Genomic DNA, 52,124 nt, shown 5'->3' with positions numbered 1-52,124 from the left:
ACAATATTAAGCCAGATGGTTCTCCATTTCTTGTAGGGAACTGAAAGGTGAGAATCATGACCTATGACGATAACAATCCAAAGATGAAAAAACAAAGTTATGAAGAATTAGCTGCACCTGAAAATTCGTAGCTTCGTTTGAAAACCGGCCGCTTGACAGTCATGTCATCATAACTAAGCCATGCATTGCACGTGGTCGTGTCATGAATTGGAATCTGATCGAGTCAATCATCAGTAGCTGCACACTTGCGGCAGGCGAGGGACCATCTGACCTGGTGATACTCCGATCTGATGCGACCTACCTGCCCGCGCGCCCAGGGCTGCGGCTGTGCCTGTCGCCGCACACCATTCGCGTGGCACGATCTGCAGCGCGTCCATGCCAGCGCCCAGGCCAAGGGCTTTTAAAGGCCGACGGCAAAATGGTAATCTCAGACTTCTAAACATGTATTTAGGATTATCAAATGAATTACGATGACCACAGTATCATAAGAAACGAAGTGCGAATGTTTCGGATCTTATTTTAGCAAAACCGATATTAGGAATTCTATTTTAACGAAGCCGCTTGTTTAGAGTCCTATAATATCAATTTTCTCGACGTGAAGAATAGAAGAAGAGAAGAAACAAACATCCATGTCGCGAGGAGAGGCATCAAAATCCCATGATGGGCGGACAGCAGCCGGCCGCGGCAGCCCAGGCACGGGCCCCAGGCGGTCCTGCGCCGCCGTCGGCGCCGCCACTGCCGCTGGGATTGGCCTAGGATGGCGAGTTCGTGGACGTCGAGCTGGGAGACCAGCAGCAGCGGCGCCCGGCGTCCACCGTGGCCTGGCGCCGCGGCCGGAAACCCGGCCCGCGAGCGGCCAACCACGCGCAAGCCGCGATGGAGACCGCTGCTGCCTTGTGACGGCAGATGTGCTGATTTTCATGCTGGTGCTCCTTGGCGCCGCGGTCGCAGTGGGGATCTGGGTTTTTGGCCATAATTGGACTCCACTCTCTGCTAGACAAGGAGTGTTGCTAGATACTCCTTCCGTCTTGTAAGGAGTTTTTTGTTTTAAATTTGTTCTAAATCAAACTGTTTTGAATAATTTAAAACAAAGTATTAGTATTTATGACACAAAATTGATATAGTATGAAACTAAATCTATCTATTTCTACTTCTACTATGCTAATCTGTCCGTAGTTCCACTCTAGCCTGTGCTCCTACGGCCCCAAATTAATGTGGTAAGTTATGGGAAGAGATTGGATTTATTAGAGCAACTCCAAGAGCAGGCTAATTAAACCTGCTTGGATAGGTAAAAAAAGAAAGAAAAAAAAGGAGAAATCGGCATCTAATAGACTAGCTATCTTCGTCGTCACGGTCCTGCTTTCCCGCCTCCGTGCCCTCCCGCCCATGTGCTCGTGCATCCTCGCCTCGCCATCCCGTGCCCTTGCCCTCCTGCCGTCACGCCCTCCTTGCCCGGCGTGGTGGGCATCAAGGTGGACGATGGGGGCAACATCAAGGCCGCGGACGAGGAGGCAGGAGGAGGCGCGGCGAGGGTCAACCAGTCGTCGGTGTGGCTGGTGAAAAGGAGGCAGTCTGTGCAACTCGGCGAGAAGTAGGCGAGGAGCGCAGATTCTGGCAGCCACGGCGTGGACTAGAGACATGGACCCGAATGAGCAGGCGAGTCGTGTGGGGGAGGAGGAACGGTCGGCGGTACTGGACGAACGTGGCCCACGGCCTCGCCGGACGCCAAGAAGGAGGAGGACGGGGACGCGCATGCCGCGCTGCAGGGGCATGGCATGGAGATGACTTGGAGGTGATTTCAATATAGATAGACAAGGGATTTAGACAGGCTGTTGGTTTCCTCACCGTTTGGGAACTTTTCTATTTTTTACGGACCTTCTAGCTAGCTAAATTTATCTAGAATTTTTGCTAATCTATTAGAGTTGCTCTTATATCGAAGCAAATGATAACTGAAAATAAGCAAAGCAACAAATAAGTCTCTTGCTCTTTGTTCTAGTCAATCTCCCCATCCGAGTGCGAAAGATGCATGCATGTTATCCTGCCTAATCCTATCGATGAGAGCATCTCTCCAATAAACATCTTCTAATGATATATTATAGAGTATCCTAATACCATTTTTATGGGTTATTGGTGGAGATATTTACAGTTCCCCGATAATCTTATCATCGGACAACTAATATATTATGAGAGACAAAATCCTCACTTTATTTTAGAGGAGTTGAGGTGAAATATTCACTACTACAGAACACGACATTAGTCCCGGTTGCCAACTGCTTTTTATCCCGGTTTTACAACCGGGATACCGTAGCCGGGATAAATGTGTCAACACCTTTTGTCCCGATAGCTATAGACCCGGGACAAATGTGATTTTTCATTAAAAAAAAATAGCTCGTCTGCACACGTAGGGCTCGGCTCGTCTACGCACGTGGGGAGCTTCTCACAATCACAAAATCAAATGCAATCACAAAATCAAATACAATCACAAAATCAATCACAACCACAAAAGATTCATTCACAAATCAATCCCAATCATATATACATATTTGAAAAAAAAAAGAAAAAAAAACTAAGCCTGGCAAGGCCGCCGCCGGGGGTAGCTGGCCGCCGGCCGCACCTCCAGCCGGAGCCGGCTAGAGCGGGCCACGCGAAGCCGCCGCTCGCTGGGCTTGGCCGCGCCTCCTGCGGCTCGGTCTCGGTCTGCCGCACCGCCGCCGCGGAGGTCGTCCGCCCTGGATCCGCCCGCGCTCCGCCCCGAGCTCCGCCCGCACTCCACCCCGAGCTCCAATGGAGCTCTGCTCCAACCGCTCCCGCCCGACGGCCCGAGCTCCACCCATCCCTCCCCACCGAGCTCCGGTCGAGCTCCACCCCTCCCTCCCCTCCGAGCTCGCGCCGGGCAGTCACGCCTCACCGGACCCCCGCCCGCGCCGGTCATGGGCGGAGGAGTGTCGTCGCTGCTCCCGCCTGCGCCGGTGCCTGGCGGCGGCTCGCCGGGCCGTGCCCGCTTGGTGGCTGGCCGGCCCCGCTGGCGGCGGCGGTGGCTGCTAGAGCTAAGGTAGTGAGGGTGGGAGGAAGGGAGGAAGGGGATCGGAAGAAGCTCTGGATCGAGGGAGAAGAGAAAGATACAGAGGAGCGGCGCTGTGCAGATAAATAAATGCGGGACTCGCTTTTGTCCCGGGTGGGCGCTTCACCCGGGACTAAAAAGTCTCCTTTAGTCCCGGGTGAAGTCACCACCCGGGACTAAAACATTTGGTCCCGGTTGGTGACTTCACCCGGGATTAAAGATGACTTTTTATTTTTAATTGGAGAGTTCACCCGGGACAAAAGCTATTTTTTTATTCTTCACCTGTTCTAGACTTTAGAACCGGGACTAAAGACTCTATTTGTCCCGGTTTCAAACATAGCCGGGATAAATGTATGGGAACAAAGCCCTGTTTTGTAGTAGTGATTGGGACAATCTAATAATTATTAGGGAAACTGCTGCTGGAGTATATTTTTTCCGATATTGATATATAGTTTATAGAGGAAATGGAGACTGCTGGAGATGCTCTCCCTAACTTCTCTCAATCCTAGCTATTCGATCTAATCCGCTCAAGTTGAAATTGATTTATATTTCTCTGATTTTTTCCCCAAAATTTGATTTGGTGATGTGTCATCTAAGTAGATATTTGGTCCATGGGTAAAATGAAAGTCATTATAACCTTTCCATCCATGCTACATGGAAAGGCTTGGAAAACACGCCGGCCAAACGTTTCTTTTCCGCTAATATAGTGTACGTCGTCTCTCCAAAAAGAATAGAATACTTGGTGCATATATTTTCAAAAGAAAAAGAATCTATCAATGCTAAACAAAATATGGGCACTCATTTGGAATCGTGGAGCCCTCCAAGATGCCTTTATATATCTATCTATACTAACTTTTCTCACAAAAATCGGGCCCGCCATACCCCTCACGTCGGACCCGCGTGTCGGGGCAGAAGGAGGTGGGAGGGGGTAGAGACCCATAGAAACTAAATGTTAGAAGATGTTTGTGCCCCAAAACAGTTTTTTTTTCTTACCGTCTACCGTACCCGCCGGCCATACTTTGCTTATCGGATTGTTATTCGCTCCTGTCTCTTTACATCCCCTCCCCATTATTTTTTCATGTTGTAGAACACTAGAACTGCTGACGCCGCCTCCGAACGATCCTCGCTGCTCTACGCCTGGAATAGTGGTATGCGTCCGCGTCTCCGCGACCACCTGTTCGCGCCTAGCACTAAACGCCTGCACCACCGCGGGAGGCCGCCGCTGCCGGGAAGCCCGTAGTAGCTGGTGTGGCCGGAGAGGCCGTTGCTGAAGATGAGGGCGGCGCAGAGTTCGTATCGCTGCTCATCACCTCCATGGGCGTCGCCTCCGGTAAGCTCGGCATACCGTCCGTACACGCAGGCCCTGGCGCTGCCCCTGTGGTTTGGTCCACGGCCGCCGCCGCCGCCGCCGCCGAGTGCTTCTTACTGCTGGCAGCCTAGCAACCACAGAAATCTATGGATCGTTTGTTGTTCTTAGCCTGGCGCCGCTTTCGCACAACACAGAGCACAAAATTTCCTAGCCTTTTCAGTTAAAACATCAGTCTTGCCGTTCCAGGGGCCTTACCCAACATCTAATGCGCTCTATGTGGTGCTGCTTTTATCTTCTTAATTTCATCCCTACTTTCTTTAACGAATCGTTAGTGTAAAAAGTTCAGTTTTTTAACAACTTCTTCTGTTTCGAACTTGGGACAGACATAAAGTACACTTTTTTTCGAGAGATTGACACAGAGTACACTTTGATTTTGTTCTTCCCAAGTAATTCTCGAGTTGACTGGCATGCACTGCGACATACTGAATTTTCAGGCATAAAAAATAATAGTACGACTATTTTATTCTTGGAATTATGGACGTTTGCTACCAATGAAAGAAACCACTTCTACCCCAACACTACCGGAAATCACTAGAATGCCGTGTGCCTAGAATTTTACCGTGTTTTTTGTCGGGCACACTTTGCCGTGTGCCACGACGAAAACGCACGGCAAAAAAAAACACACGGCAAAATCCATGCTTTATCGTGTGTTGGCACACGGCAAAGTCTTTGCCATGTGTTTTTCTTTGGCACACGGCAAAGCCAATACTTTGCCGTGTGTTTTCTTTGGCACACGGTGAAGTAAATAGTTTGCCGTGTGTTATTTTCGGCACACGGCAAAGTCATAATTTTTTTTCTGTTCTTACCTCGAAATTTTTTCTACCCTCCACATACAACATATAGTACTCCATATTAAAATTTGCTATATTTTTAATTTTTTTGCTATATTTAACTAATTAATTGCATTTCAAGCAATTTTTTGAATTAAGTCAAATTTGAACAGGAAGTGATTCAAATAATAGAATAAAATGAGTGAAAATTGATATTCATGTTATTTAGCCCGGTTTGAGGCTTTACACGTGAAATGAAATGAAAAGAAATTTTCAACATCTTGTCCAGGAAACACACCCACGAACGTGTCCCCAAAAGATTTTAAAATTTTTAAAAAAGTAAATGAAGTCTGAAAATCATGAGATTTCTCAATATCTCGTTATATCATATGCGGAGGCGGTGGTAAAAAATTGAGTAGTTTTCGTAATTGTTTCACATACGATGCTTATAAACGGAAACATCTCCGGAGAAGACTCAGAGAGTTTAGAAGGATGCGGTTAGATTTGGAGTGAAAGTGATGGTCAAATTTGAGTTCGACTTCGAAAGTTTTTCTACTCTTCACATACGACGTGTGGTACTACATGTTAAAATTTAGTATATTTTTGTATTTATTTGCTATATTTAACTAATTAAATATATTTCAAATAATTTTTGAAAAATATAACTTTGCCGTGGGCCGGAATTGGGCACACGGCAAAGCCAACCCAAATCTGGCCCATTAAACCCTAAACCCTACCTATATTAACACCCCCTACCCCCCTTTCCCTGCCGCCTCCATTCCCCGGCCCCTGCCGCCTCCTCCCTCTCCCTCCACCGCCACCGCCTCCCTCTCTCCTCCTCCTCCTCCTTGCGCCGCACCCCTCCATCCCCGCTGGCCGCGTGCGGCGCGGTGCTCCACCCCTCTCCGTTGTTGCCCCTCCACTTGTCCCTCCTCTGCTTGTGAGGAGCGGCGGCGCGTGGGGCGAGGTGCGGCGGCGACTCAAGCGGCGGAGGGCGGCCATGGCGCGGGGCGAGGTGCGGCGGTGACTCAAGCGGCGGAGGGCGGCCATGGCGCGGGGCGAGGTGCGGCGGCGACTCGAGTGGCGGAGGGCGTCGCGGTGGCCTCCCAGGTCCTCCCCTCCAGATCCGGCGTGGAAGGACCGGTAGCGCGCTCTAGCCTAAGAGGGGGAGGGGGTGAATTAGGCAACTTAAAATTTAGACCTATGGCTCCAACTAATTTGCACAAAATTAAACTAAAATATGCTATCTAGATGTGTATGGTTGTTCTAGTGTGAAACCCCTATCCTAAAAAAGTTTAGCAACCTATAGTTTTTCCTATCAAGAAACTACTCTATGAAAGTAAGGCACACAAATTGCTAGTATGAAATGCGGAAGCTTAAAGAGAGGGATAGGAGAAAGCAAACTCTTGACGTGGGTGTTTATTCCGTGGTTCGGTTAGCCACAAAAGCATACCTACATCCACGTTGTTGTAGGACTCACTAAGAGTATTGCTACTCGGCCACCAAGTCTCTTCCGTGAACACAATCACGGTCACCTTGGCCCCGAGTTCCACTAAGGAGCTTCTCCACAAAGATGGGGGTCTCCACATCCCCCACACAATGTTGTCGTTACCGCTCCACAACAAGTCGGAGGGTCGATGACGTGCCGGCGAGCCTTCAAAGCTCCAAGGTGCCGGCGCACCGAAATCTTCTTTTGGTTCACTAAAGAACCTCAGCACAAAGGCACTTGGCCTTGCAATCTCACTCACTAAGAGCTAATCCTCTACACAACACTCTCAAAGTGTGCTAAGGGCTAAGGATATGAGTGCTAAGCTCTTGGATAGTTTGGAGATGTTCTTGGGTGTGTTTGTGACTTCCTTGAACTCCAGCAAACTTCAAATGGCTGGGGCATGGCATATATATAGGCCTACATGTCGAAGTAGCCGTTTAGAGCCGTTACCCAACTTTCTGCGTATGCACCGGTGTATCCGAAGGTATAACACAGGTACATCCGGTCACTCTGCGCCATGGGGTAGCCGTTGGGTGTCTGACAGCTGACGTGGTGTCACCGGATAGACCGGTGCCTAGTCACCGGTGTAAGTTTTGGGAAAAATTGAGGAGGTTTCGCACACTTTGTCACGTACGTGCTTACAAACCGATAGATCTCCGGAGAAAAATCGTAGAGTTGAGAAGGATCCGATAAGATTTGGAGTCAAATTGATGGTCGAATTGTTGTTTGAGTTCAAAACTTTGTGTATAGACAATAGACAACATATATTGCTTAACCTAAAATTTTGGTAATTTTTCAGATCCATTTGGTATTTTTAATTTTTTTTGCTTAATTTTTTTGCTGAGTGTATTTTATTTGTGATTTGCCGATTGCCATAAAAATACACTCGGCAAAGCCTCTCAAACGAATTTTAAAATAGGATTTTTGGAGTGTTTCAAACAATCTCGGATGAAGAAACTCACAACATCAAAGTTGTAGATCTAGAAAAGTTAAGAAACTTTGTAGTTCACAACTTTTTAATTTGAATTCATTTAGTATCTCGAATATGTGTTTGAATTTCTCAAATTTGAAATTCAAATTTTGCGAATTACCTCGAATCAAAAAACTTACAACATCAAAGTTGTAGATCTCGAAAAGTTATGAAACTTTGTAGTTCAAATTTTTGTTATTTGAATTTATTCAGGGCCTCAAACAAAAAATTTAACCTCGATTTAGTATAATATTTGGAGAATCGAAACAGAATCTAGACGCTTAGTGGCGCGATTTAACGTGAAATAATAGCGCGACTTCCGACTTGATGACGTTGGATAACTGGTGTGGTTACTGAGTAAAAATAAATTTTTTTGCTATTTTTAAAAGTTGTTTTCTTATCGGATCTGAAATATTTGCCAAGTGTGCCTTTGCCGTCATTTTTTTTACCGAGCCTGGTTTGTCGAGTGTCACACTTGGCAAACTCTTTGCTGAGTGCAAAAGGATCTTTGCCGATTGTATTCGAACACTCGGCAAAGTCGGCCGGTCCGGTAGTGATTTTTCATGAAAAAGTATTTCTTTCTTGTGCATTCATTACGAATCGATCTGACTGTGTCCGACTCCAAACTCGAAATCGACTAGGAAGAGACGACTCCGACAGCCTCGTTTCACACGACAACCCGCTTCTGGCAGCTCTAATCGGGGTCGGAATCGGAGAGCCAGACTGTCCCCCCTCCGACGAGGCGACGACGGCTTTATACTCAGCAAAACCGGCAGGTAGGTTACATAGCTGAAGCCATCAACGAACTCCCGTTCTCGCACGACGATTGCACTGCTCTTCTTCGTCCTCGACGAGATCGGAGGATGATGGCGCAGCCAGCAGCCACCGCCGCCCCGGCTGCGGTGCCACCGCTGCCGACGGGAGTGCAGGAGGAGGGCGAGTTCGTGGACGTTGACCTGGGAGGAGGACAGCACCAGCCAGCGGCGCCCGTTCCACGCGACGCGGCGCAGCAGCAGCCGGCGAGCGCCTGCCCTGCACGGGGCTTCTGCGTGGCGGCCGCGGACGTGCTGTTCGGGTGCTTGCTCTCGTGCTTGGACTCGCCGCGCAACAGGAAAGGGGTTAAGAATCAGTAGTCTTTGTTTCGAAAAAGAATCGTCAGTAATCTTGATGGGGCAGAGCACCAATTTTAACTGTTTTAGGTGCTCTGAACATATAGAACTGTAACGAATATGGCCCCATTTAGACCATTTCGGGTGATTTTGATGATCGTATGACAACACAATCATTGGAACTAACGAGTTTACAAGATCATACTTGTAGGATTTCTTAGATCCCTTGGATGACGTCTAAGTCATATCCGAGACGTCCAATGCACCGTCAAGACGAGATGTCCAATGCACCGCCGAGACGAGGTGTCCAACCTACCGTAGAGATATCAAGATGCAGTGAAAATGCAGAGATTAGAATATATTTGGAGTGTTCAAATGACCGCTGCGGCAAGTTGGACATTTGCAAAGATGAAGTAGAAAACAGAGAAGGTTCGGATAAACCGACACCCTCAGGTCGGATTATCCGACCCAAGAAGCCGGACTATCCGACGCGGGAAATCAAGAAGCGTCGGATCAACTCTGACAGGGTCCAAGTCTTAGATGCAAGAGAGACCGGATTATCCGATGCTAGGAAAGTGCCACGTCGGAGCAAGCCTCGGGTGATTTTTCAGAGAGCATGTTGGGGGGATCAAAGCGCTGTCTTAAGGACCGGATCAACCTACGCCACGTCGGACAAAGGCGTCGGAGTCTTTGTGGCGTGCTTGGTGGCGCAGAAGAAGAATTTCCTTAAGGACCGGATGATCCGACACTCGTCGGAGTAAAGCCTTCCACGTCAGCAGATTTCACAGTTTGAAAACCCAACGGCTACACTCGGGCTGTGAGTAACCTGATGATCCGAAGCCACCTGGTCGGATTATCCGAAGCCCTATGCAGAAAAAGATTAACGGCTCTAAAATGGCTAGTTAACTTTGAGGGCTATATATATGGCTTTCCTCGGCCATTTTGGAGTTGCTGGAGTTCAGAGAAGACCCACACACATCCAAGAATATTTCCAAACCAACCAAAGAGCAAAGTGATCAAATCCTTTAGGTTTAGCACATCCTTATAAGTGAGAGTGCTAGGATAGCTCATGAGTGAGTGTAGTAGCAAGGTGTTGTACCTTGTGGCTGGTTCTTGAGTGAGCCAACAAGAAGATCTCGGTGAGCCGGCCATCCTTGGAGTCTTGGTGACTCGCCGGCACGTCAACGACCCTCCGGCTTGGTGTGGAGCGGCGTCGACAAGCTTTGTGTGGGGACGTGGGGACCCCCTTCCTCAGTGGAGAAGCTCCTTAGTGGAACCCGTGGCCAAGGCGACTGTGAGTGTTCACAGAAGAGACTTGGTGGCCGAGAAGCATTACTCTTTGTGAGTGCTTTAACAGCGTGGATGTAGGTGTGTCTTTGTGGCTAACCGAACCACGGGATAAATTCTCGTGTCACAAGAGTTTGCGTTGTCTCATTCCTCTTTAAGCTTCCGCATTTACTTATTGCAATCCTTGTTTGTCTTTACTTTCTAGAGTAGAATCTTGATAGGATTGGCTATAGGTTGCATAACTCTTTTGGGATGAGGATTTTCACACTAGTTGCACATCTAGATAGCATGATCTTAGTTTAATTTATGTGCAAGTAGTTGGAGCTTGAGGTTAAAGTTTTTAGTTTGCCTAATTCACCCCCTCCTCCTCTTAGTCTACGAGCACCCGTTTCCTTTCAAGAACGATGATTATTTTGCTCCAATAATGCTGCGTTTATATACAATATATAAACGCAAAACATATAGATCGAGTTGGAAATTTGTAATAGAGAATACAATAATTGCTAATAAAGTGGAATCTCGTCAACTTCATCGTCCCCCCTGCCCCCCTCGTGCTTTTATGTATTTTCTCTGTTTTTATTTACATGTCATATTAGGTTTGCCATAAATCAAATTTGGCTCTAACCAAATTTATAAAAAAAAGTAATAACATTACAATATCAAAATTATTTTATTGACTCCACTATAAAATATATATGTTGATAGAGCATATGTTGGGTAGTATTGTTGTTACCATATTTTCTATAGATTTGATTAAAGTTGGCTAACTTTGATTTAGGACAAACCTAATATGAAATGTACATAAAAATGGAACGAGTAGCAGTAATTTGTTTTGTGATTAGTTATCCCCATAGATCCTCGATATTACCTTGAGAACCAAATTATAGTAAGGTTTGTTCCAAATGCTTCCCTTGATATTTTAAGCTTCTGGCCTATATATACCTTGTCATTAAAATTTCTGACTCACTACGTTCTGCAAGTCATCAGCCGCTTTTGCGGATCTTTGAGCCAAATTTGAAGAACGCTAGCAAAGAATTCTTCATGGAAGTCACACCAGATCTGTTTCGATCTCGACTCCTTCAAATAGTTGGATAATGAAGTTTGCAAAGAAACAACTGACTTGCCTTGGATGCAAAGCTGTTTATCAGGTGATTCTTGTAATACATCCTAGATGCAAAAACATAGCTCTCAATGCATCGAAGACCTAATAGTTTACTTCATTTTCACCCTGCAGTTCTGGTAGTCAAGACACTCTGCTCACATTGCAAGGGACGACGAGGAGCAGAGTTATACTGCAAAACAGTAGCAAATGGTATAGATTCCGAAGTCCGAAATGCTTCTCAGTTTCGGAAGCAGTATACCTCGAAGCTCATTACTCGGATTGAATTTTGACACCTGCACTTTCTGACCTCTGGAGATGCTCTTTGGGAGGCTATGGACTCGATGCCAGGAGTGCCAGGGGTCTCTGCACCAGGACGCCCTCTGCACAAGGTTTGCTATTTTCCTCCATGCAATGCTTTCTCGTCACTACGATGCTGTCACATGCTCTGAACGTTTCTACGCGCAAACCTCTCTAAACCCTTCAGTCAAACGGACGGATGGAAAATATCCGTACCGTTTTCATCCCTATCTGCTATATAGGTCAGGCACTAAAAGTTAGAAAGCAGAGTTTTGTGCTGCTAGTAACCAGGCATTCAGATTCAGTCGTCGATAAGTTTCATGTGTGTATGGCCCATAATGAACATAGGGAAAGACATCACATGACTACCAGATGACTGCGGTTAAACATAATGATTAATATTGAGCAAGTCGAGCGTTTCATACTAATGAATTGAGGTTATTACAACAAAATAGCTAATTGAGGTTATTATAAGGAAACTTAAACCATACAAGAATGGTCTGAGGACCATATTTTATTCACATGAATCACCACAAGCATCTTTAAGCAGCAGTTTCTGGCAAGGCAGAACATACTCAAATAATGCAACTTATGCAGAAAGAAAATGTGAGAATGAGACAGACCGTTAAAAATGGGAGCGTCTATTCATCGCCTTCTGCGATTGGAAGGCGTCCAATCGCAGAATCGAGCGCCGCCCCGCCGCCGGGAAAAATGGGAGCGTCTATTCATCGCCTTCTGCGATTGGAAGGCGTCCAATCGCAGAATCGAGCGCCGCCCCCGGCTCCGGCGGCCTCCGCCGCCTCCACCGCCGCCACACTAACCGAGCCCGCCACCGCGCCGCCTAGCCACCGCCGCGTCGTCTTCTCTTCGCCCCCGCCTCCGGCACCGCCCACCGGAGGTCCGGCTCCGCCCGGCCGGCGGCGCTCCCACACCACCGCGCCCTCCGCCGGCCGGGCCGCCGCCACCCCCGGCCCCCTCCTCTAGGTCCGGTGGCCAATGGAGCCCCGGCAACCCGGAACCTAAAGGCCGCCGCCGCCCTCCACCACCCCGGCCGGCGGCGGCCGCTCTGCCCACCTACCACCCCTCCCCGGCCAACCCTCCCCTTTCCCTAGCTTGCAACCCTGCCGGCGGCCGTCCCCCAACCCTGCTCGAGGAAGAAGATGAACAGGGGGCGCCGGCGCCTTCCGCGACGCGACGGCTCCCACCCGCACGCGCGATAAATAGACACGGCGTTAAAAATGGTAGCACATTGTAATAACAGTGTCTTCCTCTGCAGTGAACTGAATGTAACTCTGCCCATTGATTCGACAAGTTGAAATTCCACTCGGCGGCATACATGAAAAGTATATTATGCAGGACAGGAGCAAGGAGCACATGCCCACATCCCTACTCAACGAGACAGGCCAACAATTTCCAGTCAGCAAATCAGTATATATCTACACGCCAAAATAGAACATTCCTCAACAGCCCACATCGCAGATGACAGAAAAGTAATCAAGGTCTCACAGCCATGGTCGATGTAGCAGCAAAACTCTGGATAGATTTATGTTAACAGCAGGGAAAATAACGAAATTTAAACTGGAGGTATGAAAATTTAGTTTACAAGGTACAATCATATATGTATACAAAATACAAAAAGAAGGTCGGACAAGAGTAGTCTTCCATTCTTAGCTTGCAGCAAGTGCATTCTAATCTTCAATCTGGTGAGCTTGAGAATTTAGTTTTTCAGGAAGCTCCCCCAACCAGCAGGGAGTGTATGGGAAAGATGCCTTTACTAATCGATGGTGGAATTGAAGGTCACGTTCAATATAGAATTTTGGGAAAACCTTGCCCAAATCATGAAGCTTTGAGCTACTCCAATTATAGGCTAACACTCTGTCAAATTTATCACTCAAGAACACAACCTCTTTGTAAGGATGAAATCCAAGGAAAACAATGTAAGAATCATTGCTCCTAGTCCCTGGTTCGAGAACATTATCATTGTCAGAGTCCCACAAAAATTTCTCTTCCATTTTCTCTTCCACAATTGGTTCGGTGTCCTCCACATCGGTATCTTCATCAGAATGTTGTTCATGTCGCCAATAGTAAAATTCTTGTAAGATCCAAGGCCCATCACATTGTTCATCATAGTTCAGATTTGGCAGGATGGGGAAAATGTCTCTATCATGCTTCAACACCCACTCCGTCTGATCATGACCACAATGGTCTTTAAGGAACCAAATCTGAAGTTGGCCCCCCTGGACTAATGATGCACAATATATCCCCTTGATTGATTTACCTAGATAAAATTCTCCATCTTCTATGGGCAATCTAATTACTCGATACGTGTTGTCTGACAGTGATATCCTGCAATAAAAAAAATAGATAAAAATGATCTTATTGTAAAGCTCAAAATCACAAACACAATGGTGATGCTTAATGAAAGTGATCGGGTGCTCTAGCCTAAGAGGGGGAGGGGGTGAATTAGGCACTAATAAAAACTTAGACCTATGGCTTCAACTAGTTTGCACAAAGCTTAAACTAAAACAAGCTATCTAGATGTGCAACTAGGTTGTTCTAGTGTAAAACCCCTATCCCAAAAGAGTTTAGCAACCTATAGCCTTTCCTATCAAGAAACTATTCTATGAAAGTAAAGGCATACAAATTACTAGAATGAAATGCGGAAGCTTAAAGAGCGGGATAGGAGATAGCAAACTCTTGACGCGGGTGTTTATCCCGTGGTTCGGTTAGCCACAAAGGCACACCTACATCCACGTTGTTGTAGCACTCACTAAGAGTATTGCTACTCGGCCACCAAGTCTCTTCCGTGAACACAATCACGGTCACCTTGGCCCCGGGTTCCACTAAGGAGCTTCTCCACAAAGGATGGGGGTCTCCACGTCCCCCGCACAAAGGTGTCGTCGCCGCTCCACACCAAGTCGGAGGGTCGATGACGTTGCCGGCGAGCTCCACGCTCCAAGGTGCCGGCGCACCAAGCTCTTGTTTTGGTTCACTAATGAACCACAGCACAAAGGCTCTAAGCCTTGCAAACTCACTCACTAAGAGCTAATCCTTTACACAACACTCTCAAAGTGTGCTAAGGGCTAAGGATATGATCTTGATGCTTTTGTATGGCTTGGAGATGTTCTTGGGTGTGTGTGGGATGTCCAGCAACTCCAGCAATCTTCAAATGGCCGGGGTAAGGCATATATATAGGCCACCAAGTCTTGTAGTCGTTGCTCCAACGGTTAGCTGAAAATCTGCGTACCACCGGAAGAACCGATGCCTCTTGGCAGGGTAGCGTCGGTTCATCCGGTCACTCATAACACGAAGTAGCCGTTGGACTCCTGACGACTAACGCAGAGACCACCGGTTGAACCGATGCTTTGCACCGATGCCTCACCGGTTCAACCGGTGCTGAAGGAATCTTCTCCTGGACGCTGACGTCATTACACCGGTGGTATGCACCGATGCCCCATTGGTTGAACCGGTGCTGAAGACACTTCTCCTGGGCACTGACATCGCCTCTGGAACAAAGGACGGCCAATGCACCGATGCCCCATTTTGACCCGTCGGTTCAACCGGTGCCTGTAGGCTGACTTGGCTTCGATTTCCTCCTGCACCAAACATCGTAGCGTCGGTTCTTCCGACAAGCGTCGGATGCACCGGTGCCCCTGGCGTCGGTTCTTCCGGTGCTCCTGATCCGAAGAGCTTTCAGGGCGCTGCCCTGAGACCCGCGAGGGGCGGCTCCCCCTCGACCCCCGTCCGCTAACCGGGTAGCGGAACCCCCGTAGGGGCTGCCCTTCGGGCCTTGCTACGCCTATTTTCTCTTTCTCTTTGTCATCACTTGATCCTAAAAGTCTGAGAATGATCATCTTAACAATCATATTAGTCCAAGTGTTGTGTTGTCATTCGATCACCAAAATCACTCGAAATGGCATAAATGGTGCCATGTTCGTTACACTTAAGAAGTTGTTACCTACCTCATAACAAAACAGTTGGAGCAGCATATATAGAGTGCTTCTCGCCAGTAGCCACACTGATGATCCAAAAATGATCTTACTGACCGCATGCCAGGTAACAATCCTGCAGCCTCCCCATGCCGACAAAATGCCTTCTCCTCCCAGGAACCGGTCTTTGATGAAAACACAGATAGGATCAGTGTGGACGGCGGCCATTCAGATTCCTCACATTGGTTGTCGACCTCGCATACACTTGGTACTATGAACAACTCGAAGTCGGGCGACAGGGTGGGGTTGAACACGAGGTACTCGTCTGTGCAAGCATGCATGCCCGGAGGTGGGGGTTGGGGCAGGTCCTCCGGGCGCGGGGGCAAGAGCACCCACTGCCGCGTCGCTGGATTGACCACGCAGTGATCGAGCACGAGGAGGCCGTTGCAGTGGTCGCGGACGTAGATGACGGGGAGGCGGTCGGGGTCGGGGTCGCCGGGCACCGTGTAGTCGAGCCGGCCGGAGACGGCGGCGCCCATGGTGGGGCGAGCGAGGAACTGCGTGAACCACAGACCGTTCAGGTTGAGGAAGATGCCGCCCAGCGAGCGCGGGAGGAGGTCGGCGCGCAGCAGGCGGCGGTCGTCGACGACGCGGCGCCACGCCCGGCAGACGCAGCGGGACGCGGCGAGGCCGCGGGGCGCGAGGCGGCGGAGGATGCCCGCGAGCACGTCGTCGGGCAGCGGCGGCGGCGGCGGCGGGTCCATCGCCTCCCCCTGGCAATCGCCCGCCGGCGAGACGTCCACAGATCCGCTACGGCTCAGGCGTCCAGATCGAGATTAGCTTGGAGGAATGGAAACTGACTGCACTGGACGAGCACGGCAGCAGGTGATGAGTTCACTGCTAAGTGGGTCCAGGTAGTTAACGGCCCGGCCCATTCGCGCTTTGCATCAACAATTTCTCAATTATTCCTTTTCTTTTAAAAGCATTCATTTTAGAATTTAAAATTTATCAAAAAAATTATTTTAATGTATTGAATGAAGCAATCTATTATCTATCTATACCATAAAGATCGAAAACAATTGAAAACATTTCTCACTCAAACTGGATACGCGTACCTCTCACATCGGACCCATATGTCAGGGTCAGGGAAGGTGAGGGGAGTGGAGACCCATAAAAACCGCGAGTTGGAGCGTGTTTCTGCCCAAATCTAATTAATTTTTTCACCGATACCTCGCTTACCCACCCGTCCTCTCTTTGACTCTCTCCGTCCGTTATCGCTCGAACTTAGGACTCTCCTAAGTCAAACCGACCCGCACCAGGACTCTCTCTGCCATGAGGGCCTGTACGCCATGGTAGGAGGCGGATCCCAGTGGCCCATGCCAAGTGCGAAGGCTGCGGCGAGCAGCACAATGCTCGGAAAGCGGCAGATGGCGAGCGGCTCGCGCGACGCGTGCAGCTAGCGAGCAATGGTCAAACGTGCGCGGAGGTGAGCAGAGGCAGCGACGGGCAAGCGAGAGCGGCGCTGAGGGCTAGCGAGGGTGCGAGGGGCGAGCATGCAAGCGCGCAGTGCAAAAGGGCTGGTGCGCGCTGGATGAAGGCAAGCAGAAGCAGAAGGAAGCTGCGGCAACGGCAGCCATGCAGAGGCTAGCAGACACGCCAAGAAAATTGCTACACACGCCCATAAAAAATACTTTTTTTTGTCTTTTGCATCAAACTCGGATCATGGTGAAACCAGGAAGACTAGAGTGGATCCAAGCTGCGTGTGCTTGCACAATATAGTTGATTCTCTCAATAAACTATAAATAAATTAAATCTAATTAGTTTCTTAAATTACACACCCCCACACTGGATCCGTCTGTCAGTCGCACCCCATCTCAATCCCTGAACGGATCTCGTCAAGCTCTCCTCGGTCATGGAGAAGCTCTCCTGCAGGTTATCATCTCGTCACACTACGAACACGGTCCGCTAGCCTCGTTGTTTTCCTCATCGAACACATGCTGTCGTTGAGGGCACCAAGGCAGTGTTGTAAAATACAATAAACATACAATATAAGTTTAAAATATTTTCTAAATACGTGCGTGCCACACGTACATTTTACTAGTATATGGCTAACAATTAGGCCCTAGTAAGGTTTTTTCTTATCTCCTTATTAATCTATCATATAATTTCTTTGATAACTTAATTTTAGAGTTAATTTGTGCCATTATAATTCTTTCGTTTTCTAAGTACACCATTACTACTCAAGAAACTATATCACTGCCATTATAACTATACACATATTTGAGATACGCCATCATATACGCCTCGAAACAATTTGAGCCCAGTGTCAGACATACGGTGGATACCGTATATCCGTATGGACAAAATTACCCCTTTCCTCTTCTATCTCACACTCACTGATATAAGGGGCCCAGTCCTCAGCCTTCTTCCCCACAACATCTCTTCTTCTTCCTCTGTCTTCTCCATCTCCGGCGCTAAGCGAGCTTGCGGGTGATGGCGTTGAGAGAGCCACACCGTCGTCGGCCGAGCGCGCGGGCGTGCGTTTGCATCGAGCAAGCCGAGGCGTCGCCGCCTGAGCGGGCAGGCGTCCTCCTCGAGCGAGCCAGGCCACTGCCGGCCGAGCGCACCGGTGAGTGTCTGCGTCGAGCCTGCAGTGCGACCGCCTGCCGAGGGCGCAGGAGTCCGCGTCGAGGCTCGTTCCTCTGTCTTCTCCCCGCAAATGTTAGCCTAGGGGCACGGTTCCAACGTGGACGGATGAAACGAACCGGGTTCTCGTATAGCGAACTCGACTCCCTGTATCGGCATGATAGTCCCTGGATTAGACGCTATCACATACAGAATCGTTATTTTAGGCAACATCGAAGTCATACCACTTAAAGAGTACAATCATAGGTTTAATTATTACATAATTCCTGAGAGTTTCATAGTTTCCTCACTTTACAAGCCCATAGGGCTGAATTCATAGTTCAGACAAAAGCGGAAGCGGTTCTAGTCTTCTAGGCCATCATCTTCAGGTCTCCACTTCCCACAAGCAGACTTGCGCGTACCCCTAGCTTTACTCATACCAACCATCATTGTTGGTCTCGAACTCTTCCTCGGATCCTGCATCTTGCCAAGCTATCCCCAAGGACGGGATAGGTTCACGTCACCATGCAAGCTTTGTGGATGCAAATGTATAAAGAGTAGCCAAGGAAAGGCAGGGGTTTCCTATGCAAGAATAACTTCAGCAAAAACACATCTCTCCTCACCTCGGGCTGTTCCGGCATCCCGGACTCCCGACCATTCTCCTTCAAACTCTCACTCACTCACTCAGTCGGTATGAGAACTCCCTCTCCTCGTACCTCAACTGCAAGAAGACTCAACTATGGGGAGGTAGAAATATAGTAACCCTACTCTAGTTAGTGAAGCCGGATCGAGAATCATACATATCCGAGTACGCAGCTATACGTATAGTTTTACACCCTGCAGGGGTTGTACACCTGGACCCACTCGAATCGTAGCCGATCTGGAATAACCCTCCCGGATACCGAAACACCGGTCTAAAGTCACAAAACTAACGGCTAATGCCGCCATCCTGCTTTCCCGGCTCTGGGTACGATCTCCCTCGAGAGATCGTCCCGGGACTGCAAAGCCTCTCCCTGTTGTGTCGAGGTTAATGAGGGCCAACACCCCCTCACGCCAGCACTGGCCCTCCCCCGCACAGATCTCTATCCTCCTACAGGCTCGGCACCGCACATAGCTAGTCCGGACTAGATCCTTCCTCATAAAGGATAAGTGCTGTGCACGCAATCAAAGTTCTGTCACCAGGTTCAGCCAACTCGGTCCTTACTTGCCGAAACGAGCATCTTCGTCGCGACGCGTTTCCGCCACAGCGGTCCGCAACTGGCACCCATTACAGGTATGGCCCACCATCTCCTTCCTACGCTATCTTGGATCCCGAAGGATCCGTCCCCGAACTAGGAACTCTCGTACCCGCCATAGGTACTCGCAGGGCATGCCCAACACATGCCCCCAGCCCTCGATCCGAGATTGAGTTACATTGCTCGTCCCCGCGACATCACCTATCCACCGTCTCCTTCATAAGTAGCTCATACACCAAGACTATATCTCAAACTGTACACACTCATAGTCTCCTAATCATATACTGGCAGAGTAGGTGGTCAAGGGCAGGTATGTAAAAGGGGCCATGCAGTTTCTCACTCAACAGAAAGTAAAGCGTAGCAGATCAAAACATGCGATGACTATGGGAGTCGAAAAAATAGATGGGCGTGAACTTGTTGGTTCTTCGTAGAACTCCTGAGCCTCCTGGTACTCCTGGTCCTCGGTCAGCTCCTCGGTGGCGGGTCCTATTCGTAAATACGTATAAATATAGGGGTCAAACTACAAATATGCACAAAGCTCTCAAATAAGATCTAAATGGCACCCAAAACCTATTCTAATGTGTAGATCATATTTTTAGAAAAAAAATATGAAATTGGTTTCATAATTTTTGGAGCTAAAATGGATTTATTATGAATTTTTGAAGTTAAAAAGTATTTCTGAAATTAATAAATGATTTTCAGAAAACAAAAAAAATAGTGGGCGTGCCACGTGGCATGCTGATGTTAGCATGACATCAGCATGACGTCATCCGGGGGCGGGGCTCTGTTGATGTCAGCATGAGTCAATGGTCAGTGGGCCCACATGTCGGTCAGCGGCAGTCACTGACCGGTGGGCTCGCATGTCTGCGCCGGGAAAAAGAAAATAAAAACGAAAAACATGTTTTTTGCACTCGGGCTCAAAGTGAATTGGGCCAGCTTGCGGCCCGTCTTTTCTTCGACTTGGGTCGGCTCGCTCTGGTTGAATATGATTTGGCTTGTGAACCCTTGAAATCTATGAGATGCCAAATTGTAGCGGATTAATGACAAGCATGATCTAGAAGTCGGCTATATTACTTGCACACCATAAAAGTTGTACTTTGATGGATCGGTTTGTTATGATGGTCAAGGAATTGGTGATGTTCTTATTTCTCCGAATAATGCTATTTTTGAGTTTTCAAACCGATTGGAAGAAGAATACACAAATAACCTAGTTGAATATTAAGCGCTTCTATTTGGCTTAGAATTCTTGCAATCCATGGGCGTGAAATATGTTGAAGCCTTTGGAGATTCTCTTCTGGTGGTGCAGCAAGTATCTAAGGTATGCCAATACTATAATGGTTCTTTAAATGCATATCTTGATAAATACCTTGATATTATTTCTTCCTTTGATGAATTTATTATAAAACATATTTCGAGGGAAGAGAATGGAAAGGCAAATACTCTAGCTCAGCAAGCATCTGGTTATAATGTTACGAAAAAATATTTTAACATTCGCAAGCCGATGCAAACAAAAGCCGAGTTCCTGGTTCTGAATGAACCGGTCCGACCGGTCGATGACACTGGTCTGATCGGTGATGCTGCTAGTGATTCCAATTCGGCCCTAAAAGGTGATTTAATCATCACGGCCGAAGGTCAAGACTAGAGGATGCCTCTTATATCTTATTTTATAGATCCTGGTCGTTGTGCAGAGAGAAATATTCGGCGTTTAGCTTTCAAATGTATTTTAATTGACGATGAGATTTATCGTCAAACTGCCGAAGATTTCCTTCTCAAATGTTTGGATGCGGATCAGGCCAGAATTGCTATGGGTGAGGTTCATGAAGGCATTTGTAGTACTCATCAATCGGCTCCCAAGATTAAGTGGTTACTTAGAAGAGCCGGTTTTTATTGGCCTACCATGATGTCTGATTGCTTCAAGTATTATAAAAGGTGTGAAGAATATCAACGGTTTGGTGATTTGCAATTGGTACCCGCTGCGTTAATACATCCTATCATTTAACCATGGTCGTTCCGAGGTTGGGGGTTTGATTTCATTAGACAAATTAATCCTCCATCTTCAAAGGAGCATCGCTTCGTGTTGGTTGCTATGGATTATTTTACTAAATGGACCGAAACAATTCCTTTGAAAAATATGACACATAAGGAGGTAATTGAGTTCATTACTGAGCATATTATTCATAGATTCGACATTCCACAAACTTTGACGACGGATCAAGGTTCTTCATTTGTATCAAAGGAGGTGCGTGCCTTTGCCGAATCTTACAAGATTAAATTGCTCAACTCATCTCCATACTATGCTCAGGCCAATGGGCAGGCCGAGTCAAGTAATAAGATATTGATCAAACTTTATCAAAAAGAGGATAGAAGAAAATTATAGGAGGTGGCATGAAGTGTTATCTGAAGCATTATGGGCTCATCGTATATCTCGACATGGTGCTACTAAAGTTACTCCTTTTGAGCTTGAGTATGGTCAAGAGGCCGTTTTACCCGTTGAGGTAAATCTGGACGCTTATAGATTGGCTAAACAAAATGACATTTTCGCTGTTGATTACCATGACTTGATGATGGATAACATTGATGAGGTGACCGACAAGCATTTGAAGGCTTAAAAGGAGATTGAGAAGGACAAGCTTCGGGTAGCCAGAGCTTACAACAAGAAGGTAAAAATTAAATCTTTTCAGGTTGGAGATCTGGTTTGGAAGACTATTTTGCCTCTTGGGATGAAAAGCAATAAGTTTGGCAAATGGTCGCCAAGGTGGAAAGGGCCGTACAATATCATCAAGGTTATCTCTGGGAGTTCATATATGATAGAGACAGTGCAAGGTGAGCGTCTACCAAGAGCTATCAATGGGAGGTACTTGAAGAAATATTATCCCAGCATGTGGCAAAGTGCATGAATGTGAAGACGGCCGGCAGTGGATATCGCCTTTAGTTTTATTTTTAGGCATGTATGTTCTGTGTAAAACATGTATATCAGAGTAGTTCTTGCTTTTTGGCTTATGAAACTCACCAAAAAGCAGGAGGCATATGTTGACGGGCAAAATTGGCAGGCTCAGAGGCCGACCGGTCGGGCCGACCGGTAAGACCGGTCTGCCCAGTTCTAGTTCGAGTAGGAGCTGTTTTATTGTTGAAATCTTTATGTAAACCGACTTGGAAAAGGGGTACGACTTCCAACCTATGAATATAAAGGCTAAGGCCGATTGAGGTATTCCCAATCGAATCAAATCAATCTACATTACTTTTTGTTCTCTCAACCCTAGCCTTTTCCAAATCCTAATTGTTGTTCTTCTCGCGTCCCGGTGACGTTCGAAGGCGTTCTGAGTGGCCTTGCCGACCTCAGGGCAACCCTAGCTGCGCGAGCTCCGATGGGGTCCCTCCCGAGCTCGTGTTCCTAGGCTCAACGTGGTTCTCTGCACAGACAAGACCAGTCGGCGGAACCGGTCAGACCGGTGCACCCAGGGAACTGCTGGTGTTGATCGTTTTGACGATCGTTCGCGCGTTCTAGCGCACTCGGGTGTGTTGGCGCAATTCTATGTCAACACCGACGGCAAGATCCCTCCTTCTGTACGTAAGTTTCGATCTTGCATCCTTCCTCCACTTGTGATTGGAAATGGGCCAAGTCAACTTCACCTACGTTACACATATATTTGACCTTATGTGCCATTGGCTAGGTGCAATTTGTTTCTTATGTCGATTGGCATGCAATTTGGTTGAATTTAATTCTTTGTCTCTCATACACGCAAGGTGTTCGAGGTTTTGTCTAGTATAAAAAATTATCAATGCTCACTTGATATATAGCTTCTAACACCCGTCCACACCAAGTTTTCAGTATTATTTTTGTACGAAAAGAGCAAGAAGAGTTTTGTTTATAATGCAATGTGGTTATGGATGGTCGTAATTGGCTTTATCAACCGTAATTACGAGCATATTGTCGTGTGCCGGCGGCCCGGCGCCACCAGAGAGGAAATGTCTGCCCCCACCTAAAAGTTTAGGCGAGCTGCGCCACTGTATGTACGTACTCTCAAGTCCCATGTCAAAGGTAGATACATGCATGACCCTAAACACATCCATATATAAAAACACCCAAAAAAAACAGTAACGAAAAAAGCCTACGACAATCCCCAGCTAGCATCATCATCTAGCTCTCTTTCTTCAGTCATCGCAATGCTAGATGCAGCACCAAGTGTAGTTGTACTGTTGTAGATGTAGATCATCAGTAGATCACCCTCTACAAAGCTCTCTGAAAGAACGACAACGCACTACGTGTGTGTGTACATACGGCTAGGTCAGTTCTCATCTGGTCTCGACTTCCGTGGGCCGCCACGTCGTCTTCCTCGCGCACAGCATCGCCTCCTTGTTCTTGGACACGGTCATCCTGACCTCCCACTGCAACGACCTCACCACGCTCTGGATCTCGTCCACCGTCGCCTTGTCGTCCCGCACGATGAGCTTGCCGTTCGGCCTCAGGATCCGGTCCACCTCCACGACCACCGGCAACACCTTGCACCTGCCACGCAACATAAGATCGAGTCGTCGTCGTCGTGCTCATCAACCTGATCTTCGATCAACACCATGCTTGCACCTTCGATCAACATACCTGGGCTTGAGCTTGGAGAAGAGGTGGTCGGCATGGAGGAGGTCGTAGGACCTCGGGTAGGTGCTGAAGGACTCGCACCAGTCGTGGTAGATCCCGAAGAGGCCGCGCTCGTAGATCACCGGCAGCGTGTCCGGCGAGTCGATGGTGACCACGTTCATGACCCACACCTTCATCTCCCGCAGCGCGGCGGCGAGCCCGCCGTAGACGGCCCGCATGTCCATGACGTTCCGGACGGTCTTCCAGTCGATGCCCATGCCGGCGAGGTACGAGCTCCGCACCACCTTCCTCCAGTGCGCCAGGTCCGCCGCGAAGTCCTCCGGCGCCGGCTTGCCGTACACGCCCGTCTGGCTGCTGTCCAGCCAGTAGGGCGCCTTCCCCAGCCTCGCCGGCCACAGCTCCGGCCACCGCGCGCCGCGCACCGACGGGTCCTCCGGCACCCGGTGCATGCACGCCCGCAGCTTTATGTTCCTGCAATGCAATGCAACAAGATCGATCAATGGGATGGCTCATTCGTCGATCGGTCTTCTTCTCCAATTAGGCAGCGATTACCATGCTGCGTTGGGATCGTCGGAGGGCTCGCACAGCGCCGGCTCCTTCTGCGTCCTCTTGTCGTAGCAGCCATTGTTCTCCGGCTTCCGGAAGATGGCGACGCCGACCTGGTCGTCGACGGTGTGCTTGGTCCTGGTCAGCATCTCCCAGCACATGGCCTCGGTCAGCTTCACCATCTCGTCCCAGATCTCGACGTCGTCCGGCAGCTTCTGGTAGACGGGCGTGGCGGACCAGACGAAGACGCCGCCGGGGCGGAGCAGGCGGTTGAGCTCGAGCAGGAGCATGCCGCCGTCGATGTGCCACGGCACGCGGCACCGCGCGCAGTGCACGACGTCGAAGACGCCGCCGGGGAAGGGCAGCCGCTGCGTGCCCATCACGGCGGAGATGGCCGGGATGCCGCGCTCCAGCGCGAACTGCACCTGCGCCTCGTGCTCGTCCTTGGGCGCCAGCGACATGGTGAGCGCGTCGCGGTCGAACAGGTAGCCGCCGAAGCTGGCCACGCCGCAGCCGACGTCGAGCACCACGCGGCTGCGCCGCCCCCACGCCACCGCGGGGAGCGCGCCTTGGATCAGGTCGATGTACCGCAGCGCGCCGTGCTTGAACTGCGTCCCGCCGCCGGGGAACGTCAGGTGCCCGCCGGAGACCTTCACCCAGTTCTGGTGCCCCTTGTACTCGGCCAGCCCCGTGTGCGGCACGTTGTGGTACCAGATCTTGTCGCGGCTGTGCGGCCACCGGATCGGGTCCCGGTACTCCGGCGGCGCCGGCACCAGGCACGTCGGCGCCTCGCCGGGGCAGTGCCGCTCCCGGTGCTCGTAGTGCTTGTCCGTCTTGAGCTTCTTGATGGCCGCCTCGTTGTCCAGGCACGGGATGTAGTCCGCGCCGGCGCTCGAGTTGCACAGTTTCCACGCCGACGCCGCCGACGCCGCCGACGCCGCGCCGCCGGCCGCCTTCTTCTTCCCCTTCTTCTTCTTCGTCTCGGCGCGGTTCTTCTTCTCCTCCGTGGACTCCGCGGCCTGCGTCGTGAAGGACCCGTTCTGCGCCGCGCGCTCCGTCAGCAGCTCCGCCTGAACGGTCGGCAGGGCCTCCGCCGCGGGCAGCCGCTGCTCGCCGCCGTCCTGCCTCTTCTCCTCGTCTGAGCTCGTCGTGGACGCCGTCGTGCTGGCGGCGTCAGTGTCTGTGGCCGCCGCCGCCGCCGATTTGCCCACCGGCTTCACCGTCAGCGCGGCTCCTTCGACCTTGGCGCTCTCCTCCGAGATGCGGGTCTTGTTGCCGTCGTCCTTCACCAGGTCGACGCCGTCCATCTTGCCGTTCTCGTCGTCGAACTCGAAGGTGAGGTTCTTGGGCGTGCCGCGGCCCGCCACGGCGCCGCGCTCCTTGGCGTCGGTCGCCGCCGCCTGCTCGGCGCTCTCCTTGGCGTCCAGGCCACCCGCGTCCTTACTAGCGTCGGTCTCCGCGGCAGCCTCCTCGGCGCCCTTCCCCGCGGCGGCGTCCGTGTCGCCGCCGCCGCTCCCGGGCTTGACGAGCTCCCCACCCTCCGTCCTGCCGTTCTCGTCGTCGAACGTCTGGTCCCTGGACGACGACGCCTGGTCTCCCCTGGCGTCCCCGGCCGAGGCGGTGGTCTCGGCGACGACGTTGGCGCTGCCCTGCTTGACGGTGTTGGTGGCGTCGATGGAGCTGTCCTCCTCCTTGACGTCGGCCCTGGCGGCGGCCTTCTCCGAGGACGCCAGCGACATGGCCGCCGGGACGGCCTCCGGCGAGGACGCCACCCACAGGCCGAGGAGGCACAGCGCGGCGAACGCGACGAAGGTCGCCGTCGAGCAGAACGGCGACCGCTGCCGCTGGTTCCGGTCGAACAGCGCCATCCTGCCTCCTCCGATCAGCTCATGCAAATCAAATCTCCCCAGGAAACGTCCCCTTCTGCAGAATCATCCATCGGCAGCCGGCAACCAAATCAAATCAATCTGAGAACCAAACAATTACTCAAATCCACAGGCATGCAGTGCAGCATCGATTTAGTCAGTTACCTCTCGCTTCGTCGCTAACCTTGACGGATCTCTCCCGGCAGCAAGCCTCCATCCATGCACGCACGCACTGGTCTCTCTCGATTGATCTGTTCTTCGTTCAGAAGGGAGGGGAGTGTGCATGCGTGCGTGTGTCTTAAGGGCGCCGCGGGTGGCAAGTTTGGACGGAGGGAAGAGAGCGTAAAGCGGGGAGGGAGTGACAAAGGACACAGGACAGGAGACACTCCCCGGCTTTGGTGCGCCATGCGCAAGGCACGCCACGGAGAAGACGACCAGCCTGCGTTGGGCCCAAGCCCATGTCGAGCTCGGCTTCACTGGGCCCAAACGAGTAACGCGGCCCGGGAACCACATCCACTAGGCCGGCCCATAAGGAACGCGCCGATTCGGGATTTCGGGGCTGATTCTGCGGGAACATATGTTTAGTCCCGTATAGGCGGCAGAGGTTCGGTTTCTCCAGCTGATAACCAGCCGCCGTAGCGGCGGTATCACCGCGTGGGATGCGCGGGGAGCAATTATCAATGATTGTTATTCGGACTTAGGTTGAAGATTGGTACACTACAAGTGTGCCTAGCTTTTGTTGTTTTCACTTTTTCCTCTAGCTTTTTGTTGTTTTCAATTTTTCCTCTGTTTTCCATTCCCATTATCATTCTTGTGAATCTAGAAAATGTGTTGTATAATATTGGTGACTAAAGGTGATACTTCTTCCTTGTAAAAATGAAGATTGCCAAGAAGAAGATCCCTGACGGTAAAATCCTTCCTCACTAGTCGCTATGGTGAGAATCAACTCATCACAATGATGGGATCACTCATCAACATATGTAAAACCAAGTTCTTAAAGCTTAGGGCTGAGTTTAAACCGCTTTGGTCTAGACATTTTCTTCAACCCGTATAAAACTTTCTTGGACAGTATCTTTAACTTGAGGCAAGCCTAGAATCTAACGAGAAATTTGCAATGAAACATTTACTTACAAGAGAGCAGAGTACGCCTCCATTTGTGAGCTCGACCCTACCTCGAACACGGTAATCCAATTTACACACGGTTACATAAATATATGACCTTTGAAAATATTGTATGGTTTAGTCACGCATTTTTTCTAATTATGCAGCTCAAATAGCATTCAATTTTAAAATTTTGGTTCTAAGGAAAATCTGTCATGCTTTAGTTTGTGCAAGAAAAATTATGTTTCATTTTTTTTGCGACTGTACCCTGAGCATGTTTTTCATTAAGAGAATGAGAAGGAGGTTCAATACAACGTGAGCAAAGGAGGCGTTCCCAAGCTCACACCACCATCCACCAAGCCAAAAATTAATCTACAATGCCCACAAGTTGGCGACCTAGAGAACCAGATACCTTACAAGAAGTAGCTGCGAAAGCAGAGAGCTGCTTGAAACCGACCAAGCATGGAACCATTCGCCTCATTGTCCACACCAGCCAACAGCTCCGCATCCACCTTGAGTTACTGTCAAAAGCCCGTCTGTTACGTCCATTCCAAATCATCGTGAGAATGACCAAAGAATCCAAAACATTTGCGCTCACTTTTAGGCAGTCTCTTACGGGAAGAGACCCACCGGTCAGGGAGATCAAAGCACTGTGGGAAAATACAGTGTTTCGGTCATTACTGACAATGGTTGAAGAACACGAAACCAAACAAAATTATACTCCATGTTATTTAGGTGAGAAAATACAGTGTTTTCGGTCATTACTGACCATGGTTGAACTTGGGGCACAACTTGTGTGATCGCAAGAGGAAAAATGTTGGGACCGCGAATTAAAGCCGGAAAGCAGCCTGATTGGGCCATATCTTCGGGTGAAACAGAAGTACAAAACCCAACTCATGTTGCTATTTGCTAGGGAGGAAGTATATGTGTTGTCCATCCAAAGCAACACCAAATTGCCCTTTTTGCCCCCACGTTGTTTCCCCTCTCCTCTGCAATTTTCTTTAAAAAATCTCAAGTTCGCAAACCTGCCTATGTTCCGTATTATAAACATACGCCCGTATGAAAGCCATGAGGACCCTCTGGCTGGCGTGATGGTTCAGGAGTGCTATCGCTGACATCAGCCACATGGAAAGAGATTTCAAATTAAAAAAATCTATGAATTTTAAAATATGTATCCTAATGAAATTCCAATTACACCATTATTTTTGTTACGACAAGATCTGCAAAACAACACCATATTTTGCCTATGTTTGCATGATATTTTTAAAAATATTTTTTAATACTAAATAATTAGTTTCAGCTAGTGGGAACAAATATTTTAACAACGCGAATAAATAATTATTTACAAACAAAAAATTTATACATAACGAACAACTAATAATGTAGAATGAACAAAACACATCACGGACAAATAAGTCAACATGGCAGAACAATTTAATCTATAGAGTGAGCAAATAAATTATACACCTCGAACTTTTATATTATGACATGGAGTAAGAGAAAAATATCAAAAAAAATAAGAAGGATATGTATATAAAGAATAGGTAAAAAGAGTGGAACAAAAATAAAGAAAGAAAATAGAGAATAGAATAAGAATAAATGGGAAGAAAACAAAGAGAGATTAGCTAGCAACTGCAAAAGGAAAAAGGCAAAACAAGATCATAAAAAGCAGCAGGGGGCCGACCTACGTGCACTAGTGCTTTGTCCAAGCATTATTAGGCTGAATAAACAAACATCCAGTCTAAAAGCAGCGTACGAAAGCGTTCATACGATGGATCGCCATTTCGCAGACCGCACGTTGTATAGCCCGCGCGCCCTGTGGCCTCGAGGTCGTGGAGGACGTCAACTCTCATCTATCAACGGTGCTACATACTGTCACCATCACTACTGATAGCTCAATGAATTGACAAGATTGCCCACAAGAAACACCAGAAAACTGAAGGAGCCATTCGTTCATGCAGGAAGGCTAAAAGTGTAAAACGTCTTGACGCTCCAAAAAAAAAAAAGTGTAAAACGTCTTTGGCACCCATGGAGAGCTCATGATTTTTTTTTATTTGAATCCGACTGATTGACCAATCCAGCCCGTGGGCGTTGAACCCGAAAACCCATCCAGCCTGGTCCGTTGGATGGGCCAGCAGGATTTGAATCGCGGACCGCGGCTGGGCCGGGCTCAAGTACGATGCACCACGGGCGCACGACCTACCTGGTTTGTTCGGATCCCCCGTTTAGTAAGGGCGAGATATTTTTGCCGATGCCGTGATGGGCCTGCAAGCCGACAGGGGATGAATGCTGCTCTGCTCATATGGGTCGTCTGGTCGGGCCCTGCCGATCTTGCGGAGATTGGGCTCTGCCATACTGGGCCAATCAGATTGGGCTGATTGGCCCAACCTGTTGCGGATCAGAAAAAAAGTGGCGTTGCGCATGCCTAGTCGTCCTTCTCCTTTCGCTTTCCCTTTGTGACAGTTCCAACAGGGCGCGAATCGAAGGCGATTCCCGTTCCGGCGGCCAAATCGGCGGGCTCTTCTCGTCTCCGGCGGCTTCACCGGCGCTGGAGGATGGGGGAGCCTTCGAATTGGCCGTCCGGTATATATACTCTATACTATTAGGCTTGGTTTGAGTAGGTTAGGGTTAGGTCTACCCAGGTGGCTGCGGTCGTGTGGGTTCCTCTACCTGCGTCGAGCTGCTTTCAGAGGACGACGACGTGAGGGTGTTGAGGAGGGCTTCAGTTTCGGCGTGGCCTTCTGCGACATCTCCGGTGGCTTCCCTGTCCTTGTCTGCGGCGATGGCGTGAGGTCTGTTTTGAAATTGTGTTGGTTTCCTCTTCCCACCTCTTCTGGTGGTTTATTTCCCCTTCGGGGTGTATCGTTGTCTGGCGAACTGGAGCTGTCGACTGCTGAGGCGTCAGATATCCGGTTCTCCGGCGATGTGATGGCCTTTGGCCATCTTGTTAGGCCTGCTCGTTCAGCGAGTAAAGTGTGCGTCGGTATTGCCGGTGTACCGCTCTGGGTGCCGCTTAAAATCTGTGTTTTTTTGTCGGGAGGATGGTCGGCTTCAACGAGACTGTTCCGGCCGTCGGCGACGAGGACATCCGGGAGAAGCTTGTAGGGACGTGGTTGTATTTTTTGTATTTGTCAAGGGTGCCTTTGTAAGCGTTGGAATGTAAACCATCAGAATTATGTGTGAAATATAATCCCGGTTTCTCAAAAAAAAAAGTACAACCACGTCCGCACCGAGGCCGTCTCGCCGGCTCATAACCGACCACCGGGACACCTAGAGCACACCGCGTGGCATGTGCGGGTAGCAATGCATCTTTAAAAGACCTAATTTGGGGGCAATTTTTGCTCCACTATTAGGCCACGTCTACAAGAATTGGCAGCCATATGATTTGCATCCAACAGCTGCTATAGCGCCAGCACAACTTGCAGTCCAAACCAGCGGTGCCCTCCACTGGTCTGTGTGCACTTGCTCACGTTGGGCTGCAACTGACCCTGGCGCTGGCCTGCCTCCGAGCTTGAACTGCGGCGCCTATTTGGTGTGACACGGGCTACTGTCTCTTCCTTCGCCCTGCTCGCGCCTTCCTTTGCTGGGCTGGGTGTCGCGCCGCTTGGTGGACCGCATGCCGAAGCACAGCTGGCTAGCGCTGCTCGAGCCAGGTGCTCGCACGAGCAACCTCCATCGCCGCTGCCGCCGATGTTGGCACTGCGCCTGCCACTGTCGCCACGCCGTGCCTGCGAGCCGCCACATGCCGCGCTGCTGGCTCGCACACTGCAAAGCCCAAGCTAGATCCTGCAGCAGAAAGGCAAAAGCAAGAAGGAAAAGGAGGAGAAAAAAAAACTCTCAACATAAATTACTCACTCAAAACTTTATGGATCTGAACCAAACTTGAGCCATAGAAGCACAACCTCAATATCTAACAGACCCAAAAAGAAATTTGCAAAAAGAACAATTAAATCTTTGGAATTGAAAATCACACGAAAACCCACCCAAAAATCCTAAAAAAAAGAAAAAAATGCTCGTGATGAAAAAATAAGACAAGAAATCAATCTCTTGATTACTTCACGAGGTCCGGTTACAAGCCACTCCTAGCCAAATCAAAGCATGGATGGCAAAAAGGTCAAACAATGAGTCACTCTCCCTCGTTTTCAAACCTTAGCTCTTTAAGACAAAAGAGAGGACCTCCAAATAAGATATACAAAAGAGGTGGACTGTCCACACAGCCACTCTATGTGTTTTAGTTAATGCATTATACTTTTTGAACCTATGGTGAATGTCACGAGACAAATACTATGATCTACTATTACTTTGCACAAATAGCTCTGAAATTTAGGAATGGTACATATTTCTGCTCTTTCCAACTAGCAAACACCAAAGATAAGCACAAATATGTAATATTCTGGTGTATCATATATGCCAAGTTATCATAACAAAAATAATTGTGTGCGTGCATCCAAATGCTGAACAATTAAGCTTTTTCGTCAGAGCCTCTACATCTCTCTATTAGTCACCACCCTACACATTCTTCTTCGTATCATAGAAACTATAAACAAATACCAGGAGTTCCAGCACACTGAGGACGTGGCGCGGCAAAGACGCGCCGGTTTTTCTAGTCTTGAGCTATATATTCAGATTTGAAGTCGGCGGCGACACGCTACAAGCGTGTTTAGTTTTTGCCGTTTAGCAAATACAGTACAACCATCACGCTGCCAGATCCAAGGCGCCACCATCACTTCATGTGTGTGTGTGTGTGTGTTACACAGTTTATATGTGCATTATACTGTCTCATTGTGATGTGCGATATTGAATTGTACGTAAGAGAGTTACATGAGTGAACAAGTGTGATAATTATCTGTTAATTCAGTGTGCAGGAATGGATGGCGAAGATGTCTTCCCTCTATTTTTATCTACATATCATATTAGGTTTGTCTAATTATCTTAAATCAAGCTTGGAAAATTTTAACCAAACTTATAGAAAGAAATAATAATACTTATAATATCAAATTTGTTTCATTGAATCCATCATCATGAAGCATATCTGCACCGGACGAACACGAGCAAAAGCCTGTACTGAACTGAACTGGAAGGGGGATCGATCGTCTAGCCTAGCGCCTCTCCCTCGGGAAGCCCAGGAGCGCCAGGACGAGGGCGATGAAGCTGCCGTTGATGAGGCCCCTCAGGATCTTCTGCTTCGCCGGCGTGTAGGGCGGGTACCTCGCCGCCGCCTCGCCGCCGAAGCCGCGGATCAGGACCGCCTTCTTGTGGCTGAAGCAGTCGAAGCTGAACTTGCCGTGGTAGCTGCCCGTCCCGCTGTCGCCCACGCCGCCGAAGGGGAGGTACGGGTTCGTGAGCTGGAAGAAGACCGGCTCATCAGGTTAGATGCGGCAAAAGGCTACGTTTTGTGGTTCATCTTAGAGATTTGGGGGGAGGAATGGCTTCGGTACATGCAGCGCGACATCGTTCACAAGCATTCCTCCCGCGGGGACGTTCGCCACAAAGTCCTGCTGCAGCTTCTTGTTCTTGGTGAAGAGGTAGGCCGCCAGTGGCTTGGTCTTGGAGTTCACCACGTCAATGCTATCTTCGATCTTCTCGACCTGGAACCACAATTCCAAAACAGAGATTTGGACCAGTGAGCTCGACTTACACCATGAAAATTGTCACAGAAATATGTACCATGAACCTTTTGCCCCTAAACTTGTCATTTGCAAATTTTGATACATCAAAGAGACATTCTGTGGTCCTTGTCTAGTTCTAAGTCCTAGGTCTCTGAGTCAGGTGATGGCAACGGTATCGGCAAAAGAGCAGCAGAGGTGCCACCGTGCCAGAGCAGAGATTACTCTAGAACGTACAGTAGTTATATGAATTCAGAGAAATATTACTGACCGTCACAATAGGAAGGAAGGGGCCAAAAATTTCCGCTGTCATGAGTGCTGTATCCTGGGGTACATCCAACAATAGTGTAGGAGCAATTTTTCTGCGATCAAGAAACAAATGTTACTGAAAAAAATCACTAGTCTAACTGTACCTTCTGAAGTGAAAGTAGAAATCCTTACAGTTTCTTCTCGTCAGTCTGGCCTCCGTACACGATCTTGTCAGCTACTTTCTTTTCTGCTATCAATTCTGTCAATCTCTGAAAATGTTTAGAATTAACGATGCGAGATAGATCCACCGATTCCAGAGGATCCTTCCCATAGAACCTCTCCAGAACTCTTTTCAAAGAGTCCACCTGCCAAATATTTATCGAGATTCATGGATCAGAAAATCGACAGTTTAGTGTCTGGCTTTGTGCAACAAATTCATTGGTTGTAATGCTAATGGTGATCCATACCAGCTCTGGTGCAAATGATTTCGTCGTTATGATGTAATCTGGAGCGATGCATGCTTGGCCATTGTTACATCCCCACTTGCCAACAGCAAGCCTCTTAACAGCAACCTACAAGGAAAAAATCTATTTTGTGAAAACTAAAAGACAACAATTTTTATTTAAGAACACGATAGTCACAAAGATATGCATTTACATGAAGATCAACGTCAGAATCAACAATAGCAGGGCATTTTCCGCCAAGCTCCAGAGCCACCGGGGTCAGATGCTTTGCGGCTGCTGCCAAAACTATGCGTCCTACAGTCCCGCTACCTGCAATTTCGTCAAACCATATACATGTCAGAATGTAAAGAACAAAGTACAATTCAGTACCAACAAGGACATTTGGATGCTGAAATATTAGAAGAATCTCAATCCGTGCATGTACTATTGCAGTAATGAACGGTGCGTGCAACATTAAATTACATAGAGTCTGGGATAATTAATCTTTATTCAATCACACAATCTGTAAGAAATTTGAAGAATCTCACAGCCACTAAGTTTACAGTTATTAAGAGCCTGACCTGTGTAGAAGATCTTATCCCATCTTTGTTCCAAGAGCGTGGTCGTTTCTGAAACACCTCCCTCCACAACTTTAATACATGTGCTGTCAACATACTCAGGTAGCAGCTTAGCGAACATTGACGAGGTTGCTGGCGCTATTTCTGATGGCTTCAGAACAACAGCATTTCCAGCAGCTATTGCTCCAATTACCGGGTCAATAGAGAGCACTAAAAAAATGAACAAGTAATCAGTGATCTTTGTTTGATCTTGATGAACCGTCACGAAACAGAGTATCCTGCAAAAACATTTTCTTCACAACACACATACAAGAGTGGCATTATTACATTCTGCTAATGGTGGCTCAACATAATTGGTCAGACTCTTCAATCTTTCCAAGCAAACAAGACTAAGTGAGGAAGTCATCGTGCGTTGGCTTGTTTGCGCAGAAGTCTCTAATATCACGAATAAAGGTCAAAACAACCATTCTTCTAGAGGCATTCTGTTGAAACATGAGCCCTGGATGAATGTCCAGATGTTGACCAAAAGCCAATTAAGGCCTGTGACGTGCGTGCAGGGAAAAACCAGCTGCTTGCTTCGTGGAAAAGGAAAGATACCAATATCTCCACCATACTACAACCAACTCTCAAGCATGGGACAGGCAAGCATATAAAAATCAAGGCCTAAGAGCATCTCCAAGAGTTTGCCATATTTTACTTGACATATCTTGTGTTTTGTCAACTTCTAAAAAAATATGCCAAGTAAAAAAAAAGCTTATCTCCAACAGTTTGGCATAATTCACTTGCCAAATCCAAATCTAACTTACATCAGGAACCCTGAGAGAGAAACAAAATTATATTTATGTCCTTCCACCTCTTGAAAACTTAAATCAGGAACACTTCTCTGTTATTTATTTCTTTTTTCACCCTCCCACCTGACTAGAAACCACGATGAAAAACGCGCGCCGCGGGAGTATATTTACGGGCTGGAGGCTGGTTTTTCCCAAGTTGCCAAAAATTGCCAAGTCTTTTGCCAAACTGTTGGAGGTGTATTTTTAACATTTTTGCCAAAAATCAAAGATGGCAACTCGATTTGCCAAACTGTTGGAGATGCTCTAAGCCCCTTTTCACACTCCATGACGTGACAGGAAAAAAAAGAACTGCTTATTAACGGCCATATCCCGAAAACCTTTTTTTTCAAACAATTGCATTCATGCCATTGATGCAAATAGATTGCTACCATGTTTGAGTAAAAGTGTATCTTCATCAACTTACGGAAAGGGTAGTTCCAGGCGGAGATGACGAGCACCACACCGAGGGGCTCAGGCACGATTTGCGCAGAGGACGGGAACGTAGTTATGGCCGCAGGTACCTGGCCATGAATTCGCAAAGCTTAGTCGTACCACCAGATCATTCAGCGGAACTGGCCGGCAGCGTATCTGGAAGCTGGGCTTGCAGGGATAGATGAGTAAACTGAACTTTTCCCAATAGTAGATACCTTCTCGGGCTTCATCCAGTTCTTGAGCCCGTTGAGCGCGAACTTGCACGAGGACTTCGCCAGAGATATCTGGGCCATGAAAACATGTGGCTGTTATGAGTTAACCCGTACAGAGTGTCAGAGTCAGGATGAAATTGATCCTGAATTCCTGATGTGGTTGTCGACAGGAATCGGTCAGCTTTAACTATCCTTTTTTTTGTTACTAGCAGCAAGTAATACTAGCAAGTAGCAACTAATAGTAGCAGGTAAAGAACGGCATAATTTTCCATATTTGTTCTTTTTTAAAAAAACATGATTTTTCGTGGGCGTTGAGGAAGATTGCAGGTGATGCAGGATTGGACCGAGGATGGGCACGGAGGAATCCGTGGAAGCAACGCTACAGTGGGTGGAGGCGTGGAGTACCAGACTACCAGTCCACCATGAACCGATTCACACGCAACCCGTTGAGGCGTTGACGAATCCCCCAGCAGCAAGCCGCCGTGAGCGAGGAAGCACCGGGGCTTTCCCGAGCTACGCCGCCGACCGTGGCGAGCACGGAACACTGCGCGAGCGCTGTCGGGACGGACAGAAGCCGCCGCTTCCTCCGTCATCGAATCCGTTGAGACGAAGCGCGAGGTCGTCGACAACTCGACGTGAAGAGACATCATCCAGTGGGTGAAGCAGAGCAGTAGGAGCAGTAGAGAGAGAGGCAAACAAGAGGAGGAGAGGGGGGGGGGGGTTCAAGGCAATCTTTTCTGCAGGAGAAGAAGAAGAGGAGGAGGAGGAAGCGATCCAATCGGATCCACAGGTCCACCAAATCCCGGGGAGTAGGCGCACTTAATTTGAGGTGAAGTAACCAATTCATACCTCGTGCAGGTACGACTCCACGTGCGGCTTGGCGAGGTCGTCGTGGAGCGCGGCGGTGATGTCGGCCTCCCGCTCGTCGATCATCCGGACGAGCGCCCGGAGCTGCGCCGCCCGCCACTCCGCCGCGCGCGTCCGCCCCGCCGCGAAGCTCGCGCGCAGCTCCCGCACCGCCTCCTCCGCCATCCCCGCACCCCCTTGCTCTGTCTCTCTTCCTCCCGGCAACGGAGGCTGCGGAGCTCAGCGACGAGAGGGCCGAGGCGCTAGGGTCCGTCCGTCCGGTGGCGGTAGGAGCGACGACGGCCGCTTATATATAGTAGTAGTAATAACAATATACTAGTCCCCCTCCGGCCGGGCAGGCAGCTCACCGGATTTGGGTTGGATTGGATTGGATTAGACTTGACCTGAGGTGTTTGTTTGGTTTGAAACCCCTCGCCCGACCCAAATCTCTTGCGGTTTGGAGGAGATGGATAGATAATCCGGGGAGGGAGAGTTTGAATGAAGTGGGGGAAAAAAATCGGTGACCTTTTAAATAATCCCGTGTGTCCGCGGGTGACTGGGCGATGGCATCTGCCCGGACTTTTTGTCGTCGCGTCCGATATTTCTTCCGCTCATCTTTGAAAATAATATTTCTCCCGCTCGGCTAGTGAAGGGGACGGACACCGGAAAAGCCAAGGCGGCGGGCCGCCGCACGGGGCGGGGGCGCGCCGAGATGAGGGGAGGGGTGACGTGGCGCGCCCTCGTCGCATCTGCCGCCGAGGGGGACGGACGGTCGGATGGAGGAGGGGGGGGACCTCTGATCGGTCAAACTCGACGAAAAAGCGAACCCTACTCTAGGTAGCACAACAGCACAAGGAACACCGAACACGCAAGCAACGGCGCCGCGTGCCCACAACTGGACCGCAGGGCATCCGGCGTCCCGTGACCAGTCAGACGCCGTGACGCGCCCCCGCCCGGCGCCTGCCCACCCGTGTGGGGCGCCCCCCGCCCGCCCGGGGCCCAGGGCGGCCGCGCGCTGGCTGCTGGCCCTCCGGCAAAACGTGCCTCCTGTATGCTTGTGTCGGCGGCGACGGACACGAGCGATTTATTTAATGAACCCCAACGATCCCGACACGCGCGCTACCAGCTGCTGCTAGTACAAGTACAACCCCCGGCCACAAGGATCGTACTAGCAGTTGCGTACTAGTATGAACCATTAATGGACAGCCTTCTCTCCTCCACTACCGTACGGGTACTCGATCTTTTCGTAGCACGAACATGGTTAACCTTACCGGTGGGAACCGGTCCGGTTTGACCGGTAACCGGTCAAACCGGTCCGGACCGGTTCCGGTTCCGACCGGTTACCAACCGGTCCAAATTCAAATTTTGAATTTGAATTCAAAAAAATGAAAAATTCTCAAAAAATTCCTAAAAATATTTCAAGGTGTGATGAATCTAATGGTGTCAAATTTTCTCAAAAATTCGTTCATTTAGTATGGTTTGCGGAATTTATAAGTTAAATAAAAAAAACGTGCATACGAAAGTATACAAATACAATGTAAAAGTAGTATAAAAAAGAGTTGGAGGGTTCATTTAGACTAAAATATGTTGTACAAACATTTATTTAGTATACTTTGTGGGCATTTGAATTTAAAAAAAAAAAGAAAAAAATTTGAATTTGACCTGTACCAGTCAAACCGGCCGGTTACCATCCAAACCGGCCGGTATACCGGCCAAACCGGCCGGTATACCGGTCTAACCGACCGGCATACCGATCGGAACCGGTTGAACGGGGAAGTTTGAATTCAAATTTGAATTCCACCGGTTCCGACCGGTAACCGGCCAAACCGGACCGGTATACCGGAACCGGAGGCCGGCGGTTACCGGTCACCGGTCGGATACGTGAACCCTGAGCACGAACGGGTGTTGAGCGTGGCGGTCCCATGAGAAGGAGCTAGCGCATGCGAGCGCGCTTCACCAGGATCGGTCGCGTGCATGGAACTCGAGAGCACCCTCGCTCGCTAGCTCCTCGATTCGTCCTTGCATTGCCCGTTGGGACACGTACGGGTCGGTCAAAAATCAGCCCGTTCGGTTTGCTAGAACAGCCGCCATCCCCACGAGCTGCCGCGCCCGCGCGGCTGGCCGGAGCTACACGGATGACCCGACTGAGCTCCCACACCTGTGCGGCCGGCCGGAGCTACACGCGCACGCGGCCGAGCTCCCGCCCGCCCGGCCGGAGCCGCACACGCCCCGGGCGGAGCTCCCTCCCACACGGCGGCCGGAGCTTCACGTGCCCGCGGGGAAGCTCCCGCCGGCGTGGCCTGCCGGAGCATCACGCGCCCGCGGCGGATCTCCTGCCCGTGCGGCGGCCGGAGCCTCACGCGCCAGCGCGTTGCGCCCCCTGCCGCGACGCGTCGCTGCTGGGGGACGGGACCGGCGGCGCGGCCCCTGCTGCTCCGCGCTGCCGCTGGGGCACGGGACCGGCGGCGCCCCCCTGCTGCAACGGCATCGGCCTCCTCAGCACCTCCTCCGACATCTCCGGAGCATAAGCTCCGCCGCCGTCCGCGACCTTGAGCTCCGCCGCCACCTCGAGCTTCGGCGCCGCCCGTGCCATCGAGCTCCCCCGCCGCATCCCCTCCTCCGCAACAAGGCGATGTCGATGCTCCTTCTCCCTCCCCTCCTCCAAATCGACGACCCGACCCCTCGCATCTGCTGCCCCCCACGCGCCGGTGCCGTCGATTTCGCCGTCGGCGTCGGGCTCGGACCGAGAGTCGGTCCTCCACGGGGATTTGGCCGTCGGAGCGTTCGACGACGCCGGCGGGGGAGTCCTCGAGCGCAGAGAGGATGGGAAGTAGGCGGGAGAGCGGTGGCGGCGCGTGGCCGAGGCCAATGCCTGTGCCGGCGCCGAACGCCGCTTTCACCCAATCGCCGCTGCACTCCATCTAGGCCAGCGCCGCCTCCTGCTTTCTTGCGCGCACCCCGCCCCTCGCTTGGCCGCGCGGTCGCCGCTCGTGCAGAGCACCACCGCCTGTCTGTTCTTCCTCGCGCGCAGCCCCGCCGCTGCTCGCTCGGCCGCCGTGCCTCGCGCGCCGCTCGGCAGGCCGTCAGCCCCGCACGGTCGCCCCTCGCGTGTGCGCGCAGCTAGACCACCGGTCGTCGCCCTCGCTGCCGGGCACTTGCACGTGGCCGCCGCCCGTGCGCGCGACGTCGCACGGCCGCTGCACGCGGAGCCGCCGCTGCCTTGCCTGTGTCGTGCCCCGAAGAACGAGAAGCAAGGGAGGAGAAGGGGAAGAGGAGGAAGAAGAGAGGCAAGGGAGCTGCGGGACTGAGCTCCCTTGCCAAAGCCGCCGCCGCCGGGCGAGCCCAGGGAGGGGCCAATGCCGTGGCCGCGCCCCCTGCGCACCGGCAGTTGCCCGTGTGGCTGCCCCTGCGCGGATGGAGAGCCGAGGTGGAAGCCAGGAAGAAGAAGGAGAGCCCAGCAACAGAGAAGAAATAGGAGTCTGTTCAACTAGTTCGACTGGAGTTGGTGTCAAATTTTTCTCTCTAAAATTTGCAAGCCAGCTCCCAAAAACGAAAATAGAAGCTCATTTTGAGAGTTGCGGCTGGAGATGCTCTTATAGTTATAGATAGTAGTATCCCTGCTAATGGGCAAGAATCCAACCCATTCCCACCCCAATCCAAAACAAATATGTTTTTTTTTACTCCACCCCACCCAATTCCAAATTAAGTTATCCCCAACCCAACCCACCATGTCTTGGGTTGCCATGGGGCTACTCCCGTGGAATTGCCATGAATAATTATACAATAATTATTTAATATTATCCTAATCTGTGGATAATTATCCCCCACGGTCGAGGCGTTCACCGCGTCCGTGCGCCGGTACCGGGGCGCCGCCGGCAGCGCGCCTCCCGCCGGGGCTGCAGGGACTGGCCACGCAAGAATACTGACCAATGTCATCGTCCAGTTTACATCGTTAGCCATCTTTTGGTGTTTTTTTTTATTTGCTAGATCCACTTGGTTAGTCGCCAGGAACATATTGCATCCACAATGTTCTACTTATTAGAAAAAAAACAATTACAAATTTATGTTCATATAAAGCGAGAAGGCAGAGTTTGGGGCCACGCTGTGCAAAACATCTTCCGTTGTCAGTAGATCCTTCAAAGTAGTGAGTAATGGTAATGCAAAAAAAAAAGTTCCTAGCCTCTCTTGGCAGTCTACCACGCAAGCATACTGACCATCCATGTCATCGTCCAGTTTACATCGTTGGCCATCGTTTACATCTTAGATTGTGCCATGACCATGAGTCCATGAGTCCCACCATGTCTTGAATCAAATTATTCAGGATCTAGATGTACTGAATTCAGAGCATCGTCAATCAAACGGACTTGGAGCTGAACATTACATCCTAATCCGCAATAACCTTCCAACATACTGCTATCGACACGGCAAAACATGATTAATACAAAACCTCCAGCCAAGAACTTCCTTGAGCAGCGAGATGTGGGATACAGAGGAACTTGCTGCGTAAGGGGTGTACTCCATATCCTGGTGAAAATGTATACAAAGTGGTAATTAAGCAACAAATAGCCAGGCTATGAACATGTGAAAAAGAAGTTACCCAGGACAATAGAGCCAAACTACTAAGATCAGGCAGAGCAAGGAGAAGAATCAAAATAAAATAAACAGAGAGAAAGCATGCATGGATGCATTCAATATCCTGAGAGAGGATATCCCATACTAGATGTCAAGACTTCTTGCAGCAGCTCTAGGAGGTGCTGTAGGAGGCTTGATAGTACTAGGTATTATCATAGTTGCAATTGTACTTTGCCTGTGGCATCACAGAAGAACTTCAGACTCTTCTGAAAGTAGTTCATCAGGTCAAGCTCTACCAGGTATACAAGGGTTTGCTCCAGGATGGCACAATTATAGCTGTTAAAAGACGGCATTCTCCTCCTAGCCAAGAATTCGTTCAAGAGGTAATATAATTTTACTTATCCAATGTTCTCTTCAGTAATTTCTGGTCATGACAAAACAGAATCTTAGTGGGATCCTAACAAAACAGGAAGAACCTCTCCTACAGATGTCCTAATTCCCAACAAAGAATAATCATAACCATCCATATGCCAAGAAATTTCCTTACAACAACTAAATTTGGCTCTAGTCTTTGATGGCTTTGTTTACAAAACACAAGTAGAAACTTAGAATAAGCTGGTAAACGATTGTACTAACCTGTGCTAGTCAACCACAATCTGAGAGCAGTCTTCATTGCCTGGGAGCTTATACAACCAATCCTTAACACAAACAAGGGCTTCAAGGGTTTCAGGTGTCATTGAACTCCGATTATCACTAAGAATCCGACCACTCAAACTAAATGCGGACTCAGAAGACACAGTGCTCAATGGAATTGCAAGGAAGTCTCGTGCCATGGTTGATAGGACAGGATACTTGTCTTTATTTGTCTTCCACCAACTCAAGATCTCAAAGTTTTTATCATCTCTCACATGTTCATCTTCCAGATATGCATCAAGTTCCGATTTTTGAGTATTGCTAGCTCTCTTTTGATTTCTAAAGTGGGCAAACTCTTGGTGCATTCTTCTTTTAGCTAGCACAGGTGAACCCATAATGCCTCTAGATACAGTAGTATATACTAGATCTACACCATTTGTCCTAACAATCTCTTCATATTTCCTAAAATACTTAGTCATCCATTCTCTAGCTGAAGTCATGCTTGTCTCAATATCAACAAAGTAGTTGCACACCCTCTGATAAAAGAATTCCAAGAAGTCCATCTTCTTTCTTGGATCAAGTACCGTTGCAATAACAAGGGTCATATTATAGTTCCCATCCCAATACTTGCTAAATTTGCTTTTCATTGCTCTACCCAAATTTTGTATGGCTTCATTAGCTTGCATTTTTGAATTTTTTAAAGCTTCATGAATACAAAGAACATTATCCAAAAAAGTGTGTGCTGTAGAATATCTATCAGCTGAGAACGCCCTTGTAGCTTCTTCGAAAGCCTCAAGAAAATCACCTATAGCCTCAACTTTTATCCAGTCATCATTTGATGGAAAAGGTTCTTGATTTGATGCAGCATACCTCTTCAGCACGCTCCTGTACTTCACAGCCTCAACAATCATATCAAAAGTTGAGTTCCAACGGTTCGGAATATCAAGAACCAAACCAGCCTTTGGAGAAAGACTCTCTCTTTCAGCTATCTCGTTGAAACTTTGGATTCTTCTCGGTGAGGAGTTAATGTGCCTAATCAGATCCCGGATCATCTCAAGTGTTGCATCAGCAATAGTCATACCATCTTGGACAAGAAGATTCAGAATATGAGCGCAGCATCTAACTCGAAGATGTTGACCACCAAACAGCAAGTCTGATTTGGCACTTTCTTGCAAAAGGTCACAAGTTGTGTTGTTGTTTGATGCATTGTCAAGGGTGATAGTGAACATCTTTTCTTTTATTCCATACTCTGTCATACATCTTGTGATTGCCTCCTCAATGGCTAGACCACTATGTGGATACTTCAATGCTTTGAAAGAAATTATCTTCTTATGCAAGGCAAAGTTAGCATCCACATAATGGGTTGTTAGACACATATATCCCAGCTTTTGGTTAGATGTCCACAGATCAGAAGTAAAACATATGCGAGAATCAAGACCTTGCAGTTCACTTGCTAATGTTTGCTTCACTCTCCCATACATACGAACACAATCATTGCGGATTGTTTGGCGCCCAATGCAATCAAATGTGGGCTGCAAGTATGCCATCCATGGTGAAAAACTTGGGTCCTCAAATTTATTAAATGCAACCTCTGCCTGAATGCACCAGTTATCATTAACTCATGACTTATTTGAGGATTGAAGGTAAATGGACCCGCTGGTTGTTTCTGAATTGTGGCAATAAATCTCTGTCTATCATCTGCACTAATTTTTCGACAAGAATCTTTTATGTGATTTCTCAAACTATTTGTACCTGATTTTCCGCTAGCCATCTTCATGCCGCAGTATCTGCAAACAGCCTTCAGAGCACCATCCACCTCGACCAACTCTGGCTCAAAGTGTTCCCACACTTTAGACCTCCTATTTGGTGTTCCTGATGAATGGTCATCATTGCTGCTTGTATTGGTGTCTGAGGCCTCAGCCGGATGAGAAGTTGACATCTGAGCATAATAATCACCATATATGTCAACCAATAATCCATTGAACTTTCAATAATAATAAATAAAGGCACATAAAAATACCCATATTTGCTTGAGGGAATTACCGTTTCCATCAAATCAACTACTGCTGATAGGTAACCATCGTATATGCCAAGGTAGCTAACCAGATAGTGAGCTCAAGAGATCAGTCAAAGACGCATTGAAGTAGTCTGGGAGAATGTAAATGAAATTAGTTTAGCATAAAGAATCAAACACTCTGCTTGGCAAGCCAATTTGAACTGCATCCCAATGCTATCCTTATTTTATCAATCAGTTGGTCTAAGTTAGCATGCAATCAGGTCGAGTTAAATTCAGTCAGCTATACTTGCCTCCACATGCAAAATTCTGAGCAAAAAGTTTACACACTAAGATAATCAGAAGATAGTTTAGCTAAATCCAGCTAAGCAGAGTAATCAAAAGAAGTGCACATCTACTGCGCTGCGATTCACGCACATCTACTGCGCTACGATATTCATCAAAAGAAGTGCACATCTAGCTGGATATTCACGCACACATGCAGGTAATCCAAAGAAGTAGTTATTTGATATTTGATATTGATTACTAGCTGGATATTCATCAATGTGAATCAAAAGAAGCTAAGCAGAGTAATCAAAAGAAGTGCACATCTAGCTGGACATTCACGCACACATGCAGGTCTATGATCCTAGCTCCCAAACAGCAATAGAAACACATGGATAGACCCTCATGTGCCTGCTGCTATCTACATGATGAATTGACTGGTGTGTGTCTCGATAGCTCACCTGTATCCGTCGACGTTGGCGCCGTACTTGTCCACGAACTGGTACACACCCTTGCCCTGCATCCATCAGAAAAGCAAAAAGTTCAGCTAGCATATCAATGGTCATACATGTACTGAATCTATATCGTCTAAAGTCTCTGAGAAATTACTGTATTCCAAACTGGGATTCAGGTCAGTTAGTCAGAAAGAAAGAAAGAAACACGAGTTGATGGATGCAACATCTACTGAATATCCAGCTAAATCCAGCTCAGCTATACTTCCAGACGGAGGCAACGGAGGCACTGGGCGACGGAGGCGGACTCGCCGAGCCCCCCGAGCACGCGCCACGACGCCCCTCACCACCACCGCTACCTCGTTGCCAGATCAGATCCAAATACAAAAGGGAAGCCTAACCTAGGGACTGGGAGATCTGAATACAAGTTGTGAACGTACAGGAAGGGAAAGCAAGGGGCAGACGAACCTGGTGTTTGCTCGCTGCCGGTGAAGGGGAAAGCTGGACACAGCGCAGTTTCGGCGGTGGACAACGGTCTTGGAAAGAACAAGAAGCCTTGCACGAGATTTCTTGTCCAGCGGAAGTAGTAGGCGGAGCTCGATGCACTTCGTCTCTAGGAGTCAGGGCGCTAGTAGGGGATCTCGGCGCCGGTGGTGTGGGTGTCGCGACGGATGCGGCGGAGGGGCTGCGGAGGAGCCGGATCTGGGGGCGGAGGAGCCGGATCTGGGGGCGGAGGAGCGACGGCAGACTGGGGTTGGGTGAGAACGGCGCGGATGGGTTGGGTGAGAACCCGCAGCCGGATTTGGGGGGCGGAGGGAGTGGGTGAGAACCCGAAAAAATAACCCGTTCCAACCCAACCCAATCCGATTTGCTAGCAAACCCATTCCATTCCAACCCATTTATCCTATAAACCCATTAACTCTCATCCAAACAATTCCACAAAACAATCCAACCCAAAAAATCCAAATATTATCCGACCCATTAGCAGGCCTAGATAGTAGTAGTCTTTTCGCCATCGACTAGCTAGCCTACATGTTTACCGTAGCACATTTTCGTTTTTCTCACCCTAAGATTATTACAGCTAGCAGCAGAGGTTAATTTTTTTTAATTTCCGAAAGAGAGAGCTTTATTAAGGATTAACAGAAGCGTTTACATCCTCGACACACACAGGTAATCGGGGGAGAGATCGTGTACGTTGAAACGGGAGAGCAGAGGACGACCGGAGAGAGCAGCAGGATTTGCATGCGGATGCTGCGACCTTGCCTATACAGGCCGATGGAATCCGTATCGAGGCGTGTGCTAGCTGCTGGCTGCTGGCTGCCTTAATTCTCCTCCACGCATGGCATGCTCCGTACGTAGCGATCCACGGCAGCGAGCGATCGAGAAAAAACTCGCCCAGGGGGTATGAGGGGGGCCGTTTTTATTAAGAGGAAGCAACTTCGGCTTTCTAGCCAAGAAAACCTCCCGAACTCTAGCTTCTCTGGTTAGCGAGTGGGATTTTTTTTACCTGCGCCGGAAATTTGCCCCCGAGAGGGTTTGAACCCGCGACCTGCAGGGTGCCACCGGCTTACTGTCACCACTCGGGCTAGCAACCTTAGGCACGTCCTAGCTAGTAGCTAGTAGAGCATCTCCAACATATTACTCATCTCTCTCCGTAATAATAAAAAATTAATATTTTGATGATTGGAGGTGCTTGATCTAGCAATCCAATCCCAATTACCTAAAAGTTTTTGGTAATCACCAAAATACACCTCCCTATAACCTAAATGAAGGATATTTTTCCTATACCCTATTCTTAGTGATTGGATTTTGGTAGCCTGCTGCAGCAACCATTGCCAACAACACAAAAGTAGTGATTAGTAATGGATATGTTTTGGGTAATGGGGTATCATGACAATTAATTTTAGCTCCGTGGTCATTGTACATGCTTCTCGTTCTTGTAATTGTGTGGCTCATGAATTGGCCTGATTCGGTCGAGATCGGGACTCGGATCAGATGCATCCCTGAATTTGTAAATGTCATGTTGGTTCGTGACATCACTGAACCCCGGGTCAATTAATAAAGAGCCAAATTACTAGAAAAACACGTGCGCTGAAGAAAAAAAATTGCAGGCGGCGTCCTTTCAGCAACTGTCAAGATCTAGCAGCAGTGTCTATTCACTCAAATTCATCAGACAGTACGCTCACGAAATACGCCAACCCCCAAATATCCGCAGTTTTTTTTCTTTTTTCTTTGTGTTCTGGCCAACAATTGATTTCTCACGCACAAAAGGAGGAAGAGAATGATGGGTTTGGGTACGTGCTCATACATCACACTCCTACATGTGTAGTATTGGGCCTTGGGGGGGGGGGGGGGGGGGGGGGTGACGCATGGAGATGATGTGGAAGCACCACCAAACGAGGTGAGCCGTTCCTGTCTCTCTGAAAGGCACATTTCCACAACTAAAGTGGTCGTCGCACGGGCAAATTTCGCAGACTCCTGGTTACTCCCAATAGAAAAACGCTTTAGTTTGTTCCACTAAAAAACAGAAGAGAGAAAGAAAGATACGAGTTTTAATTTTTTTTTAATTTGTTCCACTCAGAATCCGTTTTTATTTCAAGTCAAGTTCGGCATGAACCCCTAAATCAGGTCAAAAGCACGCACGCACGTACACGAGCGTTTCTTTTGGTCCCCTCCTGCTGGTCGCTTTAATTCGATCGGTCAGCAGCTTCACCAGGCGGGACCCCCGGCGGATTCGTGTACCCAAAAAGAAAGAGATACTAGGGCCAGGGAATTCGTGACGAAAAGTGCGCGTCCTTTTTCCAAAAAAAAAATGTGGACACATTCACGTCTAATTTGTCTAGCGTGTAGAAAAATTTAGTGATCGATCTGTTTCTAAACCTATTCCCCCAAAGAAAAAACACGCCCCCTTCCTCGTTCGGAACGAAACCTCCCGATTACGACTTTGACCCATGGGCCCCCTCGGACCGTCCAACGCTAGTTCTTTGATGGTAAGGCTAATCCCAGTACGTAGTTTCATTTTATTGTTTTTAAGAGTGTCACATCAACAAAACACAAATAAAATTATATATAAAACACACTTCACAATACTAAATTGTTTCATATTTGCTATTTCATAGACACGCATCATATTTAATTTTAAGACTCATCAAGAGTTGGTAAGTGTGCACATATGATTTCGTCCATTTCTAGTGCCACAATATCTAAATGGTAATATAACACCCTACTTAACGTGCATAAAATTCTCATAAAACCATAGATAGAATGGCTAATGGTTTCGAGTTGGAGTACAAAGTCTTGCGGCATTTATCAAAAAAAAAAGACGACCTCTCAATTTGGGGGCCCACTGCTTCGCCATGCGGTCCTAACGGTATCGACATCATCATGTCTCCAACTGGTATGATCCGATCACTTCTCCTTTTCTTATTTTTTCATTCAAGCTAGTTGGGCCGAAATCGCGGTACAATAGAACGCGTGCTGTGCTGTAGCCTGTGGCCCATAACCACGCATCAAGCTATGCACTTTTTTCTTTTTTATATTTTTTAAAAATAAAAATTTCAAAAATATATGTCCGTTTTGAAATATTTCAAAAATACCCCGGTCGCTCCCATAGGGCGACATGCCCTAAATGTTATTTTTTTCTTCAAATTCGCAACGAGGTCCCTGGCAAAAAAAGGGGCCTGTCGCCCCCCAACGGGCGACAGGAGGGGCCTGTCGCCCCCCCTCGGGCGACCACTGGGCCCCGCCTACGGGCGCGGCAGGGGGCCTGTCGCCCCCCCGGGCGATCGGGGTACCCCCTTATATAAGGATCCGACCCCCGATTCCCTCCTCATTTGAGTCCGAAAATTCCACCAAAAATCCAGAAAAAAAGAGAGGGGTGAGGAGAAGGGAAGCGGCGAAGCCCTGACGGATTCAGCACTTATGATCTGCAGGTTAGTACATTTAGTTTATATATTTTTCCATTTAAGTACTACGCATTTAAGTAGGAGTAATTTAAGTAGGGGTGAATAATTTAATTTAATTAGTGCTATAGTAGAACCATTTAAGTAGGAGTTTAATGATACTTTAGTTTGTAGTTACGTAGTAGTAAATTAGTTTAGAAAATTAGTACTACACATTTATTATTACAATTGCAGTACTATTCGAGACGTGTTTATAAATTAATTATGATTTAGAATAGAATTTGTCATATGCAGTATAGAATTTGAGTGTCATCACGTAGTTATGAATACTTATACGTTGTAGTTGAATTTCATACTTAGTTTTTACGGATTATTGAATACGGATTATTGAGTGTCTACACATGTTAGTTTATGTTTCGTATTTCGGTTTCTACATGTCATGACGAAATACACGAGCGTACGCTAACATCCACATTTTATGCGTAGGATTCTACCCCGATGCGGGCGCCGGACCTTCTTCTTCCTCCTTTCGACCAGATGACGAGGGCTTCACCTTAGACGACCTCGACAGCTTGACTCCAGAAGAGCCTGCCGCGCAAGGTGACCCCGATGTCTTGGGGTATTCACAGCTAGGAGGAGCACCACTTGGGATCTCTCAGCAGCAGACACCGCAGCCCCTTGCGCGTCCTGAGCGACAGGTGAGGTCTCCGGATGTTCTCCCCTACTCGGAGGGCCATGTCCGTGCCCAGCAGAGGGCTAAGAGGGTCTGACGCCCTTGGGGTGGTTAGATATATCTGATATTTATTTGTAATGAGATAGCTGTGGACCGCTTATTTGTATCCGATGTTTATGATTGTGCTAGTTTACTTGTCATTTATTTCTATAGATACTATTGATGTGAACTTGTTATGTTTATGGGTTCCATAATGCTCGTGAAATAAGGAAAGTTCTTGCGAATTTTTTCCGTGATTTAATGAAGGACAAGTTAGGTGCGGTAGGAGTTAGCGGCCGAGATCCTGCCGACGATGATGACGACTACACGCTCGAATAGCTCAAAATAGGAACCATAGTGTATCTAGCTGCGAGTACGAGATCACAGGTTGCCACTGCTCAACACGGCGATCACGGGTTTCCCAAATGTCGCATTCTTTGCCCAGACATACGTGACCCAATAGCAGTGCCCTTCCACCATTTCAAAAAGATGTGACAACACGGCAACCACTCCAGCTCACCTTCAAAGCAGTCTCTCTGGCGAGGACGACGAACCTGTCATTCTACAGCGCAGGTCTGTGGCGTGTAGTGGGGAAGGCGGCATCTAGGCGCGATCGACCGAGTGGCAGCAATGCAGGGCTGTGAGTCTGCATGCACAGAGATGCATCGAGTAGTCATTTCGAGAATCGAATCTAGCCTTTTCAGTGTTAGGTCAGCTAGCCTCTTCACTGTGTTGTCATGTAGGCTTTTTAGGTGCATTTACACTCCACACTCCTGGTATCAGACCTTTGTGCGCCTATAAATACTCCAAAGTTTGTGAACTCCCAGCAGCACTTAAACACCAAAGCTCATTGTATACCCAATGTCTGGAGGTGGGTCTAGCGGGAAGAATTACTACGGTTTTGGGAAAGAAAAAGGGGGAAGAAAGGGAGACCCCATAATATGGGAGGGGCCTCTTGGACCTGATTCCTTTCCGAAACCAGTGTTTGAGTTTCCGCCACAGCACAATAGTGAATTTACCAATGAAACTCCTCTTCGATAATACGATAACCGTAGAGAACCGTGGCCAAAATGCAGACATGGTGAGGACTGCTTAGTGCAGATGTGCACCGACGGGATGGATGGCGGTCGGCGTTTCTTTAAATGTCCACACGCATGGGTAATACTCGGTTGTTTCATTTCTTTATCTTCAATAAGACATCTTACATGAAATTTGTTTTGCAGTCTTCCGATGCTCCAGAAAACTGTGGTTTTACTAGGTGGGTCGATCCTGCACCAATTGATTCTGTTCAGGAGTTCATCGAGTACCTCCAGATAAAGACCTTTGATCTGGAATACAAGGTGAACCATTATGAGGAAGTGAGCGAGGGTAACAAAGACGACGAAGTTGATGATACCAGCAATGCTGCCGGTTCACAGGATGAACCATGCACTATTCCTTACTGCAACTGCCCTTGTCACAAGAAGAAGGGCCCTGCGCCTCCGGCACCACCGCCTGCACCACCTGCAATGGGTGGATACTGCGGAGAAGGCTCAACGCAGTTTGCTACGTGGGGGTACGGCTACTAGGACTACCCTAGTGCTAGTGACATGCTGCATCGTTGTGTTTGTTCTGTTTTTTTTTAAAAATTACCTAAGGCATGTTAGGTTAGTCCGGAATCTGTTTACCGTAGTTTGCAACGGGTTCTGCCATGCCACTGCATGTGTGATGTGTGTTTCATTATCGTTGTATTATTATGTAAAATTTGATGGTTCACATTATGTAATGCATTTTTTAGTTCTTATTTCTTAGCGTTATATTAATTAAATGTGTGCTTTTTAGTATTCTAGTGACATGAAAAGCTCCGAGGGCCATGTCCGTGCCCAGCAGAGGGCTAAGAGGGTCCGACGCCCTAGGGGTGGTTAGATATATCTGATGTTTGAATCTCTGATGTTTATTTGTAATGAGATAGCTGTGGACCGCTTATTTATACACTTCAACGTTCGTCTCTGATCACTCTCGTATTTTCCATTACATACAATAGATGGTATGTTTATACTTCGATGCTCCATTACGACTAAGTACGATTCAAACTGGACATTATGTACATGTCCAGTGAATGCATGTTAGGTACGAGACATACATACAATCATAATACAACATTAACAATACTAAATGCGAATACATCTTAAACCGATGAACATCATATATTATAGATCATGGCATGAAATCATCTAGGTCGTCATCCCAGTTGACAGATGGTGGTGTTGTAGGTGGTGTAGTATGGCCAAGGTTTTTTTATCCAACCGATTCCACCGAACCGCCGGCCACCGGTTCCGGTTAACCGGTCCGGTTTGACCGGTTACCGGTAAAAACCGGTCAAACTCAAATTTGAATTCAAAACCCGCAATTATACCGGTTTCGAACGGCTAACCGTCTGGTTAGACCGGTTTACCGGTCCGGTTTGACCGGTTACCGGTCGGTTTGACCGGTAACCGGTCGGTTTAGGTTAAATTCAAATTTTTTTTCTTTTTTAGTTTAAATTCAAATGCCCGCAAAGTATACTAAATGAATGTTTGTATAATATGTTTTAGCCTAAATGAACCCTCTAACCCTCTTTTGTACTACTTTTACATTGTATTTGTATACTTTTGTATGCACGTTTTTTTGTTCAACTTCAAATGCTCGCAAAGTATACTAAATGAATGAATATTTGAAAAAATTTGACACCATTAGATTCGTCGCAATTTAAAGTATTTTTAAGATTTTTTTGGATTTTTTCCATTTTTTAGAATTCAAATTTAAAATTTGAATTTGGCCCGGTTTGAAACCGGCTGGAACCGGAACCGGTCCGGGCCGGTTAGACCAGTAACCGCGGTAACCGGACCGGTTCCGGCCGGTTTTTTTAACCCTGAGTATGGCTCGACGAACCTCTTGGCTTTCCCTTTCTCTCTTTTCTGGATCTACGTTCATGTACAGGGGGAGGAACATCATGTGTTGGAGGCCATGGTTTGGGGGGCATGAAGTCATCCATGTCATCATCCCAGTTAA

At 48.5% G+C, this 52,124-nt stretch overlaps 3 protein-coding genes and 2 long non-coding RNA genes across 5 annotated transcripts; all 5 read right to left on the bottom strand.

Moving 5' to 3' along the window:
• Positions 1-13,002: 13,002 nt before the first annotated feature.
• LOC120685690 lies at positions 13,003-16,245 on the bottom strand. The gene is made up of 2 exons (XM_039967741.1): positions 15,417-16,245; positions 13,003-13,800 (listed from the first exon to the last, which is right to left on the bottom strand). The coding sequence occupies exons 1-2, from the start codon at positions 16,145-16,147 to the stop codon at positions 13,143-13,145; spliced, it is 1,389 nt and encodes a 462-aa protein (XP_039823675.1). The 5' UTR covers positions 16,148-16,245; the 3' UTR covers positions 13,003-13,142.
• A 7,291-nt stretch (positions 16,246-23,536) lies between these two features.
• On the bottom strand, positions 23,537-26,251 carry LOC120685689 (probable methyltransferase PMT26). The gene is made up of 3 exons (XM_039967740.1): positions 24,390-26,251; positions 23,841-24,308; positions 23,537-23,750 (listed from the first exon to the last, which is right to left on the bottom strand). The coding sequence occupies exons 1-3, from the start codon at positions 26,249-26,251 to the stop codon at positions 23,537-23,539; spliced, it is 2,544 nt and encodes an 847-aa protein (XP_039823674.1).
• Positions 26,252-32,297: 6,046 nt separating this feature from the next.
• On the bottom strand, positions 32,298-37,101 carry LOC120685688 (aldehyde dehydrogenase family 3 member H1-like). Its single transcript, XM_039967739.1, has 10 exons — positions 36,549-37,101; positions 35,703-35,771; positions 35,480-35,576; positions 34,229-34,435; positions 33,862-33,977; positions 33,672-33,776; positions 33,397-33,569; positions 33,227-33,317; positions 32,788-32,937; positions 32,298-32,694 (listed from the first exon to the last, which is right to left on the bottom strand). Exons 1-10 carry the CDS (start codon positions 36,729-36,731, stop codon positions 32,449-32,451), a joined length of 1,437 nt encoding a protein of 478 aa, XP_039823673.1. The 5' UTR covers positions 36,732-37,101; the 3' UTR covers positions 32,298-32,448.
• Positions 37,102-40,598: 3,497 nt separating this feature from the next.
• On the bottom strand, positions 40,599-42,408 carry LOC120685687. The gene is made up of 2 exons (XR_005679694.1): positions 41,754-42,408; positions 40,599-41,069 (listed from the first exon to the last, which is right to left on the bottom strand). It is a non-coding gene; the product is annotated as an uncharacterized LOC120685687 (long non-coding RNA).
• Positions 42,409-43,416: 1,008 nt separating this feature from the next.
• On the bottom strand, positions 43,417-45,469 carry LOC120685686. The gene is made up of 4 exons (XR_005679693.1): positions 44,949-45,469; positions 44,490-44,545; positions 43,794-43,898; positions 43,417-43,689 (listed from the first exon to the last, which is right to left on the bottom strand). It is a non-coding gene; the product is annotated as an uncharacterized LOC120685686 (long non-coding RNA).
• Between the last annotated feature and the right edge of the window lie 6,655 nt (positions 45,470-52,124).

This window comes from Panicum virgatum, chromosome 8N (assembly GCF_016808335.1).
Source record: "Panicum virgatum strain AP13 chromosome 8N, P.virgatum_v5, whole genome shotgun sequence".
In the NCBI taxonomy this organism is placed as follows: domain Eukaryota; kingdom Viridiplantae; phylum Streptophyta; class Magnoliopsida; order Poales; family Poaceae; genus Panicum; species Panicum virgatum.
This window is presented reverse-complemented; position numbering and strand designations above follow the sequence as displayed.

Bases quoted from the DNA above. Each gene is read 5' to 3' on its own strand.
- LOC120685690 (XM_039967741.1), bottom strand. From the start codon at position 16,147: ATGGACCCGCCGCCGCCGCCGCCGCTGCCCGACGACGTGCTCGCGGGC. The intron at 13,801-15,416 runs GTAGGTAACAAC...TTTTTATTGCAG, and splicing joins TCCAACTGTTTTGTTATGAG to GATATCACTGTCAGACAACA.
- LOC120685689 (XM_039967740.1), bottom strand. From the start codon at position 26,251: ATGGCGCTGTTCGACCGGAACCAGCGGCAGCGGTCGCCGTTCTGCTCG. The intron at 24,309-24,389 runs GTAATCGCTGCC...ATTGCATTGCAG, and splicing joins GACGATCCCAACGCAGCATG to GAACATAAAGCTGCGGGCGT. The intron at 23,751-23,840 runs GTATGTTGATCG...GTTGCGTGGCAG, and splicing joins TTCTCCAAGCTCAAGCCCAG to GTGCAAGGTGTTGCCGGTGG.
- LOC120685688 (XM_039967739.1), bottom strand. From the start codon at position 36,731: ATGGCGGAGGAGGCGGTGCGGGAGCTGCGCGCGAGCTTCGCGGCGGGG. The intron at 35,772-36,548 runs GTATGAATTGGT...TTCATGGCCCAG, and splicing joins TGGAGTCGTACCTGCACGAG to ATATCTCTGGCGAAGTCCTC. The intron at 32,938-33,226 runs GTCAGTAATATT...TTGTGGTTCCAG, and splicing joins CCTTCCTTCCTATTGTGACG to GTCGAGAAGATCGAAGATAG.